At 38.9% G+C, this 72,089-nt stretch overlaps 4 protein-coding genes, 1 long non-coding RNA gene and 1 other non-coding gene across 7 annotated transcripts in view; 3 read left to right on the forward strand and 3 right to left on the reverse strand.

Moving 5' to 3' along the window:
- LOC137726073 (protein NUCLEAR FUSION DEFECTIVE 4-like) overlaps positions 1–177 on the forward strand; it is a 5,747-nt gene extending 5,570 nt beyond the window's left edge. Inside the window, exon 4 of one of the 2 annotated variants that reach the window (XM_068464936.2) lies at positions 1–142. This exon is cut by the window's left edge and continues 620 nt beyond it. The gene's annotated coding sequence lies outside the window, so the exon portion shown is untranslated. The other variant, XM_068464935.2, reaches the window with a different exon arrangement.
- Positions 178–26,382: 26,205 nt separating this feature from the next.
- Positions 26,383–32,633, forward strand: LOC137725919 (protein NUCLEAR FUSION DEFECTIVE 4). Its single transcript, XM_088694623.1, has 4 exons — positions 26,383–26,481; positions 26,568–26,888; positions 27,977–28,830; positions 29,272–32,633. The coding sequence occupies exons 2-4, from the start codon at positions 26,580–26,582 to the stop codon at positions 29,633–29,635; spliced, it is 1,527 nt and encodes a 508-aa protein (XP_088550749.1). The 5' UTR covers positions 26,383–26,481; positions 26,568–26,579; the 3' UTR covers positions 29,636–32,633.
- A 7,522-nt stretch (positions 32,634–40,155) lies between these two features.
- On the forward strand, positions 40,156–45,215 carry LOC137723728 (endo-1,4-beta-xylanase 5-like). The gene is made up of 8 exons (XM_068462923.2): positions 40,156–40,377; positions 40,500–40,534; positions 40,611–40,749; positions 41,291–41,463; positions 41,569–41,670; positions 41,773–41,919; positions 43,585–44,223; positions 44,555–45,215. The coding sequence occupies exons 1-8, from the start codon at positions 40,296–40,298 to the stop codon at positions 44,888–44,890; spliced, it is 1,653 nt and encodes a 550-aa protein (XP_068319024.2). The 5' UTR covers positions 40,156–40,295; the 3' UTR covers positions 44,891–45,215.
- On the reverse strand, positions 40,842–40,914 carry TRNAE-CUC (transfer RNA glutamic acid (anticodon CUC)). The gene has a single exon. It is a non-coding gene; the product is annotated as a tRNA-Glu (tRNA).
- A 3,557-nt stretch (positions 45,216–48,772) lies between the features above and the next one.
- On the reverse strand, positions 48,773–50,915 carry LOC137725761 (thaumatin-like protein 1). Its single transcript, XM_068464542.2, has 3 exons — positions 50,541–50,915; positions 49,718–50,387; positions 48,773–49,241 (listed from the first exon to the last, which is right to left on the reverse strand). The coding sequence occupies exons 1-3, from the start codon at positions 50,611–50,613 to the stop codon at positions 48,920–48,922; spliced, it is 1,065 nt and encodes a 354-aa protein (XP_068320643.2). The 5' UTR covers positions 50,614–50,915; the 3' UTR covers positions 48,773–48,919.
- A 13,533-nt stretch (positions 50,916–64,448) lies between these two features.
- LOC148696885 (uncharacterized) lies at positions 64,449–65,952 on the reverse strand. The gene is made up of 3 exons (XR_015962471.1): positions 65,849–65,952; positions 65,291–65,357; positions 64,449–64,490 (listed from the first exon to the last, which is right to left on the reverse strand). It is a non-coding gene; the product is annotated as an uncharacterized LOC148696885 (long non-coding RNA).
- Between the last annotated feature and the right edge of the window lie 6,137 nt (positions 65,953–72,089).

Consider the following 72,089-nt stretch of genomic DNA (forward strand, 5'->3'; position numbering starts at 1 on the left):
GATATCCTCCATTTAGAATTAGAATTAAGTTGGATTTGTGAATTTTTGAGGCCTGCATTATGTTTGATGGGCTTCCTTGGACTGCGAAACTTGTTGGATTTAGTCTGTAATTTTTCTGATAATCGGATTATTTTCCTATCAATAGCCAATAGGTAGGTTCTACGTATTTACCAACCATTATTTGTTTCTTTTTTGGCCTCTTATCTAACATTAAAATATGTTAGGATGGATTCATGATCTTGTCACAATTTGGAGTAATGATCTTTCCGAGTTATTGTTTTACAACTTTTGCCCAAAATAAAAGGTTTTAATCCATGAGCCAAAGCTCCAATTGAAGCAAAGTTTAAACACCAATACTCCAATTTTCTCTAAATTAAATACCAAATGAAAAATGCTATTTTCATCTTAAATATTATTGACTCTAAAACCTACTAAGCCTATGTGACGCGCAGGTCGAGTAATTAATAAGCTAACTACGTCATTCAGTTGTGTACAGGGGGTGCCAACTCGTCGGCCGAGTTCGGCCAGGGAATAAAATGTGTTGATGTAGCGTTGGGTGCACTACTGACTTCTCAATCTTGCAACAGCGGCTGAGGAAGGAACATGTCTCGGTCTTCGGGTTCTAGAGCCTGAAGACAAGGTTGCTAGTACTGTGAAGTTCAATATCAAATTCAGCTTTCAATGTGCCGAACGTAGTAACCTGTAACACTTCACTTGGCCAAGAAGGCTGATGAGATGACCTCTACCAATAAGGACTCGAAAATCCTTGTTGACCGAGACTTGGATAAATAACTAATCGGTATCGAAGCAGTGCAATTTATCCACCGAAGGTGCTCATCGGTCGGTTGATTCTACGGCTCTAGTGCTGTTTATCCAAACTGAAGATATCGCTGGTTGCCTTCACAGTACTGTTTATTCAAACTGAAGATGTGTCAGCGGAAAAAGAAAATAACATAATCTCAAGGTTGTTGAGAGGTTTTGCGTAGAGTGAGAGTTTGCGCAAGGCAATTTGTGTGTTGAATTAGAGAGACTTGAATGATGCACTCCCCTCTATATATATAGCAACGAACCTACTCCTGGCCGAACCAGAGATGTATTTGGACTAAAACTCCCAAATCTATTCTGACTAGGATTCAGCCAATCCTAGTTTCAATAGGTTTTTGAACCAAGCTTTATAACGAATCAGATTCATTCTCGACTTCTCAGCGTCTTCAACTGTGAAGCCCATTTGTTATACCAGGACTCGACTGCTTCGATTTTATCCAAATCAATCCTTCTTGCAATATGACTCGGCCGTTCTGATTGGGCAGCTTATGATAGCTGGACGACCCATAGTATTTTTGGAAGAGCATTGGGCCGAACACAAACCTAAGCTCGGCCCAATAATATTATTTTGGGCCCAAACATTGCCCCATCTCTTCTGAGGTCCTTGGCTCAGAACTCCTTAGTCGAGTTTCGACCTTGAAAAAGTGAAATCAAACCCTTAAGGTATCTTTAAAAGACAATGAAAAGTCTCGAATATTCCATCCACCAGGCGTATTTATGAAGCATGATTGCACGATCCCAATTTTGTAAGACACTCTGCCATGTGGCATCTCCTTGGTATGTTTGCCCTTACTTGACACTGAAACGCCTCTTAAAACTAAACTCTCCACCACACACCATCATTATAACCGTGATCCACAAAATTTCGATCTTTTTGAGACGTGCAGATACTCAAACATCTTTTCACCATTAAGCTAGCCGTCACACGCCATCATGTAGTCTCGATCTGCGAGTTTTTTCGTCCTTTCACCTAGATTCTTTGAATATTCATCATGATTACTAAATCCCCCGGTTGATTTTATCCTTCATTTTAAACATTAAACCGTTGGATTTTCCCAAAATGCCTATAAATACTCACCTCTTTTCATTCAATCCTTTTACGTTTTCAGAACCCTCAAATCCCTTTGCCACTTTCTCTCGCATCTCTTCGCCATTCTCTTTCGAAACCCAGAAAACCAGCCTTCAATTCCCAGGAAAACCTTCATTTTCTCCCATGGCTGCCAACGTTTTCATTAGCAAGTTAGTCGAGGAATGCAACAAATGTCAAAACATTATCGACCAAAACACAATCAAAACCATCCAATTTGAGGGTAAGCCAAACGCCTCTCACCAAACCCTAGGCCCATTATTTAAGGACGATGTTCCAGAAGCAATTACTGATATGCTCAAGGAGCACTGCCTAAAACCTTTACTCTAAGGGTACGAGTGGTGGAAATGGGAATCGGCTAGACCCTACGACATTTGGCCCTTGACCACTTCGGCCTGGGTGACCCGAATGGAACCATATTTTAACGGTGAGTGGAAGGCTCTTGGCACTTTCGATGCCATTAAAATGTAACAACCTGTCCAGGGATTTACGAAACAAAAAGTGTATTTTTGTATTTTCACTAAGTTTCGGGATATTTTCCTTTTAAAAATGGTTTTTGGGTCTTAATTGGTGAGCCCAAGGGGCCCACCTCTTAATTTGTCCCCCGGTTCCCTTCCCCTTTTCTTTCTTTTTTCGATTTTTATAACTCTATTCTCTCTCAATTCTCTATTCTTTCAAATTTTTCCTTTATGATCTCTCCATTCTCTCTCTCGAAACCCTCTCACCCTCTGATCCACCCACACGCACACCCTTACCATTTACCTGCAACACACTCACCATCACCCCTACGAATTAAGATTCAAGGAAAGAACACCACATACCCTTCTTTTCCTTTCGGCCGGTACTATTCATCATCTTCTCCGTCATGTTGCGTATTTTTTCGACGTTGGTAAGCTTCTAAAAACCCTTGGGATGTTTTTTAGGGTTAGATCGAAACTTGTTTTAAGTTGTGTATATGTTTGAATAGCAGAAAATAGCTCGGAGTAGTTTTTTCAAAATTTTCAACAAGCACCGCCTCTTTCGAGGCACTTTTCGGACAAAGAACGGCGAGTTAGCCGGCATGCATGGTAACAATCTCTTCATCTCGCTGAGCACTACAACTTTCCTTTTTGTTTCACCCAATTTTATTGAGTATCGAAGAAGTTATGAGCGTTTGAATTTTGCTCAGAAACCGGCCAAAACCTTGGCCTGAAAATGGGTCAACCCAATCCATTAACCCAAGGTCCAACCCAATTACCCAAACCCAAGTCTGAAATCCAAACCTAGGCCCTTGGGCCATTTTGATTTAGGGCCTTAGGCCCGTGCTTCCTAAACCTTTAACCCTTTAAAACCCAAAACCCTTAACCCTTTAAATTATTAAAGCCCTAGGCCCAACCCGGTCCAACCTAAACCTTAAGCCTAGACCTGGTTTGACCTATTGACCCGGACCCGTTGATTTGACCAGGTCTGACTGTTGACCCGGTCAACAGTCAGCGTTGACTTTGACCGTTGATTTTTTGGGTTTTCGTGCGGGACCCCTTCTAGGCTAATTTTGATGTCTTGAACCCGTTTCCAATGTCTGTTTTCCCAAATTAAATTGTTTGAGTAGAGTTTGACTAAATGTACCATTTACATGCTTAGGGGTAATTATTTGTGACGTTTCCGTCTTCGCTAGTTGTGTGGCTCTTCGGCGGCTAAGTATCTATGAATGGACCCCTTCTAAAAGTACGTGTTTTGATAGTAGAAATACATACATGAAAAGCATGATTTGATGATTACGTTTTATGAAACGTTTTGTGAGATAACATGCTTATTGATGCTAGTTTGAATTATTACTATTTTTCCTATAACCCAGTTCTCATAGAATATCTTATGGATGAAAATATGATATTTAGAACAAGTTTAGAACACCTCTTTATGGTATAGATGATGGATGACTTTATACTATGAAGTTGCTTTTCAATATATATATATGTTCAATATATACAATAGTTGTCACTGGTTAGCAATTGTTGAGACTCGACCCAAAAACACATCAGTTCTCAGAATATGTGACGTTCGTATGCTTGGGCAAGACCCACTCTCATTTTCAATTTTGGTTTTTCAGTACAAGTATTTTAACTTACCCTACCATAGTTCTATTTTTTTATTTTTGAATTTACAAATGTTTTGGGGAAGTAATTTCGTTTTCAGTTTTAAGTTTAGCACGAATTTTTGACCTATATGTTAATACGTATCTATTTTGACGTTATCGTATTTGTGTACTTATTTTTGACCTTACGTCAATATATGTTTTTAGCTTTATATCTGTATAAAGTATGTTTCTACTTTTACACTGATGGGGAAGAAAATAAGAGCTTGGAGGCATGGTAGAGGATTTTGCAACCCGCTCACGATAGTGTGGCATATTCTCTTTGATGCACTCATTCTGAATTGATTTCTTCGTTACATATACATATATTCTTCTTCCTAATTTCAAGTTTTTTTTAGTGTAGCAAATTATTTTAAATTTTGGGACGAAATTCTTTTAAGGGGGTAGATTGTAACAACTTGCACAGGGATTTACGGAACAAAAAGGGTATATTTGTATTTTCATTAAGTTTGAGGATATTTTCCTTTTAAAAATGGTTTTTGGGTCTTAATTGGTGAGCCCAAGGGGCCCACCTCCTGATTTGTCCCCTCGATTCCCTTCCCCTTTTCTTTCTTTTTCTGATTTTTATAACTCTTTTCTCTTTCAGTTTTCTCTTCTTTCTCATTCTTCCTCTATGATCCCTCTCTTCTCTCTCTCGAAACCCTATCACCTTCCGATCCACCCACACACACACCCTTACCATTTACCTTCAACACCATCACCATCACCCATGTGAACTAAGATTCAAAGAAAGAACACCATATACCCTTCTCTTCCTTTCGGCCGGTAGCTGTTCATCATCTTCTCCGTCGTGTTGTGTATTTTTCTGACATTGGTAAGTTTCTAAAAACCCTTGGGATACGTTATAGGGTTAGATCAAAACTTGTTTTAAGTTATGTATACGTTTGAATCGCAGAAAATAGCTCGGAGTAGCTTTTCCAAATTTTCCAGCTAGCACTGCCTCTTTCGAGGCAATTTTCGACCAAACCACGGCTATTTGGCCGGCGTGCAAGTATCAATCTCTTCGTCTCACTGAGTACTACAACTTTCCTTTTTGTTTCACGTAATGTCATTGAGTATCGAAGAAGTTATGGGTGTTTAAAGTTTACAAAAAAACCAGCCAAAACCTTGGCCTGAAAATGGGTCAACCCAAGGTCCAACCTAATTACCCAAGCCCAAGTCTCCTTTGGGCCATTTTCATTTAGGGCCTTAGGCCTGTGCATCCTAAACCTTTAACCCTTTAAAACCCAAAACCCTTAACCCTTTAAATCCTTAAAACCCTAAGCCCAACCCGGTCCAACCTAAACCCTAAGCCCAGACCCGGTTTGACCTGTTGACCCAGACTCTGTCAACAGCCAACGTTGACTTTGACCGTTGACTTTTTGGGTTTTCGTGCGGGACCCCTCCTAGACTAATTTTGACGTGTTGAACCCATTTTCGATGTCTGTTTTCCCAAATTAAATTGTTTGAGTAGAGTTTAACTAAATGTACCATTTATGTGTTTAAGGGTAATTATTTGTGGCGTTTTCGTCTTTGCTAGTTGCGTGGCTCTTCGGTGGCTAAGTAACTGTGAGTGAACCCCTTCTAAAAATGCATGTTCTTATAGTAGAAATGCATACATGAAAAGCATGATTTGATGATTACATTTTATGAAACGTTTTGTGAGATAACATGTTTACTGAGGCTAGTTTGAATTATTACTATTTTTCCTATAACCCGTGTTCTTATAGAATATCTGATGGATGACGATATGATATTTAGAACATGGTTAGAACACCTCTTTATAGCATAGATGATGGATGACTTTATACTATGAATTTTCTTTTCAATAGATATATGTTCAATGGTTTTGTATTTACCTAGTGGTCCCTATTCCACTACGGGACGAATGGATAGATTCCGGTCCGTCCCGGGAGACAGTTATGGTGTTGGCATAGGGTCTGAAGTGTTTTTCCTCTAGTTATTAGCACAGAGACGGGGAGCCACCATGGGGCCTGGGGTGTATTTTTCTCTGACTGTCTACTCAGAGACTGGAGCCGGCATGGGGCCTGGGGGTTATCAAACATTCACTAGTGATTATTATATATATATGTTATAGGTGTTTCCATAAAACCTGGAGGTTAGTACGTTGATAGTTGTTTTATTATTTATTTATCAACTTGGTCCACTCATGTTTGTTTTGCGCTCCCTTCAGGACTTAGAATCGAGGCGTACAATCCCGACGTCCAAACACTTCCGCATCGGCATCTTCGAGTCCTTTTGGTGTAGGATCCATTCTTTTATTCATTCAATTTTATATTATTTCTTTTAGTGTTCTAGATTAGATGTGTGCTCTGAACACGTTCCTTAATTACATATTCATTATTCTTTTATATTTGTAAGTCTTATCTATCCCTTGTATTCATCACTTGCACTTAATAAATGGCTTTCGTCACCCTCGGGTGTCGGCCAGCACGTGCCTATTCTTGTATTCGTGGAATATCGGGATTGGGGCATGTCACAAACTCTCGACCATTGATATGAACTTGGATCGAGAGCTAGTGATGGCCGTATTAAGTTTCTGGTGCTCGATCACTAACACGATGGTTCTCCCCCTCAACCACCATGGCCCAACAATTCCATATATGATTGCCATACTCGACACTCTCCAACTTGCCTCTCGGTTGATACCTGTCTCACCCAGTACAAATTCGACTTGGACCTGAAAATGGTTTTTGAGGAACGCATTGTCGAAGTCCTAACGAAAGGAGATCAAAGGTTGTTAAAAAAGGAAGTACAGAAACTGTACAAAAACTTTTTCAATTACAACACCTTGATCACTCACTTCGCCGATACAAAAGGGGAATACCTCAAGAAAGGAGAACATGCGGCTTTCTTATTCTATTGGTACAACAAATATTTCTTTTGTGCCAAGTCGAACAAGTGCTTGGCCGAAAACATGCCTGTTGCCGAGGCTATGGCTAGCGGTCACCTCCTGGTTCTCAGTCCAGCTATCATTGCCAACCTTACCCAGTGTTTGGCCAAAACAACCTTTGGGAAAATTGACCCCCATCAAAACGGCCTACTCTGGGTCTTCCAGCTTTGGTTGTAAGTTTACTTCTCAACCCTCTGGTCTGAAATCCTGAGCTTTAGTTCCTCCATAGCTATGGGTTTAGAGTTGACTTCCCGCCTCATCCATACTTACTCGGCCAAAGAAATATCTAAAGATTTCTTTAGCCTAGAAGATTTGTTTGACGACGAATTCCAAATTTGTTGTTGCTGGACATACCCATCTTCCATCATTCTTCCACAATCGGCATGGGAAGTGGCTAATGATGCTAATCTTCGGGAGGCCTGGGGGTCATTCATCATGACTTGCGACCTTCTTTATAGTTGTGAAACTCGGCAAGGTAGTTGGGAGGTCTACCATCCCAATTTCCTGGCCCGCCAACTAGGTTATCTCCAAGGGTGCCATTTGCCATTCCTTTCATCTTACTTCCTTTTGAACCAAAAACACCCTTCTGGTTCGTCGGAAAGGGAATGCGAGATAGCCGAGAAGGAGTTTGCCGAATGGCACACCAAATTCTGCCTTCGGTCGAGAAACCTAGAAACTCGATGTACCAGCACCTTCGCCGAGTGGTGGAATGCTTACACCAAGGATTTCTTCCACACGCCGGGCGAAGAAATTCTAAAGAAATTTTTTGACGGTCGCTCGAAGAAAGTCCTTGCTCCAAAATCTAAAGAAACGGCCCAAGGTATATACCTTGTTACTCTTTTTGCTCATCCATTTATTTTAAACTTTTCTAACTCACTCAGTGTTATTTAGCAGCCATCTCATAAAACGGACCAAGGCTGTGGCGATGGCCATAACTAAAAGGAAACTCGCCCCTCCGGTTCATCCTCAAGACGAAAATCTTGGCATTCCTCCTTAAGAAATTACTTCAACTTTTGTAAGGCTCGATCACTTTCTTTCATTAATTTTATTATAACAAGTCTAAATCGAGAAAAATATTAAATGTTAGGTGCTCAATTATTCATTTCACTGAAAATTCTACGCGCCGAATGGTGTTATCTATATTTTGGCTGCCTTAGTGGCCATCGAATGTCGATAGCCTTCATCGGCCGCATGAATTAAGAAGCTCCATTAAACATTGGGCTCGACCACTAAGTTCTCCAAGTTCGAGCAATGAACCAGCAGACACGGCCGAAGTGTCCTCTCGGCAGGTCCTAGAGCAAACTTTCCCTTTTTTGCCATTCCTCTGACTTAATTTTTCTAAACTTACATATATCCTTAATGCAGCCTTTGTGGGAAGTTGAACTCGATGCTTTCTTCGCTAGCTCTTCAGGGACGGTCGGTCCCTCCGCCGCTACAATAGGTTCAGCCAAGACAAATGCCATTACCAAGCTATATGAGCTCTTACCCCTCTCGGCCTCTCAAATCCTTGAACGCAAAGGCCTCAATTCCGTAGAAGAATGTTTGAACGACCTTGTAGCTGATCGCCGTCTGAGCAATGAAGCTGTCACCCGAGTGTCTTCTATCCTAGAACGAACCTGAGAATATTTTGGTATCTTCGAGAGAGCTCTTTGGGTCGAAGATAACTTAAAGGTTGCAACGGTCGTTCAAGAAGCTCTTTGTCCAAAGGTCGAGGTACTAAAGGTGAAGAAAGAACAACTGGCCGACCTTAATCGTCAAATTACCGAACTCCAAAATCGAAGGTCGACAGTTGCATCTAAGCTTGCAAAGGATTTCGAGTTGAGCAAATCTTGCTTAACCGAATACGTGGCTAGCGTGAAGCGGATTAACCAGTTAAAGATGGATAAGAGAAATCGGCAAGCTGAGGTCATAATGGGTGAAGTGAGGTGGTTCGAGTTGAAGGTTTCCCTTGAAGCCTTTCTTCCTTCATCACCCTAGAATTGTTTAGTTGTAAATTGGTCGGCCAGCTCTATTTGTACACCCTTTTCGCAAACTTAATGAAATGAACTTTTTATTCTCACATTTCCTAAGTGACTGGGTAATATTTTTTTTAAAAAATTCCCATTCATTGACAGTTTATGAATTAGACGGTTCGATCTTTAAGGTGGTATGCCCCATTGCCAAGGACTTTATAGACGATGAATGGTCATTCCTAAATTGGCGACCATTTCCCAAACCTAGGTTCTTTGATTCCTAGGGGCTACATGGTTTGCCAAACCCACTCTCCCTCGTCGAACGTTTTTTGTCTGACCCGTTGATTATAGGCTCGCTCGGCAATCTTTTTATGCGGCACTAATAAGTTATAAGCATCGAGTCGAGCTTCCTCCAAGTCTTCTAACTCTTGTCTCATGGACTGATTGTATTCGGCACTAAACTGACTACTTTGTTCAATTACTCGCAATGAATTTATACTTAACTCGACTGGTAACATCGCGTCGTATCCATAAATTAACGCATATGGAGTCGTACCTGTTGCCGATTGGAGCGAAGTTCAATATGCCCATAAAACCTCATTTAACTTTAAATGCCACATACCAGGCTTCTCTTTTATAGTTTTCTCAAGAATGCCGATCAATACTTTATTACTTGTTTCGGCCTATCCATTTGCTTATGGGTAATACGACATGGATTGTTCAAGCTGAATTTTTAAACTCATCGTGTACTCTTTGAATCTGTCGGATGTAAAGATTGTACCGTTGTCCGTTATGATTGTTTCCAGGACGCCGAATCTGGTTACGATATTTTCTTTCATAAAATTACAAACTTCTTTAGACGTTAACTCAGCGTATGACTTTGCTTCGAACCATTTGGTAAGGTAATCTGTTACAACATGTATCCATGCATGCTTAGTTGATTCGGAAGACGGTGTAATTTTACCAATTACGTCCATGGCCCATCCTCTGAATGGCCAAGGTTTGGTGACTGACTGAAGTAATTCGGTCAGGACTCTTTGTATAGGCCCATGAATTTGACATTCTACACATCTTTGTGCGTACTCGATACAATCTTTCAATATACTCGCCTAGAAATAGTCGTGTTGTCGAAGTAGCCAACGCATCTTTCGTCCAGATTGATGAGCCCCACAAATTCTTTCATGTACTTCTGCAATTGGTTGGGTAGCCTCTTATGAGCGGAGGCATAATAACATTAAACCGTCTTCACCTTTTCGGTATAACTCGTTCTGATACAACACATAATTTGTGGTATGGATCCTTGTTCTGCGATCATGTTTGTCACTGGGGTTATCGAGATATCGCATGATTGACATTCTCTAATCATCTGGTAATGTCTCGACATCACATATGTCTACAGGATCTCCTCGTTCTAACAACGAAGGTAAGGACATCACTCGTGTACGGATCACGTGGTTGTGTTGGAGAACTTGTTGATTAACCAAGGTCGAGTGAGATTGTCGCATTACAGGTATCGCCTGGCCTAGCGTACCCCATAGGAGTTGTGCTCCAGAGGCTATTTAAGCCAGTTCGTCTACATCGGTGTTTCAACCACCGGAGATATGTTTGAATGTGATACCAGCGAACGACTGTGTAATAGGCTGCTAGAGTACAACCAATAGAAAGTTCCATTAAGTTGGTTAATCACAAGTTCTAAATCATCGAGGATAAGTACGAGGGTTGCCCTCAAATCATGAAGGATGTTGAGGACGATAATAAGAGCTTCGTATTTGGCCTAATTATTTATACAATCAAAATTGAGGTTGAGAGAAAAATACCAGCTGTGCCTATCTAGGGATTGAATAACGATCCCAACGCCTGCCGAGGCTGAAGTACTTGAGCCATCAAAATACATTGTCCAATAATTATCACATGTTTCCACCATGCCGATTTTGACGTCAGTGCCCCCGAAACCATATGGAGAAGGATGTTGAGCTAAGAAATCGGCTAGTGCTTGCCTTTTGACGGCTTTCTATGGCACGTATTACAAATTGAATTCGGACAGTGCCATTGTCCATTTTCCAATTTGGCTTTTAACCATTGGTCGAGTGAGCATATACCGAATAATATTGGTTTGGGCGATGACCTGAGTGATAAAAGGGAGCATGTAATGCTGGAGTTTAGAAGCGGAAAAGAACAAAGCCAAGCAGAGTTTTTCTACAGCTGAATAATTGATTTCAAGTGAGTTAAGATTCTGACTAAGATAAAAGATGGCATGCTCACGCCCGACATCGTTGTCTTGTGCAAGTAGGCAACCGATGGACTCTTCGGCTGTCAAAATGTATAGCTTAAGAGGTTTACAACACCAAGGCGGTACAAGGACGAGGTGAAGTTACAAGGGAAACCTTGATTTGTGTGAAAGTCGCTTGATGGTCTTCCCGCCACTCGAACTTGTCCGAATCCTTGAGTTTCAAAAGTGTAGAGAATGCCTTCATTTTCCCGCTGAATTAGCTATGAAATGGCAGAGAAAATTTATCTTGCCAAGTAAAGACTAGAGTTGTTTCTTGTTCGCCAGAGATGGAGCATCAATGATCGCGTGAGCTTTATTGTCGTCCACCTCGATGCCATAATGGTGTACCAGAAAACCCAAGAAATTGCTAGCCGATACGCCAAATGTGTATTTGACCAGGTTTATTATGAGATTGTGTCGACGCATACGAAGGAAAACTTGCCGAAGATCATCTAGATACGTTCGGCGACACTTTGATTTAACTACTACATCGTTGATATACACTTCTATGACCGTGCTAATCAGGTCATGAAAGATGGCATTCATAGCACGTTGGTATGTGGCACCAACATTTTTAAGGTCGAATGGCATGACTACCCATTCGTAGGTTCCGAGTGCCCCTGAGCAACGAAAAACGGTTTTGTGAACATCGGCTTCGATGATAAAGATCTGATTATAACTAGCATGGCCGTCCATGAATGACAACATTTCATGATTAGCTGCAATATCAATTAATAAATCATAAATTGGCATTGGATATTCATCTTTGGGAGTTGCCAAATTCAGATTACGAAAATCGATGCAAATGCGTAAAGCGCCGTTTTTCTTTAATACTGGTACAATATTCGCCAAGCATTTGACGTATCGAGCAGTCCTAATAAACCTGGCTTTTAAAAGTTGAACTAGTTCGTTTTTTATGTCAAGTTGTACTTCGGTCGAGAATCGTCGAAAGGGTTGGTGAAAAGGCTTACAGCCAGCTTTAATGCGTAATTCATTCTCGACGAGAGTTCGATCTAGACTAGGCATCTCATGGTAACTCCAAGCAAAACAATCTTTAAATTCGTTTAGTAACTTACAAGGGTCAATTTTCATGGGTTGGGTTAACAAAGCACTAATAAATAATGGCCGAAGGTTATCGGCCGTTCCCACATTTATTTCCTCTAGTGGGTTTTTGATTTGGGGTCGACTGTCTTCGAGCTTGGCCAGGCCAGCTTGGACTTTGTCAAAGGAAAGGACGGGACCATTATCTCTTTCAACAAGAAACTTCATGAGGTTTACGCCTAAATTCGGTTGTTTGGAAATGATATAACAGTAGGCCAGCAATCGTTCCATGGTAGAAGAAACCACGGCCCGTTGCTCGGCCTGTTTGGTGTTAGACATCGGGTTCAGTGATGAGGTCAGCCAACCCGAGTTTCGTCGAATCCTGGTGCACAGTCTCGGCGCCAACCTCTATGGCTTTCTGAACTGAAATCCACTTCGGTCGTCCTTCATCATTGAAACCTTGTAAGGTAATGTAGTCGACGTGATCGTCATAGTAACGTGTCTGGATTATGTTAGCTTCGAACGACTGATTATCGGTCAGATGAACCACGACCGATTTGCCATCTTAAGAAAATGAGGACTTGATATAAAGATGATGGAATACAACCTATTTGATGGATCCAGTCCCGACCGAGCAATGTGTTATATTCAATCTTTGAATCGATTATGAAGAACGCGGTCATTTGATTACGACCTATGATATTTACTTCTAATAGGAGTACCCCTTGGTCTGGGACTTGTCACTGACGACACTACTCATGGTGATCCCCGATGGAATAAGTTCGTCGTTAGAGCGACGTAGTGCCTTCATGATGGAGACAACATGATATTGACCGTCATACTGCAGTCGACGAAGATTTTGGAAACTGGATACCCCTCGATGTGAGCTGTAACATACAACAGCCTCAAATGATGGAGACTAACCGATGACGAGCTAGGAAATAATTCGACGAGAGCTGCTTTGAGCTTATCTTCCTTTGTTGCAAGCTCGATTTCCTCAACAGCCACAAAGTCGACTTACGTGGCTTCCTCGAGAACTACGTCGCAGTCTAAGGAATTTGGTTAGGGTGTGGTTGGCTGAAAATTGGCAGATAAGACATGGACCATGCTGATTTCCATGTTGTCAATGACGGAATGGCCTATCAGGTTGTGATATTCTTCTTCTTCCAGATTCTCTTCTTTGGGATCCTTTTCTTCTGGGTTTGCCTAGGGAGTATCAGTTTCTCATTCCTCGGTTGTCACCGGAGTATGTTCCTGTGATATGTCTACATGAGTTTTCTCGTTCCGTTGATCAGTCTAGAGTTCATCTGAAATCAGAACCGGGTCCGGGATTTGTGTCGTGACACGAGCTTGCTCCTGATACATGATACGAGTATCTTTGGTGTCAAGACCACACACTTCTAATTGTGCGACACGTTTTGTTTCATCGGTCGTAAGGTCGAAAAAGGAGACGGCTGAAAAAACTTCGAAATGGTACCGTAAATATCTGAGGTTCTCGAGAAAGAAGGGAAGCTCGGCTGCGTCTATGTCAGTATATGGATCTACATCAAAGCTCAAGACTCGGGCCTCGCGGATATGTTGGAACCTAGCTTTTAACCCCAGGTCTGAAGTTTTTGGGACGATTCGTTCAGCATCTCGACACGTTAGAACGAGATCAATAGTATCTTGGTATGTTTTCGGCAAACCGTATAAGTCATTAGCAAAATGCTTTCTGTGAAACTCTCGCATGTACTCTAAAGCCTCCCCGAGGAACGGCAGATGTAGATTTCATCTGATTTTGATCAACAGTTCTGGTATGGGTGGCGAAAGACGTTTGTTCTCGGCTTCCTTCCTGAAGTACTTGAGGTGAGCTTTCATCTCCCCAGGTCGAATGAGGAGTTTGATCCGCTTTTTAGATTCCTTAATTGTGGTTTCAAAATCATGATTGATCACTTGTTTTCCTTGAAGCAACTCTGTCATAATAGTTGGAAGTTGTCGTTCGTCGTCATTACTGGCTTTTTCCTTCGGCTGCCACTTGGGGGCCGAAGTTTTCTGGGCTGCTTGTCGGCGGGCCATACAATCCATTCTTTGATGTTGACATTTCCGAAGTTTTGGAATCTCATAACTAGTCATATGATCAAACACGGGATCATCATTTCCCAAAAAAAAAAAAATATGATCAAACACGAGATCATCATTTCCAAGAAAAAAACAAGAAAACACGGGCTTGTGATTAAGTTGCACAATATCCGTTTAAAATTCATTCGCCATATTATATCTTCCAGTTGTTTTAAAATGTGTTAAAGAGATCATGCATCGTTTTGGAATCTCATGACTAGTCATATGATCAAACACGGGATCATCATTTCCAAAAAAAAAAAAAATATGATCAAACACGGGATCATCATTTCCAAGAAAAAAACAAAAAAAACACGGGATCATCATTCATGTCTAAAGTGGACCTCCCTTATCTTAATACTATCAGAATCTGTACATTTGCTAGTTTTACAGTTCAATCAGTGCATATACATTCAACATGAAAATAACAGTTTCAAAAGAGAAAGAGAGAAAAAAAATAAAAAAAAATAAAAAAAAATAAAAGCATAATCAAAATAACAGTGGATATAATATTTTGTTTCACTTATGGTAAATATATAATGTATCGATAATCAGTTATACATAATGTTAATTAAACGGTCAATCAGCATTCAAGTATGAGGTAACGAAGCATGTCGGATAAAAAGACAGACACGGGCAAGAGAGGTGGAAAAAAGCCGAAAGGAGGACTTCGGAATTGAATTGTTAATCAAACAGTTCAATGATATTTTTACAAGAAAAATGGGTATAGAATGACTGCAGAATTGAACGGTTTCAATGAGCATTCTACGTTGCACTACGAGATAATGAAACATGTCAGAAAAAAGTCCAAAGGGAGGAGTCACTTCAAATGGAGCTATCAATATTGCATGGGCCACTGATTTCATAATTGAGTCTCAAATGATATGTATATGGCTTGCTGCAATGCTGCTGAAGAAAATATCATGATCTAATTTCCGAAGTTGGCTTTTAAAAAATTCAATTTCTAAAGTTGTGGAGTAGAGAGGATGTTAAATCAATAACGTGAATTGCATGCAACTTAATAATGGTGAATGGTGGGGTTTATGAACTGAATTCTAAATTGCTATATAAACCCAAAAGCGATAAGAGCATCTGTCTTTGTCTTCAACATATATCATGTATGTCACACCTCAATCCGGAATGTCCACTAGGACAAAACTATTTTTTTTTCGAAAGAAGATTCGAACCTATTTATTCCTGAATTCTACTTTGCTGTTATGGTTAGTGCCGAATCGAGCTGTGCTGGTCGACACCTGAAAGGTGACGAAGTCATAAAGTATAGTGACATGGAAAAATGTGATTAAATTTAAACCTAAAAATGCCTAAGGACCAGAGTGCATTGCGAGCGTGAACGAGCCCGTTTCACACGCAATGTCAAAGCATAAGTAAAGATCATACCCTCAGAGGTAGACACCTATACTGAGATTCACCACAAATCTTCGTCGATACGAACATCTCTGATGATAACTGTGATGGTGATTGCCTATTTCATAATCATATATAGCTTCTGCCCCCATTTGGTATCATAGCCAAGTGGTTGGTAATTGCATTAGCATCTTTATAATCTGCAAGTTATAATTACATTTCAGCCTTTCAATTTATAGTTTATCTTATCTCTCAGTCCTCATAATTGTTTGTTTAAACTCTCCAACCAAACAGTAAGACGTGGTCCAAACAATAAATCCCAGGTAGAGGCATGAGCAGGGAAAGGGTTTAGCAAATACGCGAGGAAGGTGAATGAGCATAAGTTTTCTATATTTTGATTGTTTGATTTGTGATTGTCATGAGTAGATTATTTAGATTTAATTCAATGGTCAGCACTAGCTCTAGATCCAGTGTAGGTGCTATACCAGACATAGCAAATGAAGAACAAAAACTTGATTTTCAAACTGATGACAATGTCGACTTTGGAGATTGGACCCCAAGGTTTCAAGTAAAAATATTTAAAAAAAGAAATGGTCAATAACCTTATTTGGAAGTGAACACCATGTTAAAACTGTTGAAAAAGCATATGCTCTTAGCAAAGAACATGAAACTTGTCAGTTGTTTTCACCAGAACAAATTAAATCCCATAGGAAAGATGGTCATAACTAGGGGTGGAAAAAATTCCCGAAAATCCCAAACCGAACCGAAAAAATCCCGATCCCAAACCGAAATTCCCGAAATTTTCGGGATGGTATCCCGAACCAATCCCAAAATTTCGGTATGGGATTTGGGATTGGCTTCTCGATATTTTGGGAATCCCATACCAAACCGAAAATATATAATATTAATTATTATATATATATATATATATTTATACATATATATATTATTCTTTTATAATTGATGCTAGTAGTTTCTAATTCATACTCAGCAACCTAGAATGCCCTACACCTTGCATATTTTTCATGTTTAGTTTGATATTCATGTGGATTTTATTATTGCTGCTGCCATGGCTGATGATTTCAGAAAGCTTGATTCTTTTGTCTCTCAACAGATTGCAAAAAGAGTTTAATTAATTTGAATTTTGACTATGATAAAAAGAGTCAAGCATGCCAGTGTTCAATTAAATGGTAGTGTGAATGAAATGAAATTCCTAGTTCATGAATGTGTTCTTGAATTATATATTTGAAGAACAATTCATAATTTCATATTTCAATTTGGGATTCCCGATTTGTCCCAAAATCCCGAAAATATTTCGGGATTCCCGAAATTTGGGATTCCCGAAAATTTGGTTTGGGATTGGTCTTCAAATTCCCGTCCCGAAAAATTTCGGTTTGGGATTCGGGATACTAGTTTCGGTATGGTATCCCATACCGAACCACCCCTAGTCATAACTACATCCACATTAGCTTAGTTCAAATAGTTGTAAAACCTTTAACACGTAGAGGCCTTAACACCTCTATTTTATTATGTCTCTGAGATGCTAGATTCACTAACTTTAGTGATAGTATACTTGGAATGATCGAGTCAAGTCTTTACAATGGACCTATCCATTTTGATTGTTTTCCAGATCTTACTATAAGCCTTTCAGACCCCCATAAGCTGAAAACACTCACTCTCAACATCAAAACCTCAGGATACCAAGTCCTTGAAGGAACACAACCTTTGGCCTTGATATATAGAGTATATTATAAAGTCACTGACACAAATATGAATTTCCGAGCCTTAACTAAGAGTCCTAGAGACCACACACTTTTAATTCAAACCAACCAAGAAAATGCCAACATTAAAGTCCTTAGAACCATAAGGTGATCAGATATCAATCTACCTTCAGATTAGTGTTTGATTAATGAAAGTAAACCAGTTGTTATCCAAAACAGTCTAGTTAATTTAGACAACATAGAACAATATTTTGATGGAACTGTTAATATCAACTTTGATCGTCCAGCCAGAAAATCTTGTGAGTCAACCCAGTCACATAGATCATTTGCTCCTAGCAGAAATTCTTTCTCTGGATCCATACCAACCGATAAGATAGGTGAAGATTAAGAGTTAATCAATTTAATAGCCAATAGGAAACTAAAGGCCGTAGCCTCCAATCTGTCGGTCACCCAACAAGAGTTAATTAATGACTTAATTAACATCAAATTAAAATCAGTAAAAACAACCTCTCAGGTCACACATCTGGTTTACCAACCCCAAACCCAAGATCAAGGAGAACAAACTTCTCTAACAGAATCTGATTTTGACTCAGGTCAAATTCATCATCAAATTTTAGTTTTAAATAAACCTTTTAAACCAGACAGGAAAATGCTGATATTGAAGCTGAAGAGAATATTCCAAGGAGGAATATTTTCAGAAATAAATATACAACAGAAGAAAAATTAGAAATTCATAAAAAAATGGAAAGAATTTATGCAAACACACGGATTTGAAGTATTTTACTTCGATTATGTTGAAAAGTATTATGAGTCTGAAAAGAAATTATAAGTAATAACTAAAGAAAATTGGCTTAAAAAAGACAAAACAATTGTCTCTTCTAGTCATCCCCCATAAGAAACAATCCTAATTACAACCACTAACAAGCAAATCCCAGCTACTCCTTTTAAACTTCCCAAAGAAGATGCAAGAGTAAAACCAGTCATTGAACAAAACAATTTTACTAACCAGAGTCTCCACACGATTGGAAAACAGTTAGATAAAATTGAAACCAAAATTGATAAACTTTCTCAGCCAAAGTCATTAATTAGGGAGAAACCCCTGGTTGCCTTGAAAACCACTTCCACGAGTCAAAAAATTAATCAAATGCTTTTAGAATTAAAACAAGAAAAAATAGTTCATGTCTTACAACATCCCAATGATTCTTCATCAAAAATATCTTCATCCTCTTCTGGGTCAGACGATGATTCAGATTCTATTCGAAAAGTTGAACAAGCTTTTCAAAACCTTGAACTCAAAAGGATTACCAATAAAAGAGTAAACCCCACATCCCTTACCAATAAAACCTTGAACTCCTCATATGCCTTTTGGCATTGAAAACAACATATTGTTAAACTTCTTATATCAAGGAATTTAATGAATCAAAAATCCCAACTAAGGCCAGACCAATCCAAATGAGTCAAGAAGTCTTAGAATTCTGCAAAACAGAGATACAAGAACTTCTTAATAAAGGAATTATCCGAAAAAGTAAGTCATCATGGTCATGCCCTGCATTTTATGTTCAGAATAATGTCGAGTTAGAAAGAGGAACTCCCCGATTAGTTATTAACTATAAACCTTTAAATGAAGTTTTGGAATGGATTCGGTATTTGATCCCCAACAAAAGAGATTTGATACAAAAAATTTCTCAAGCAGTTATTTTTTCAAAGTTTAATATGAAGTCAGGTTTTTGGCAAATTTAAATCCATGAATCTGATAAATACAAAACAGCTTTTGTAACTCCTTTCGGACATTATGAATGGAATTTAATGCCTTTCGGCCTTGAAAATGCACCAAATGAATTTCAAAATATCATGAATAAGATTTTCAACCAATATAGCCATTTTTCTATTGTTTATAATGATGATGTGCTTATTTATTCAAAGTCTATAGACGAGCATTGGAAACATTTGCATTTGTTTGCTAGAATCATTAAGTCCAATGGATTAGTTGTATTTGCACCAAAGATTAAACTGTTTTAGACTAACATTAGATTTTTAGGATATCACATCCATCAATCCACCATTCAACCCATTGATAGAGTTATTCAATTTGCTGATAAATTCCCAGATCAGATTACTGATACAACTCAATTACAACGGTTTTTAGGTTCTTTGAACTATGTATCTGAATTTTATCCCTATCTTCGTCAGCAGTGTAAACCATTGTTTGATCGTATCAAAGAAAATCCTCCAGCATGGTCTACCATTCATACTTCCATTGTCAAACAGATTAAAACTCATGTTAAGACTTTGCCTTGTCTTGGCATTCCAACTCCCAACTCTTTTAAGATAGTTGAAATTGATGTATCTGACATTGGTTATGGAGGTATCCTCAAGCAACAAACTTCTTCCGAATCTCCTGAACAAATTGTTTGTTTCTATTCAGGAGTATGGAATCATGCACAAAGTAATTATAGTACTATAAAGAAAGAGATATTATCTATTGTATTATGCATTAGCAAATTTCAAGATGATTTATTAAATCAAAATTTTTTAGTTCGTGTTGATTGCAAATTTGCAAAATATGTCTTACAAAAATATGTTCAAAATATTGCATCCAAACAGATTTTTGCACAATGGCAAGCCAAATTAAGTATTTTTTATTTTGATATTTAATACATTAAAGGCAGCCACAATTGCATCACAGATTTCTTAACAAGAGAATTTCTACAGGGGAAGAATGATATGAAACGTCAGTAGCCAGATAAGGCTTCCAGCCACTCTTCCACCACCACCAGTAAAACAGGAATTTATTCCTAACTCCTCATCGACCTTAGCCATTACCAACAGATTCACTCCATTAGGATCCACCATAGGAAATTTCCGACCAAACTACCAAACGGCATTAACCAGTTCACATAATCCTTATTCATCCATGCCAACCCCATCATCATCTAAACCACCTAGCTTTGCTAAAACATCCCCATATGTCAAGAAAAACCCAATGGAATACCTATTTTGCATCCCCCATCATATTGACAAAAAACAAAGCCCAGAAAAAATAGCCAAAACTATTTTTCCTCCAAATTCCTATCATTTACCAGAAGTATCTTTTAAACCCCTAAAATGTTATTAAGCCATTCTCTCTGAGACATAAAGTATTGCTATTAAGCCCATTTACAATACCACCCATGAACATAAAATACTCTACCATTCTCTTCATATTGGTAGATTTCTTACAGAACAAGAATGGGGAATCCCCCTCTATCAAACTAAACCACTTCATACCCAACATGTTTTCATCCCGAACAACCATTATAATTATTTTGATTACATTCAAGCCTGGACTAATCTATTTCTTCATCAAACGACTGATTTCAGCCATTCATGGTTTGTAACCTTTGACAGAAATTTCAGGCTACTCTTTCCAACATGGTTTCCCAATTGGTGGTCAGTCCATGGTCCAACAGCCAGCTTACTACCTGAAGAACTTATGCAAGTTCTATCATCTGGTTTCCAGCAAAGATTTCACAGAAGCCAGTTCGATGGCAGAATTACCCTTATATCATTGTTCATGGCCAAATACAAGGTCCCTTGGATCTTTTGATGGAACTACAAAGCTGAAACAGGCCAAATCTACAAGTCCCGATGGGTCAATGGTGGGACAAATTCAACTGCCAAAAAATTATCATTCTGGTCTCATCCGAGTTTCCAGTTGCTCATGTTCCAATGGTATCTCCACCAGCTCAAAATGCATTGCCAGAAATCCCAAAAAACACTCAGTCTCTATCGGACATTAATCCTTCATCCTCCCTTAGGGCAAATCAAAGTCATCCAAATCATCCAAAACAACACGTTCAAAGAAGCTAGAAAAATCTTCACAACTCCAAGAAATGGCAGTTAAGCTTATGGCAGAAGCAACCTTACTGCTCAAAGAAGAAGAAGAAACAGATTCAGATTCATTCGACGCATCGTCTTAACCTGTCAAGTGGTCTGACTATCAAGATTCTTAGGATCCATTTGAAATTTGAATTTTTCAAAATGTAATAGGTTATAATCATTTCAAGGGTTTTACCCATGTAAATCGCACAGTTCCAACCATGTGATCAGCAGTAGCAGCAATCATTTCGACAAGAAATTATTCATTAGCAGTAGCTGCAGACAAGTCACTATTCATAAATAGTAAAACCATTTTTACTATTTATCTAGCTTTTCAGAAGACAGAATGTGAATCCACAATGAAAGTTTCATCATTTGCCAACCTTTAACAGCTAGCATCACATGCAAGCGGGAATCCCGGCTAATCCCTGCTCAATTATCTCAGTCTCAATCATTCCTCTCAGCAGGATAAAAGAAGAGCTTATTCTCAGAGCAATGGGACTCTAGTCGCCATTCAGCTATAACTTCTGCGAAATCTCTAAACACAGAAGTGATCTAGCTTCATCCCAATATCAAATATCAAACACCTGTATTTTAATTTTCAATCAAGGATGCAAGCACCATCTGTTTTCTTATCAATCGTCAATAGACGAAACTGTAAGTTGGTTTCCAAATTTGAAATAAAACATATTTTCAAATTATATCTCTGCATCATTAACTTAGATTCATTACTTTCATTATGAAAAATATTTTCATCACCACTGATTTTAATTGGCATTTATGTTTATCTCCCAGTCAATTTATTGAGTATCTCAAGTATAAGGTAAATACCGATCAATCATTCCTCCAATTCTTCTTATTTATTTATCATAATTGGTATCATGGCATATTCAGCCCAGAAGTTCATGAACCTCATCTTATTCCTTTTCCATCTAACATCTCTGATGATAACTGTGATGGTGATTGCCTATTTCATAATCATATATAGCTTCCGCCCCTTGCTCGATGTTTCATTGTCTGCAAAGGTAATGAAAGTAGTCAAGAAACAATATTATTAGTGATGGTGCAAGCATGTGAAACTGTGAATATAAGATCCCAACATGGTAAAAGTAAGACTTTTCGTTTAGGTTACCATATGATTTACACAAATCATTATGTTGAAATAAGTTTGATAAGTGAGAAGAACTAGTTAATTATTGAAAATTAATTAAACTATCAAAGTAAGAGAACAAGAATGATGATTATAAAAAGAATAATGTTTGGCTACTTAAGGATGAGTAGGAAATCTTATTCAAAACTCTTCATGTTTAAATTATAGAGGTTTGTGCTTATGTTCAGAATCGTTCATATTATAAATCACTTTGTAAATATCATCTTTGCAAGCAAAAACAAAAACAAAACAAAAAAAAAAAAAAAAAAAGAATTGCAACTAAAGTTGTTTAGTCAATCTATTGTAACAAATATATAGACGGTTCGTAATGATTTTACCAATTCCGTTAATCTATTTTTATACAGTTTGATGACTAAACAACCTTAATTTTAATTGACTTTTTGCAACGGCAATCTTTATAGAATGATTTATAATATGAACGATTATGATCATAAACACGAAGTTATATAAATCGGCAACGAATAGTTTTTTACTAAATGAGTTTAGTTAATTGATTTTTATTTGCAAATGATCTCTTAATTTGAATTTATACAATGAACGGTTCTGATCATAAGTAAATCGGTCACAAAGTGTTTTGAGGAGGACTTCCTTCAAAACTTTGAGTATCCAAGTATTGGTCTTCATTTTACTCTTGAATGGGATCCATGACAAGGGTTAAAAAATAAAAGAAATGTCCAGTCTTGTAGGTCTCGCTTCTATTACAAAGTGCACAATTTTGTGTGTCTACATAATTTTATTGTGAAAAAATGTATTATATGAAATAATTTCATGATATAATTATTAAGAATAGAAAAACGTTGCTAGATATTTTAATTTCATGATGACCCTAATTAATCTGCTAGTTTTATTCTTGCCCACAGTAATTCTCATGTGCAATGCTTAAGTTGCGGAGTTCTTTATATTGGTTTGAGTGGTTTAGATCCATCATAATATGAGTAATACTATTCTTACCACAATTTTATATCATATTTCTTTACCATCTTAGATGGCAGATGATTTGAACAAGTTACATCATTTAATTTCAATCTTTTTTATTAATTATAGCATTATTGTTATAATATATATGAGTTTTCACAAAGAGTAATGTTATTCTTACCATCTAAATATACCATAATTTTATACCATCTTATGTGGCAATTGAGATGGACATTCACATCAGTTAAAAAAATCCCATGTCAGCTAAGGTGGATATTTACGATTTTACTCAATGATTTATTAATAAAATAATTAAAAAATAATAATGAAACCTACTTGCTCCCGTTTTCAAGCCTCACCGCTGGGCCTCCTCCCTCTTCGCTCTCCAATTTCACCTTCGTTCACCGACGATTGATGGTGCTCGACCCCCTTCATCACTGCCAACTGGCCGAATATCCTGATGGTGCTCCCAGTGATTGTTTTGCTCTGCCACCACATCAAGTTTGCAATTTTAGTGGTTTATGCCTTCTAGCCAAATGTTGGATTTCATAGGTTTTTAATTCCAGCAACATTGAACAAAAATATGAAAAGGATTGGATACGATATTTTCCTTTCTGTTCTACTACTGAGGATTTTCCGAATGGAAGAAGATTTGGAAGACAACCTCTTTTCTACTTTCTTCATGGACTTTTGGTTAGCACCAAAATATTTTCCTAATCCTCTATAGGAATGAAAATTTCATTCCATGTATATCCCGATGTTGTCGAAGGTTTTGGCTTGAATTTTCATTGGAATTATCATCTGTTGGACTCAGATCAGGTGGAGAGATGAAACGTATCTAACAGGGAAGTTGAACGGTTAGGGTTTAAACAAAAATAAAAAATAAAAAATAAATAAACAGAAATTCCACCTAGATTGACACCTAAGCTTCCACTTCACGTGGTATACTAAATGTGGTATAATAAGATGGTAAGAATAGTATTATTGTTTCACAAATCATATGGGTGACCCAATTACTAGTAAAACGCATCACTTGATGAGCATTGTGAACAAACTGGTTTAATCATCAAAAGAAAATTTGGTGATTTGAAACATGAAAATACCCGAAAGCCGCCACCTCGTTACTTGATCGATTTTCTACTAAAAAATAAAGCCGTCCCATAACAGAAGCTGCGAGTTTGGGTGTGACAAAAGATATATATGAAAGCCACGGAGGAAGATGACTCCGACCCTTTGCTGGGGAGTAGAAGAATTGAAAGGCAAAAAGGCGAAGAGGATGAGCGGTTTGATGGTCTAACAACTTTTAACGTCGAATTACAGGAAAGAAAACAAGAATTGAAAGGCAAAAAAGTGAAGAGAATGAGCGCTTTGATGGTATAGCAACTTTTAACGTCGAATTACAAGAAAGAAAACATGATGAAAATACAGCTCCAATGCATGGAGAAACATCTGCATAAAAGGTATGGTTTTTTCGCCTCTCATTACGCGCATGTTTAACCAATTTGTAACTCAATTAATTAAGAACTTTGTTCTCCAATGTTCCATGTACGAGAAGGTTGGAAATTGATGATGTTTGACTCGATGAAACCCTAGCTAAAGAATCTTCTCCTCGTACGTCACGTGACGTGACGTGGAGGCTGGGCAAATGGCAACCCAACTCGCTTGTTGGTACATCACGCGACGAAATCACTATACATTTTCCTTTCGTGATCGTAACTACGTGCATGTACATGTACAAAATAAAATTCATTTCGTTTATTTCCCAGAAAAAAAGTTTGTCTTGGAATTTGGATTTTGCATGCCGGCGAATACTATGCGTTACATCGGATACTTTTCCAATACTTCATTATTCGATTTCGATTTTCCTTGTTTGCTTTTGCACTACTACCCCGCAAGGAAACTACGAGCAATGACCATTTTTCATTATGGAGAAAATTACAAATTGGAATACTTGGTACAATCCGGGTTTCGTTTTGAAAGATTCCTTTCAAATATTAGTAATCATCGTCAAGGATATTATGGGATATTGTCTTGCATGATTCAAAACAATTCAAACTCACTCACCATATTCGATTAATCTTAACTTGGATAAAGTTTTATAAAAAAGAAAAGAAAAATTCGAAACTCAAGCGTGTAATAGACACGTGAAACAACTTATAGATCATCACCATGACCTCCCGTCCAAATGATACAAGCCATGTGGAGAGAATTTCCTTCTGGATTGTTTCTTAGGTAGGCCTCTCATAAGTCTTCCTCTTCCTACTTATATGTGTTAGTGAGTACTATGTAATTGGAAGTTGAGTAATGATAAGAAAATTAAATTTGTAAACTAAATTTTGTAAACTAAATAATATGGAAGTTGATGATTGGATTATTACTTAAACGTTAATAAACGTGCTCATTTCTTATTTGTGACAAATCATTTAGTTCGCAAATTTAATCTCCGTAGCATTACTCATTAGATGTTAGGTTTTGAGAGTGATTCAAACACAAGTTGAATCTTCTCCCATTATTAGTTGAGTTTACTTTTCTTCTTCTTCTCTCAAATTTTATACTATATCATTACGATGTACTAATTGGTATATTTAAGAATGAGTACATTTTAAGATTAAAATTTTGGAAAAAATTACATGAATGGTACATATAATTAGCATGGGTACATTTAGCAAAATTAAAAATGGGTACAAATAAATAAAAAAATATGGGTACAAATATAAATAAAACTTTATAAAATATGGGCACAAAAAAAAATTAATATATGGGTACAAATTAAAACTGAAAAGAAAATTGGTACAAATTAAAAAAGGGGTGCAAATTAAAAATGGGTACAAACTAAAACTAAAAATATATGATAAAAAATTTAACTATAAATATAAATATACTAATTGTAACATTTTTAACATTAAATGAATATATTTTGAAATAAAAATCATTTAATTGTTGAAATAATTAATGATCCTATTAATATCAAGGACCTTGATCAAAAAATGAAAATGAATAATGTTTTAATCAAAGGAGTAGCAAAAGGAAGAATGTGAACCTAATTTCTCCTATATAAGTATAGTAGTAAAAGAGTATTCACTAAAAAGACATTGGGAGAACAGGAAGCGGGGCTGGGAAGACGACGCCAAAAGCACCAACCAGCCACTTGCCGCTGTAAATTCAACAGCGCCCACCGCATGTAAACTTTTCTTCTTCTTTATTCAACCAAACTCTCACCAGTTTCCCTGCGATTTTTTCAGACTGACACAGAAATGGGATTTGCCACCAAATGGCTGGGATTCGTCACCGCCGTCTGGGTCCAAGCTATTTCCGGCAACAACTACACTTTCTCCAACTACTCCGCCGCCCTCAAAACCCTCATGGGCCTCACCCAGCTTGAACTCAACAACCTCTCCGTCGCCAAAGACGTCGGCAAAGCCTTCGGTCTCCTCGCCAGGCTGGCTTCCGATAAACTGCCGACCTGGGTCATCCTCCTCATCGGCTCCGTCGAGGGTCTCGTCGGCTACGGCGCCCAGTGGCTCGTCGTCAGCGAAAGAATCAAGCCCCTCTCCTACTGGCAGGTAAATAAAAAAAAGAGAAATTAGGTTATCATCATTCCTTTTACTACTTAATTAAAATCCTATTCATTTTTAATTTTTGATCAAGGTGGTATTAATAACATCATTAATTATTTCAACAATAAAATATTTTTTTATTTCTAAATATATTCATTTAATGTTAAAAATATTACAATTAGTATATTTATATTTATGACTAAATTTGTTATCATATATTTTTAGTTTTAGTTTGTACCCATTTTTAATTTGTACCAATTTTCTTTTTAGTTTTAATTTGTACCCATATATTAATTTCTTTTTGTGCCCATATATTTTGAAAGTTTATTTGTATTTGCACCCATATATTTTTTTTATTTGTACTTTTTATTTTGCTAAATGTACCCATGCTAATTATATGTACCCATTCATGTAAAAGTTTTTAATCTTAAAATGTACTCATTCTTAAATATACCAATTTGTTATATGTAAAATATACAATTTTTTTATATAAAATCTATTCAATTTTTTTCTAATCTATTTTTAAACTTATATGGGTACATTCTTTTTTTCTTTGATTTTAAAATGTATCCATGTCAAGTTTAATCGAAAAAATTTACTAATGTTATTAAGCCTAATATCTTTTCTTTTCTTTTCTTTTTTGTGATTTTGAAGAATGTACCCATGTTTTGATACAATTAATTTTTTGGAATGTACCAATGTTTATATATATACACACAATAGTATATTTGTATTTTAATATTTTTAATCCCACAAATTATGGTTTTTTTATTATTTAAAATCTCATTTATATAAACAACTAATTTTTCTAATTTTTAATTTAAAAAATATAATAACGTACATAAAAATAAATTATCACATTAATTTCAAGGACATTAATAAAAAATTAAAAACAAACAAGATTTCAATCAAAGAAAATTCATAACTAAGGACTGCATTTAAAGTCTCCCATCAAAAAATCAGTCGGCACTTTCGTGGAACACTAAAGAGTGCAATCAAACTAACAAAGTCTCCTATAAAAAAATCAGTCGGCACTTTCGTGGAACACTAAAGAGTGCAATCAAACTAACAATTTAGTTTAATTTTTCTCTCAGACGTGTATATTTCTCTGCATGGGCGGCAACAGCACGACGTGGATGAACACGGCGATTCTCGTCACATGCATCCGAAACTTCCCGCGAAACCGGGGACCCGTTTCGGGGATTCTGAAGGGCTACGTGGGTCTCAGCACCGCCAACTTCACCGAACTCTGCGCCGCTCTCTTCAACAACGACCCCGCTAGCTTCCTCCTCATGCTCACCGTAACCCCCTTCGCCGTGTGCGTAACCGCCATGCTCTTCCTCCGCGAGGTCCCCCCTTCTTCCTCCTCCTCCCAAGACAACCGCGACTCCAGATACTTCTGGGTCATCAATGCCGTCGCCGTCTGCGTCGCACTCTACCTCCTCGCCTACGACTTCATCCCAAACCCTTCGAACCTCTTGTCCCTAATCTTCTCCGTCATTCTGTTAATCCTCCTGGCGTCGCCGCTCGCAATTCCTGCGTACGAGTTTTGCACTGCGTGGGCCTCGAAGCCGGACCTGGTCGCGTCAGAGTCAGGTCCAGATCCGAACACCCGATCTGACGAGCCACTTTTGAGGCAGACGGCGGCAGACGACACACAGCACAAGCCAGAGGTGGCTGCTGCGGTGGTGGAGGTGGTGGAGGCAAAGAGGAGGCCGGTGCTCGGGGAGGACCACACCATCTTCGATGCGATCGTGACGTTGGATTTCTGGATTTTGTTCGTGTCGTTTTTATGCGGGGTGGGGACGGGTCTGGCGGTTATGAACAATATGGGGCAGATTGGATTGGCTTTCGGATACGTGGACGTGTCGATCTTCGTTTCGCTGACGAGCATTTGGGGTTTCTTCGGGCGGATCGGTTCGGGTATGATTTCGGAGTACTTCATCAGGTTGGTTTACTCAACACCCACTCTTCCTCTTTACGTATACTTCATCAGGAGAATTAAACTAACTATTATTCATATTTGTTTTGCTATGCTTTTTTTCCTTATTTTTTTAAAAATTATTTTTGAAAATGTCAAGTAAAACCAGAATTATCCTTTTTCAGAAGTGTTTGTTAGAAATTATATGTAGTATCTTTTGGGGTATAATTCTGAAGAAGTATAGGAAGATTCGGATTTTTCCAATAAAATTTTCAAACTAGGAATTAATTAGAACATGACAATTGAGAGGATAGCCGACGGCCTTCATTGTATAATATCTATGCTTGGAAAATCCACAAGCCTTCATTGTCCGAAGATTTTTGCCAACTAACTTTCGGCGGCATACTAATGTGGCCTAAGAAAATCAACCAACATTTAACACTTCTGGTCCCAAATTTGTAATGTCAGGAAAGCTGCAATACCAAGACCTCTATGGAATGCTGCTTCTCAGATTCTAATGGCTGTTGGCTACATCCTCATGGCCATTGCCATGCCCGGTTCACTATACATCGGTTCGATCGTGGTTGGCATTTGCTATGGAATTCGTCTTGCCGTCACAGTCCCCGCCGCATCTGAACTATTTGGTCTCAAGTACTATGGAATTATTTACAACATTCTAATCCTCAACCTTCCACTTGGCTCCTTCCTCTTCTCCGGCTTGCTTGCCGGACTATTGTACGACATGGAGGCTACCACCACGGAAGGAGGTGGCAACACCTGCATCGGCGCACATTGTTACAGGCTCGTGTTCGTCATCATGGCCATTGCCTGAAGACAATTTTATGTATATATCATGTCTGAAATAGTTTACAAGATCAACTATAAGTAGGAGAGGAATACAAAAGAAAAGAAAGTGGAGGAATGGTGCGGACAGAAATGGCAGCTCACAAGCATGTGCAGCTCAGCAAGCATGTGTGCTCCAGTGGAGAAATGATGAGGAGCATAAGTGAAGACATGGCAGCTCAGGAAGCATGAGTCCTCCACTATCTCTAACTTAAACTAATACTAGCTTTACATGATATTTAAATAAGCCCTAGCCGAAAGTAAGATGACAACCAGACAAACCCTACTAACAACCCACCAACTTCAATACTCCCCCTCAAGCTGGATCGAGAGTTCTTCTGGATCCCAGCTTGAAGAGAAGACGATCAAGTTGTGTAGAAGGCAGAAGCTTGGTGAACACATCGGCAAGTTGATCACTGGAACGAACAAATACAGTTTGTAATAGCTTGGACTGAACTTGGTTGCGAACGAAATGACAGTCAACCTCAATGTGCTTTGTGCGTTCATGGAAAACGGGGTTGGCAGCAATATGCATTGCTGCTTGATTGTCACAATGAAGAAGAATTGGTTTGGAGGAGATGATTTCAAGATCATGTAGCAACCTTTTTAGCCAAATTAATTCGCATGCAGTCGATGCCATTGCACGGTACTCAGCTTCTGCGCTTGACCGAGCTACAACAGATTGCTTTTTGCTCTTCCACGTAACTAGGTTACCACCAACAAGAGTGCAGTAACCAGTTGTGGATTTGCGATCAAGGACATTGCCTGCCCAATCAGAGTCTGTGTATCCTTCAATGGTGAAGTGTCCGTTGTTTTGCATGAAAATCCCAGTAGATATTGAGCTTTTCAAGTATCGAAGGATCCTTTTAACTAGTTGTAAATGATGAGATGAGGGAGAATGCATGAACTGGCTTACAAAGCTAACAGCATAAGCAATGTCAGGTCGGGTTATAGTCAAATAGATAAGTTTTCCTACCAACCTTTGATACTCCGATGCATTTTCAAGTTGGATGCCTGAGGTTTCATCCTTGAAATTTGTTGGTAGTGGTGTTTTGGCAGGCTTGCAATGCACCATATTTGCTTCTTCTAGAAGATCTAGAACGTACTTTTGTTGAGTTAGAAACAAACCAGTGGGAGATTGATCCATTTCGATTCCAAGAAAGTAGCGAAGTCTGCCAAGATCTTTGATTTTGAATGTTGAATGTAATGTGGCTTTGAGAGCAGCTATTTCTTCTGGATTGTCTCCCGTGACAATAAGATCATCAACATAAACAAGTACCACCAATCTTCCATGCGTACCAATCCTAGTGAACATTGAAGAATCTGCATTGCTTCTTTTAAAGCCAGATGACATAAGGACAGAACTAAGTTTTGAGTACCAAGCCCTGGGAGATTGCTTGAGACCGTAAATAGCCTTGTGAAGCTTGCAGGCTATTCCTTGTTCCTTCTCTCGTTCATGACCAGGTGGTAGTCGCATGTATACCTCTTCTTCTAACTCTCCATGTAGGAAGGCATTTTTTACATCCATTTGATGTAGAGACCAGTTTGAATTGATGGCCACCGAAAGAAGTACTCTAACCGTGTTCATCTTTGCCACAGGAGCAAAGGTTTCTTTGTAATCTACTCCGAAGGTTTGTGTGAAGCCCCTTGCAACTAACCTTGCCTTGTGCCGCTCTATTTTTCCATCTGAGTGAAATTTTGTCTTATAAATCCATCTTGCCCCAACCACACGTTGACCTTTTGGCAGAGAAACAATGCTCCAAGTTTGATTTTCATCAAGTGCCTTCAGTTCTTCAAGCATGGCTTGCCTCCATACAGGAGATTGGTGTGCCTCTTCGAAGGATCGAGGCTCAGAATTGTGGGATAACTTGGTTACAAAGACAGCATGAGATGGAGAGCTCTTGCTATGAAAAACCATTTGTCCACTAGGATGTCTAGGCGTGTAGATTTCAAAATCATCAAGCCTGGCTGGAGGTTGTCTGTTTCGAGAAGGATTCCTTCGTGGAGGAGGAGATTGTTCAAGTTGAGGCTCTCTCCTTTCGAGAATGACTTCTTCATTGACTTCTTCCATAATTTCAGGAGCTGGCTCTATCTCAACAGCTTCATTTTGCGGTGTTGACAGCCTTGTATCATCAAGAAAGAGAGGGGTAGGGAACACTTCATGTGAGAGCTCCCCCTGAGGTTCATCATCATGCATTTGAAAGAAAGAGTGAGTTTCATCAAAACGCACATCCCTGGATACACATACCTTTCTGGTCTTAGAGTCGTAGCATTTGTATCCCTTTTGGGAAGTTGAGTAACCTACAAATGCACATTTGATAGCCCTTGGATCAAGTTTATCTCGGTGATTAGTTTGAATGTGCACATAGCATACACATCCAAACACACGGAGATGACTTATGTCAATTTCTCTCCCCTTGAGAATTTGGTAAGGGGATTTGAACTTCAAGATTCTGCTAGGAAGGCGATTGATGATGTATGCAGCGGTTTGTATAGCTTGAGACCAGAATTTCTTTGGAACTTTTGCTTGTAACATTAGTGATCGTGTTTTTTCAAGCAAGTCTCGGTTCTTTCTTTCTGAAATGCCATTTTGTTGTGGCGTTCCTACGCAACTTGTTTGTTGCAAAATTCCATGCTCACTTAAGTAAGTTGTCATGTTTTTGGAAGTGTACTCAGACCCATTATCAGACCTTAAGATGCCAATTTTAGAGTTAAAATGATTTTGAATTAATTTATGAAAATTTTTGAAACACTGGAAAGCTTCATGCTTGAATTTAAGTAAATACACAAAAGTAGTTCTAGAGAAATCATCAATGAACGAAATGTAAAATCTGTAACCATCAAAGGACTCTAAGGTGGCAGGTCCCCAAATGTCAGAATGGATTATTTCAAAAGCTTTGGTAGCTCTAGAGAGAGAGTGGGGAAAGGGTAACCTGGTGAACTTAGATTTTTGACAAACTTCACAATCTGGAATCACTTTACAGAAACTAGGAAAAAGAAAAGACATAACATGTGAAGAAGGATGAGCTAATCTCATGTGCCACAGCTGCTCCTTGTTTACAGTGCTTGAGTTTACGTAGAAACCTTTTTGGAAACTTGAAGAGATTTTGACATAGTACAGTCCATTGAGGAAGAACCCTTTACCAATCGTTTCCTTCGAAACTTGGTCCTGGAAAATCACATAGTGAGTTGAAAAAATTGCATGACAATTTAGCAAATGTGTTATTTTTCCTACTGACAATAGTTTGAAAGGAAAAGAAGGGACATGCATGACAGGAGATTCCTTTTGACTCGAGAAAATTTTGAGTTTCCCTCTGCCTACTATACGAACTTTGGTGCCATTAGCTACGGAGACAAAAGAAGGAGTGGAGAAGTTTTGAAAATCATTTAGTAAAGATGCATCGTTAGTCATGTGATCTGTAGCTCCTGAGTCAACTATCCAAAAATCACAACTTCTACTAAGTTCCAAAGCAGTGGAGATAGTTGCAATAATACCTGGCATGTCATTTTGTGACACTGAGTTTGATTGTTCGAGGAAGCCAGCAAACTTGCCGAGCATGGCTGAAGGAGTTTCATGATTTGTTGCTCCTTGTTTCTGTTGCAAGAAGTTAGCAAATTCATTTATGAGAGCAATGGGACTGGAGGAAGAGTTTATCACATTATTGGAGACATTGTCGCAAATAAGATTTCCCTTAGGAGTGTAGGCAGGCTTCATTTGGTTTCTTGGTGCTCTTCCATCGTCATTGAACTTAGGTTTAAGTTCTGGATAAAGAATCCAGCACTTCTCTTTTATGTGTCCAATACCTGTACGACCTATCTTCACACAGTGAGAACACTTTAAGTCTGGTCGTTTTCCCTTGTATGGTCTGGAGAAGTTGAAGGCTCTTGCTTCTGATGGCCTAAAATTTGATTCTCCAACAACCATGTCTGCGTTCATGGCCTTCTTTCTTACTTCTTCACGTTGAATAACGTTGCAGGCCATCTGTAAAGTGGGAAGTTCAGGTGTCATTAAGAGATGGCTTCTGAGGTCTTCATAATCTGGTCCAATGCTGGCAAGCAACTGGAACACTTTGTCGTCTTCAGCACGCTTTAAAAGAATGGTTGTGTCCGTGGTATGAGGTCTGTAGAGATCCAATTCATTCCATTTGGCCTTCAAGTTGCCAAGATGTTGAACAAAAGAGAGATTTCCCTGTTGTAATTCCGTAAGATCTTTCTTCAGCTGAAAGACTCGTGCAGCATTGTTTAGATCTCCATACATGTCTCGTACGGAATTCCAAAGTTGGTGAGATGATACTGAGTAGCTGAAAATCTCAGCCATCTTTGGTTCCATAGAGTTTAACAGCCAAGACATGATGAGTTGATCTTGGGATACCCATGCTGAATAATCCGGTGCAGTTGTTTCGGGGATGATGTCATCCTTTTGAATGAATGGAAGCTTTCCACGTCCTCCAAGAGCGAGAGAAATAGCTCGTGACCAAGGCAGGTAGTTGAATTCGTTTAGAAGCACAGAGCTCAAACGTTGAATTGGATTGGTATCCATGGTTTCGTTTTTTGAAATTTTTTCTGCTGGTATGGCCATAATGGCTCAACTGGTTTGGATTTGGTGGGTGTTTTTTTTTTCGGAAGAACACAGAAGCAGGTCCAAGAGGAATCACTGCTCTGATACCATGAAGACAATTTTATGTATATATCATGTCTGAAATAGTTTACAAGATCAACTATAAGTAGGAGAGGAATACAAAAGAAAAGAAAGTGGAGGAATGGTGCGGACAGAAATGGCAGCTCACAAGCATGTGCAGCTCAGCAAGCATGTGTGCTCCAGTGGAGAAATGATGAGGAGCATAAGTGAAGACATGGCAGCTCAGGAAGCATGAGTCCTCCACTATCTCTAACTTAAACTAATACTAGCTTTACATGATATTTAAATAAGCCCTAGCCGAAAGTAAGATGACAACCAGACAAACCCTACTAACAACCCACCAACTTCAATATTGCCTGTGTTATTGGGTTTGGATTGGACATTTTGCTGTCCATTAGAACCAAGAATCTTTACACGAGGATTCAAGCTGGCAAGAAAACAAGGAGAGTGGTTAATGGGTAAACAAATGTAGCACTTGGGCACCAATTAGCTCTTACTCTACTCGAGTTTATTTTAAGTTTGAATTTCCTTCCCATTAGTTTTAGAAAACGTTGGAATTGGGAGGTGAGGATTGATGGGCTTAATTTTAGCCCAGTGATATCCTCCATTTAGAATTTGAATTAAGTTGGATTTGTGAATTTTTGAGGCCTGCATTATGTTTGATGGGCTTCCTTGGGCTGCGAAATTTGTATTGATTAGTTCTTGTTGGATTTAGTCTGTAATTTTTTTGATAATCGGATTACTTTCCCACCAATAGGTTGGCTTTACGTATTTACCAACCATTCTTTGTTTCTTTTTTGGCCTCTATCTAACATTAAAATATGTTAGTATTGATTCATGATCTTGTCACAATTTGAAGTAATGATCCTTCCGAGTTATTTTTTTACAACTTTTGCTCGAAATAAAAGGTTTTAAGGGAAAACAAGGATATAATTATTATGGAGCTGCCTAAAAAGACCATTGCACCACATTTCGATAGGGTTAGGAACCAATACTCTTCAAAAAATTTAATCCATGAGCCAAAGCTCTAATTGAAACAAAGTTTAAAAATCAATACTCCAATTTTCTCTAAATTAAATACCAAATGAAAAATGCTATTTTCATCTTAAATACGTACTAAACATTTTTGTTTTTAAGTTTTAGTTCAGTTGGAAAAGCTTTCACCTCAATTTAAATTAGTTAAAGTAGACGGTGACTTACGACTAATGCTAGTCTTAGTTTCAACTCTAATTAATATCGAGTTCTATACCAAATTATGATTGACTTATTATGTTGCTTAACCAACCATCACAGGATCCACTCCTTGTGGTCAACATTCGGCCAAATTACATCTAAACCCAATTGTTAAATATTAACCCGTGTCATCTTTTAATTGCATTTGTTGTGACATACATTTGGAAACTAACAATTGTATGTGTTTCAAAAAACCCAAAAAGAGTTTTGAGCCACTTAAAATGCAACGTAGAAAAACAATACAATACAATACAGCATGTAGATCTATACCTATGGTTTTCTCTTACATACCGTGCACGAGTGACAGGTCAAAGCCATCATTGGTCAACCCGTGAAGGCTTTCTGCATAAACACATAGAAACGTACATATCACAAGACATGCAGCCAAAGCATCCTGCGATGTATGGAACTCTAATCCCTTAAAAGGGCTTTTTGATGAGCCGGTTGAGATAAGCTGTGATTTTTTTTTTTTTTTTTCCTGAACATACGATATTATCTATATTAAGGAGAATAATGATAAATTTAATTTTATAATGAACTAACAATAATTTGATTTAAATTTGTATCAAACCTAAATAGACTTGCTCTGCTAAGTTGTTTGTTGTGTCATAATAGAATTTGGACAGGATGTGTTGGTGAGTCTACAATAGAGTGGCAACAAATCCTAACACGGTTACAAATCCCATTTCAAGGCAACGGCGCTCGATCTTCCTCTCCTCCCTGTGTCATCATTATCAACTCTCTCTCCAGGCCTCCTCTCTCTCTTTTCGCAAGCGGCGTTCTGGATGGGCCATTGCAAGCAGAGTCGTGTGCGGGTCCTGAGCAGTGACCGACGATATTCTGGTGCAATTCAGTTCAGAGGGTACAGAGATTGACTGCTGGTTCACTTGCAGCAGCGACTGCAGATCGAATTCGGGTTCAACGCCGCATCGTCTTCCGTCGTGAGCTGTCTGGAAACATGGGCTGGTGGAGATTTCTTCTGTGAATTGTAGTGAGCGTTTGAAATTGAAAAGCGTGGAAAGGAGTGAGGTGGAGGGAAAGAACAATGGAGACGACGAGATGGTGAGGAGGAGCTTGCAATTTCATGGTGGAATTATAATGGCGGAGTGATGTTTTTTGGTTTTGGGTTTGTTTTTATGGTGGAATTTTAATGGCGGAGTGATGGTAGAATTTTAATGGTGGATTGATGGTTGTTGGGTTTTTTATTTTTTCTGTGAGTTTTGGTTGGATTGGAAAGACAGAGATTGGGAGACGGTGGAATTTTAATGGCGGAGTGATGGTTGTTGGGTTTTTTATTTTTTCTATTTGTTTTGGTTGGATTGGAAAGACAAAAATTGGGAGATGGTGGGATTTTAATGGCTGAGCGATGGTTGTTGGGTTTTTGATTTTTTCTATTTGTTTGGTTGGATCGGAAAGACAGAAATTGGGAGAGATGGAGGACGAGAGAGAGGGTGGAGTGAGAGAGGGAGTCGGAGAACGTCTAGTCTAGTCAAACTTGGATTTGAGATAATTTTAAAAGACTTTAAAATTTTAGTGTAGTCAATTAAAAGATTTTAAAGAATTTTAGATTATATTCAAATTTAGATGTAGTCAATTAAAAGATTTTAAAGGATTTTAAAATTCATTCAAATCTAAGTGTATTAAAAAAATTAAGATGTTGGAGGATTTCAATAAGTTGTGGATTTTGTGAGATTTGAGAGCCATAACCAAGACTAAAAAGAATCAAACCCCACCCCCTAAGATTTCAAATTAATCCTTCCACCACAATCCATTCAAATTCTTTAAAATTCATATGAATTTTGTAGGAGTCTTTAATCCTCTTAAATCCTATAAAATCTATCATTTTTAAAATCCTTTAAATTCTTAGTTTGAGTGTGACATCCCACATCGCCCAGGGGAGTGATCCTTAAATGTATATTCACATCTCTACCTAGCACGAAACCTTTTGGGAGCTCACTGGCTTCGGGTTCCGTAGGAACTCCGAAGTTAAGCGAGAAGGGGGCTAGAGCAATCCCATGATGGGTGACCCACTGGGAAGTTGCTCGTGAGTTCCCAAAAACAAAACCGTGAGGGAATGGTAAGCCCAAAGCGGACAATATCGTGCTACGGTGGTGGAGCGGGCCCGGGAAGTGGTCCGCCCCGGGCCGGGATGTGACAGATTGGTATCATAGCCAATCCATGGCCGGAAATGTGTCGACGAGGACGTCGGGCCCCTAAGGGGGGGTGGATTGTGACATCCCACATCGCCCAGGGGAGTGATCCTTAAATGTATATTCACATCTCTACCTAGCACGAGGCCTTTTGGGAGCTCACTGGCTTCGGGTTCCGTAGGAACTCCGAAGTTAAGCGAGAAGGGGGCTAGAGCAATCCCATGATGGGTGACCCACTGGGAAGTTGCTCGTGAGTTCCCAAAAACAAAACCGTGAGGGAATGGTAAGCCCAAAGCGGACAATATCGTGCTACGGTGGTGGAGCTGGCCCGGGAAGTGGTTCGTCCCGGGCCGGGATGTGACATTGACTAAATCCCCTAGTGTTTCACCAAATAATAGATTAATATTAAAAGTATGGATGACAATCCAAACAGTTAAACTCGATAATCGTGGATAACTGTCTGAATGAAACAGATTTAAGAATGAAAATTTGGTTATATTTCGGATATGGGAAAAATTGAAATATTATTCGAATATGGTTATAGGGGTCCTGATCTGTATCCGCTCACGAAACTGACCCTAATAATAGATATTATATATAATAAATATAGTACTGTAATATATATACACACACACACACACACACACACACACACACACACACACACATATATATATATATATATGTATATATATGTATATGTATATTCACCGAACCCATTAACTTGAGAATTAGAAAAATTGCATTTTGTGAGAAAATTAAGAAGTTTTGAATCAAAACCAATAAGAATCCAAGGTGCTTATGGGAGAGATCAAACATAAGCCAATATCATCAATGTATCTATTATTATAATGATGAAATTAGTATGTATCATATTATAATGCCTCAATTGAACGAATATTTTTTTTGTACTGACGAAGATAGTTATAACCGTTAACCATTGGGGAATCCGTTACACGGTGAGTATGGTTATGGATAATCGTTGGCGGTTAATTCACGGTTATGGATTTAATTAATTTTCATAGTTATAGGGATGTATATAACATTTTCATCTCCAAACCAAACCATTGCCATCCCTAATTAAAAGCCTAACCAATCCAATTTTATTCCTATTATCTAAGCCCATTCAGCCTACCAAACAGACCCTAAGATTTTGAATCCCCCTCTCAACGAGAAATTAATTCTTTCATGTCCCAATTTCATTACTTGACAATTATTCATTAAACGGTAATGCACTTTTAGACATATAACAAATGTTATTGAACAATAATATCACTAAAACTAAAACTTATTTACGGAAGAGAATCTCTCCTAATCTAATTAAAGTCATTCTATGTAACCATTTTGGATTTGTTGTACATTTTCTCACACAAGTCATTCTATTCTTAATTGGCACAAATAATTAGTCAAACCCTTGGTTTGTATTTTTCAAATAGGCCAAGCTGCTAGTAAAAAGAGGTCACTAATTGTGACACAATTACCTTATGATATACAACCTAGTTGCTACGTACTGCTAAATTGTAACAATGACATAAAGCTTTACTTTTTATGATATACAACCTAGTTGCTACGTACTGCTAATTCCAATCCAGTACTTACAAAGACCCCAAAAAAATATCACGAGTCCTCCGTACGCAGTTGGGAGCCAAGTCTAATCCCCTCAATAGTTAAGTTCTTAAATAGTTTAAACATGAAGTTAAGTAGACTAAACACAGAAACGACTTTGGGTGTGACCCGTAATATCAGATGATGTTACTCATTCATATTGGTATTGGGTGATGAGTTTATATTTTATATGTGACGTTAATACATAAAAACATGATATATCATGACTCAACTAGGCCAATTCATCTAGTTAGTGAGTGTACATAGTTGCCCCTGTCCACCTGTATTGCTACACGTGAAACTTACTAACAATTTTGATATTCTCCTTAAGCGTCACTACTACAGAGATAAGATGTCTGACAAAATATTTCAAAGAGACTGATGTATGATAACTAGTAAGTAACGAGAAGCGGACTATATCTTTACCCTTCTTAAAAAAAAAAATTGAATCCACCACTAACAATACGTGGTGGTGTTACAATTAAAAACGAATATCATGACCATGTTCTTCTCCACATAAAAAACAAGAATGAATTCACGGTTGGAATGTTTGATGCGTCCATGAACTAATGGCCATCACATGAAGCTTTCACGCTCACACAAACATGTGACCAGCCCACGGACTCCTCAGTGTCCCCTTCGGGCACTGTAACCCTTGTGACCTCCACCTCCTCATTTTCAACTACGTTCTTTTATTTGAACCTTCCATTATTTTGGATTATATTTGACCTAAAAATAAAAGAAGTGGTCCAATATAAACTCTTCTTACTTATAAATTGAACCCATAACCTCAAATTTTCATATTCCATTCTAACAAAAAGTAATATATTTGGCTGGTCTGCATAAGTTTTTCTTTCTTTGTTTTAATGAGTTATTTCTGTATATACGTATCAAACTGCAACTTGTAAGAAAAATAAATGACTCTAACTCAAAAAGGAGCGAAGCAGTGTCCCTTATAAAATCCGTTTCAGATTTGCAGTAGTAGAACATTACACAACTCAGCCTCCAACCTCCAAGCAAAAATGGAAGACACAAATATCACATTTAGCTTCCTATTGTTCTTCTTTCTCCTCGTGGACTCCTCCTCCTTTGTTGTTTCATTTGGTTCACTCTTCTTCCCCCTTCCTCTATCATTTCGTCTGGTTTTTCTACAATTCATAGATGTCCAATTTTCACATGTTACTAATTTTTTTTTTTTTTTTTTTTACTGTTTTTCCACATTGCAGACGGCCCCCTGTATGATCCTACTGCTTACACTGAGGTAAAAGATAAATGCGAACAAATTATATGTGGGAATTGTGTTTTCATCACCCAGATAAATTGTTTTGTTAGGGCAGTGTAAGTTGCAGCCGGAGGAGCCTCTGTACGGCGGCGGGATCATCGTTGATCAGTTGGGAACCTCTACAAGCAGTGGAGTTTATTCACCATCGTTCGTACTGCACAATCTCACCCAGGGCACCATTTACTGTTTCTCCAGTAGGGTTTCTCTACTTTTTACCCCTCTCGTTAATTAACTATTTATTTCTCGGAAATTTAGGGTAAAAAATTGGTGGAGAAACGAAAAAAGATTCCGTTGCCGGGACTTGAACCCGGGTCTCTCGGGTGAGAGCCGAGTATCCTGACCAACTAGACTACAACGGATTGCTGCTATGCATGTCTTGTTCAACGTATTTCTAATATAATAGATGAGCCATGCGCATGCTGGCCTAAGCTTAGCTAGGCATTGTGTCTAAACAAATTACCCAGAAAGACCAAAGCCCAGCCCAGCCCAGCCTATTGTGTCGAAAAAGCTACCAATGCAAGCTATAGGAATAAAACTTAGGTAACCCTGATTCTTGAACTTGCATAAACCAGTGTCGAAGGCTTGAGGTCACTTGTAGATTGCTTAATATCTTTTGCATAAGGAAAACAAAATCACTCATGAACGCGTGACTGCACTGCACTAATTAGAGACTTACAACTTTAGCCACTTGTGGATATGACATTAGGCTCATATGGTTTGTGCTTAATCTAACAGGTTGGGTCAAGATAGAGGGTACAGGCTCAGGTCTCATAAGGGCAAGCCTAAGGACAGAAAATGAAATATATAACTGTGTAGGAACTGTTTTGGCTAAGGATAGATGCTGGTCATTTCTCAAGGGTGGCTTTGTCCTAAACTCGCCATCCCAATTATCCATCCTATTCTTTCAGGTAACTTTTCCTACTCGACATATTTCACTACTTATCTTTTACTGCCCCCCAAAAGTTTCAAAATTTAATGTAAATTTTTAATATTTTTGTTTCGATTGTATATAGAATGCAGATGACAGTGCTGTAAACATAGAAATTGCCAGCTCTTCTTTGCAGCCATTTGGTGTTCAACAATGGAATGCATATCAGGAATATATGATCAACACTGTAAGTATATATATTTTCATTTGATTTGGATCTCTGGTTAATTTAACTATGAAAGACTGAAAGTTGTTAATTTTGTGTAATATTTTCTTTGTTTGTCAATAGAAACGGAAGCGTGCCGTGACGGTTCATGTCTCAGATATGCAGGGAAAGAGGCTGCAAGGAGCGGCAATTGACGTAGAGCAAGTCTCCAAAGATTTCCCATTTGGATCTGCAATTGCAAAGACCATTCTAGGCAATCTGCCCTATCAGGTTAGGATGCAGTCCATACTCGTAGAAAAACTTGCGTGGATATTTGATGTAGGACAGAGTATGGCAGCGGAATTTAAATAATTTAGCGGAAGCAAAAACACATTAAACTTATCTTAAAACAATAGTAAAGGATAATTGGAATCACTCCAGCCACCACTTTTGTTCCGCATCATTATGCTATCGTGTGATATTGTTGAGCGGCAGAACAGTTTAGTTAAAAACTGACATGTATTTAAGAAATAATTTTGATCATCAAATTTAACCAATGTTATCTTAATTTTAAATGAATTGTTCTGATACTCAACACTGTTACGTGACAGTAATTGACCAATATAGGTTTTTCTCATACAATCAAGCCTTACGCTTGAAAGAATTACCCTTTATTCAAAAACCAATCTCATAAGCAACATGACAATAACGAGAATGCTAAGCTAAGAATAGATTTTTATTGTGCTCAGGAAATAAAAATTTTGATCCTCAAATATAAACAATGTCATCATTTAACTAAACTGTTATGTCACTCATCATTGTCACGTGACAGGAACAACCTCACATAAATTTTTGGCTTTTTAGCCAAAATGGTCCTTGAGATATGCATAACTCCTCACTTTGATCCCTGAGATTTCAAATCAATAGAAGTGGTCCCTGAGATTGTCCATTATCCATCATTTTGGTCATTCCGTTCAAAACTCCGTTAAGTGTCCCGGAGCTCTTGGCCGGAAGTTTGGGCAATTTTCAAAACTTTGTAACTTAATCGTTTCTTAACCAAATTCGACCCATAATACATCCAAATGAAGATAGAAAAGTGTAGAATAAGATTATACCATTTAGAAGCCCAATGGTTATCGGAGATGGTCGGAAAATAGCCTCAAAGTTGACTGGTCCGAGGAAAAACTGAAAAACTCGCCGGAAACTGGGCAAATTTTAAACGTTCATAACTTCTTCAATACTCAACTAAATCAAGTGATTCAAAAAACAAAATCATACTTCTCGACGAGAAAAAGATAATGGTACCTTTTTCAGTGGTTAAGTCTCCGTGTTTTTGCCGTAAAATAGCTCGAAAGTGGCTAACTCAAGACCAAGACAGACAATTTCGAGCCGTTTTCCGGCCAAAAAAGGGCTATTTAGCCTCTGAAAAAGATACCATTATCTTCTTCTCGTCGAGAAGTATGCTTTTTGTTTTTGAATCATTTGATTTCGTCGAGTATTGAAGAAGTTATGAACGTTTAAAGTTTGCCCAGTTTCCAGCGAGTTTTCCAGTTTTCCCTCGGATCAGTCAATTTTGAGGCTATTTTCCGACAATCTCCGGCAACCATTGGGCTTCTAATTGGCATAATCTTATTATACACTTTCCTATCTTCATTTTGATATATTATGGGTCAAATTTGGTTAAGAAACGATTGAGTTACAAAGCTTTGAAACTTACCCAAACTTCTGGCCAAGAGCTCCGGGACACTTAACGGAATGACTAAAATGATGGATGGTGGACAATCTCAGGGACCACTTCTATTGATTTGAAATCTCAGGAACCAAAATGAGGAGTTATGCAAATCCCAGGATTCATTTTGGCTAAAAAGCCTAAATTTTTCTCGTAAAATCGAGTCTTAAGTTGTTTATGCAATGCATCAATATAATTGCTAGCTAAGAACAAAATTTACAATCCAGAATTGGTTCGCAAAACGATTCAATGCCGCGGTGTTTGAGAACGAACTGAAATGGTATGCAACGGAACCTGAACAGGGCAAAACCAACTACACCGTTCCAGATCAAATGCTGCAATTTGTGCGTGCCAACCGAGTCATTGCTAGAGGTCACAACATATTCTGGGAAGATCCCAAATACACGCCGCCATGGGTTCGAAACCTTACCGGCAGCGAGCTGCATTTGGCGGTAAACTCCCGAATCCAAAGCCTAATGAGCCAATACAGAGAAGAGTTCGTCCATTGGGACGTCAGCAATGAAATGCTTCACTTTGATTTCTATGAGCAGAAGCTTGGCCCCAATGCCACATTGCATTTTTTCGAGACGGCACACAAATCTGACCCTTTGGCAACCCTTTTCATGAATGATTTTAACGTGGTCGAGACTTGCAGCGATGTAAATTCGACCGTTGATTCCTACATTTCAAGGTTGAGGGAGCTTAGGCATGGTGGAGCATTGATGGATGGGATTGGGCTAGAGGGTCATTTTACAGTACCAAACCTCCCTCTAATGAGAGCAATCCTTGACAAGTTGGCCACATTAGGCCTTCCCATTTGGCTCACAGAGGTTGATATCAGCAACACTCTAGACAAAGAAACACAGGTAAATAAGTTGTTACACATAGTAACAGAAACTACGGTAGGACTGCCTGATTAGGATAGCTCTCACACAAAATGAGATCAACATCCCATGCTTTGGTGAGAGTGTCATACATATGACCTGGTCAAGCGTTCCTACCCAAGTTTTTCTCTACATAAAGGGCACGAAAAACTACGTGGAGTTGTTCCAACCACTTGCCTAGTTACAAAATGACATGTGTTCAACTTTAATGTTCAGATTTTAAGCGAAGCATTTGGCACCACAGAAACAATCTCATGTAAAATTATTTTCTACTCCGGGACTAACCTACTACATTTTTTGTTGTTGTGCATAGGCAATTTATCTAGAACAAGTTTTACGAGAAGGCTTCTCACATCCATCGGTGAATGGGATAATGCTTTGGACTGCATTGCATCCTAATGGGTGCTACCAAATGTGCCTAACAGACAATAACCTTCATAACCTACCTGCTGGTGATATGGTGGACAAGCTCTTGAAAGAATGGCAAACTGGGGAGGTAGAGGGCCAGACAGATGAGCATGGATCATACAGCTTCTATGGTTTCTTGGGTGAATATAGAGTAAGTATCAAGTATGGCAATAGGACTTCAAGCTCAACATTCTCACTGTGCCAAGGTGAAGAAACCAGACATGTTAGCATTCAATTGTGATACAATTGGATATCATATTCGAATGGACTTCGTAATCCTAAGAAAATAGGTTTTTTAGCTTACTAATTCTTTGATTCCAGTTAGTAAGAGGGATCTTGAACTAAGAAATAGATTCTAGAAGCTAAAAAAGGGTACTGAAAAATTAACGATACTTCTTTATCTTTTGAATTGTTCTACCGGATCGGTCGCTCATGACCTTTGGTCTCCACCTCGACCTGATGATAAAATGGGTTATAAATTTTGTCTCACTAGGACATGTATTTCTATTACTAGGAAATTCATAAATGAAGTAGTTAATGGTGGAGTTGCCATTTGTAGTGACAAATCTTGTATGTGTTCCTAAGAAAAGGAAGCTGTCCATTTTTGGGGTCTCTTAGGGGTGTGGAAATACATAAGAAAAGGTATAATGACAGACCGAAAGGCTCGACTAAAAGGAATCGACGGAGAAGTTTTGTGTTATATATGATTCGAACTTAGGTGCAAAGCGGACAACATTATTTTATGACGAACTTGGCTACGCCCATATCTCCTAACTATATAGAGATTTAGTTTCAGCAAAAAAGTAGAAAATCGACAATTTAACAAGGAAAATCTATACTTTTGTATACAATGGTTTTAGATAACCTACCGTTTAACCCCCTGAACTATTACTCGAGTTAAATTTGTCATCCTAAATGTGAGATGTAGACTACATAGGGGGACAATGTTCTGCATATTAAAGCAACAACACAAAAAGAATTTAAGATGGGCAAAAGAAATACTAAGAAGACTCTCTCAAAAGTCGGACTTTTTATGGACTCTCTGTCACCTCATCTTTTTGGCACAATTCCCGTGCTAATATTATAAAACATTATATCGAAAACATGAGGTGACGGAGACTCTCACTTTAGAGTCTCCTTAGCATTTCTCAATGGGCAATTAAGGATTCTAAATTCTTTAGAACCTCAAGAGTTAATGTTCTTCTACACAGTTAGAATTATTGAGTAAACTACAGATTGACTCCTTGAATACTACTCCAGTTAAAATTGACCTTCCGAACTACTTTTTGATAAATTAACCTCCTAAACTATTTGAAATAAAAAAATTAACTCCTCACTGTCAAAGTCGATGAAATTTCATTTACTTTGCCTTCAAATACTGGCACGGTTTTACCCTCAAGAGTTAATCATGTGCTAGTATTTGACGGTAAAATGGATTGAATTTCATTGAATTTGATGGTGAGGAGTTAACTAACTAATTTAAAACAGTTCAGGGAACAAAAAAATAGGGGAACTTTAACGAAAAGCTCCCGGTAGTGTTTATTTTAACGAAAAATCACATTTTTACTCTAAAAAGTCAATTCTGGTACTATTCACTTACAACACCTTTTTGTTATTTTCTTTAAAACTCAAAGTTTTCAAGCTTTTTTCATTAATTTTCCAAAAAAATAATCCAAAAGATCAATTTTAACTGGAATAATAATTCACGAGATCAAATGACAGTTTACTCAATAATTCTAAGTAGAAGAACATTAACTCCTGAGGTTGTGAAGAATTCAGAATCCGTAGTTGCCCATCGTAAATTCTTTTGGTGCTGTTGCTTTAATATGCAGAAATTGTCCCCCTGTGTAGCTTGTATCTCACATTTACTCCACACCAACTTCTTTACTACTTTTCTAAGATGCCATGATTCCCAGCAGACTGACCTTTTGATACTTATGTAACAATTGCAATTAGGCCAAATTGGTGAATCTGCTTTCTAAAGTTTAGTCAAATTTGTCGACAAAAGTAGCGCACGAGTGACAAATGTGACGGAGAATACAAACTTTTTGTAAGTATGGAAACACCTCATATGTGACCCAAATATGTATATTTTGCTGAAAAATTCATTAAAAAATGCAAATGTTAAAACTACATGCATCAAATTAGAACTTCGCCCAAACTACATTGGCCCAAAATTATAGTTTGAACTTGTAATTATGCACTCAAAAAAAAAAAAAAAAAAAAAAAATTCTAAGGGAAGGGTCATTATTGTTTGTGTAATTATCCTACACAAACAGTGGTTAGGATATAATTGAAGGGTAATTATTGTTTGAGAAAAACTTGTCCAGGCACCAAGAGAGGTCATTAGAACGCAATAAATTGAGGATTTGATTCCGGTGGGAAGGGAAGGACCCACATTTTACTTAATGGAGAAACTGCTTAATACTATAGCATTATGAGTCCCCTTGTTCATTAAAATCTGATTGGCTGCAGATCAACATACGCCACCTTGAGTAACTTCCGTCATCACGTAAATAGTTTGTAACTCAAGTAGTTAAAATCATTTATATAGTCATCTTTAGTTTTCTCTGCCTGATATCACTTGTATCAAAAGAAATGACAAAAAAAACTTTGATTAAGACTAATTAAGCTGTCCGCTTACGCTAGTTTACATAATCACTATGCGAATTTTGCTAAGATTGGTCCAAAAAGTGGTTTGATGTTATGAAAATTTTCAAAGGTGAGCCAAAAAGAGCCTATATTCTCATCTCAACAATGTCAACATCATGTTCCTTTTATGCAAATTTTCGGAAGAAAAGTTGATGGTGTATGATTACATCAAACATTAGAAGGTAGCTAATTATGTCATTTGCACAAATCCGCCACTTTTCCTCCAAATCCCTCTTTATTTTAGTTGTGAAGATTTGTTTTGCATTTGTTCTTGGGTCCCCAAAACCCACTGACGATTAGGTTATTTCCCTTGAAAATCCAACCTACGATTTCAACCCCAATGCACTCTCTCACCAAACAAAATAATAACATGGAAATAACTTAGGGTTTTGTACCACCTCTTGTCTATAACGCTCATTGTATGAACGCAACATGGTATGAAAATTTGTCATACATAAGTTTTGCTCGATATTGAGTAGGAATGAGTGAGCAAAAAACGAGTTCTAAACTCAGTGTAACTCCCATGAACACGACATATTTTCTGATCTTGTAACTGCACGTATTCAAAGCTTACTTCAACACGTGCTTGAACACTCACAAATCGTAGGAAAAAAAAATTTAGAGAGAGATTAAACATAAACTTGAAATGCCCGCAAAGTGGTGCATCTCAAACGGAAAGCAGCCTACAGTTTTACTCACGCATTCGATTATACACTTCCTTTTCAAGAGAAACCTTCACAAGCCACACACAAATTCTCTTTCTTTTGATACAAAATCAAAGCAGAAACAAAACCCAAAAACAAAAAGGCAGTCGAAGACCAAAAGAACGGTTTTCAATCCTCATTTGTTGCTTTAATAAGTACATAGCGGCGGAACCTTAGACTTCAGAGTTCAGACAAGCTTTAAGTGGGAAAGAAAAAGGGCACTTACTACTACATGAAGGACTTGAACTACACCTCGGAACGCCAGTGTGACATTCCAGATTAAATATATGACGCTAATGTATTAACTTTTCCACGTAGCATTGCATAATTAATTTAGTTCGAAATGTTAACCTATTCAAGGATCTCCAGATCTATGCTTATTTTCAACTCCCTAAAGCATTTTGTCTCTTACCATGCCTTTCCTTGTCTATGGGTACCTAGGTATCCAAGCATTTCCTCGTTAGAACCTTGCCCTTAACTTTATTTATGGGCTATGTCATCCCCTAAGGTGCTGCTGAATGGAGGGATATTTTTAAGATCTTTGAATGATCGATATATCATGGCATGGATCGAACTGCTTTTGAGAGACTGACATTTTAGCATTCTTGTTTACATACGTGCTCACTGCGATAAAAAAGGGTAACGAGCAACTTTTCTGATGTGTATGTTGCAATGATATTTGGAGGGAATGTTGATGGATTTTACAATCTTGATGAATCTGTCAGCGTTTCCTACCAAAGGCAAAACTCCGGTGACCACTCAAAACCTCGTGAAGAATTTACATTGATGACCAACAAGCCAAGGAATCATAGAGTCCGAGGAAAACTTCCCATTGTCTTACATTTATGGTCACGTGCTATTCACATGATGGATTAAATGTTCACACTCGTCTCATGGTGCATGAAAGTCAAGGGCTACAGGCAGAGACAGGACAAGAGGATAAATAAAGCTGCTGAGGCAGTGAGTGAGTGTAGAGTAGGGAGAGGTACTGCCTTAGGTGAGTCTCCCATGGCCAAACCAGCTAACCATGACCCATCTGCCAGCATTGCTTCACCAGCCCCCGTGCCGGAACCTGCCCCAGTACCCGTACCCGCACCTGTACCAGAACCAGACACTGCACCGCCTGAGCCGGCACCGGAATTCGAATAAGTAAACCCGGGATCCGACCCGGAAGTAGCAGCCCCTTGTGATGGTGTTGCTGTCATTGGTGTTGTTGAATCTCTAGAAGATTTCTGACTGCATACCCACATGATCAAATGTTAGAAGAAACCATATAAAACCAGCTAATTAATCAGAAACCCTACAAAGTGACAGTCCAAAGTGATGAAAATAATACATAATCACATGCAAAAGCAATCTTACCAACATAAGTTAATTACATAAAAACCCAAATATTATAAATAAAATACCCCAAAACTTAATCAAACATCAAAAAGAGAATCTTTGGCAGCATGGCATTGGCAATTAGCCACTAAACCACCCACAACAAAATGAAAATCACAAAAAGAGAGAATATTAGATCATATTTATATTTTAATTTTTCAAGGAATAATCATTAGCTTGTTGGGATTTTATAACATGTCAAAATTTATAAGGTCTCGTATATGAATTCAGCTCATAAAAATTTAAATGTAAATCCCTGAATGATGAAATACGTTCAACGAAAGTTTGTGAAGCAATAAAGCAAAAGCATATAGCTTTAATCTTTTTACCTTGGAGAAGAGGGGCAAAAGGTCACCGTGTAATCAGCACCAGTGCACGTAAACGTACTTGTAGCATCGTCGTAGGCGTAGCTATATGACTTGGGGCACGCCGCCTTAAACATCTGCGAGTAAACCGACGGGCTACAAGTGTTAGGTGTAGCATACGCGCCGCTGCAACAGTATTCGGGAGTTCCAAACGCCTCGCACGCGCTCTTACACGCGTCGCCATCGCCAACCCTCAACTCGGTCGGACACATCCTGTTCAGATCCGTGGAGCACCCGGTCGAAGCGCACTGACCCGACCCGCCAGTCCCTTCGACAAAAAGGGGCAAGTTGTACCCGTCTACTAGGCTGACGTCGTAGAAGTCCTGACCGCCGGTACCAAGAGTGAACTCGGCTAGCGTCGCAGGCGGGGCGGCTCCGGCTCCGTTGCATTCCACCTGGCCGGAGCCACAGTCGCCGGTGGTGCAGGACCCCGAACCGGATCCGTCAAAACTGCAGCCTGTTCGGGCCCAGAAACGACCTGACCAGCCGGTCGGGGCTTGGAATGTGCGGGCTGTTTGTTGGGGGAGCTCGAATCCGGTAGAGTCGAGCGTAGGACTGTTCGCATTTGCGAGAATGCCGGGCCATACTGTGTAGTCACATCTGTTGACGAATGTGAATGTCGTCGCTAAAACACCTGAAACACAAAATACATAGGAGGGAGAGAGAGAGAGAGAGAGAAAGTTGTGAACTTGTTAGTGAAAATGTGAGTTTTGACAGAGACCCAGATGAAATTACGGAAAACCCATGAAAGCAGAGAAGCCGAGAGAGTGGAAGTTTGGAGCTTTACCTGTGGAAGCCATGGCAAGTAAGAGAAGAAGGCTGAAAGTGAATGAAGGTGAAGATGTAAAGAAGGGATCCATGTGGAGTATCTTATGATTTTTCTGAGTTGGGACCTTTTTCTAAAACAGGGAGGAGGTGGAGAGTGGGAATGAGCAGCGACGGCCTGTGAGGGAGGAGGATGGCGGTGATGTGGGAGGCTTTGGGAGTGAGGACAATGCAGGGGTTTAGGGAGGGGGAGGGAGGGAGAGAGAGAGAGAGTGATTGGAGGAAGGAAGGGAGCACTTGAATGGGGTTCAATATGACAGCTAAAACGACAAAGTTGTTATGGGGGATTGAGCATGAGAGACGCAAATCAATTATAAAACAGTAGCTAACTAGCTATGCAGTCCCTCTGACGGGAGAGATTTTTCAGTGTTCCCGTTACACGAGATGGTATACCACGTGTCTCAATATAAATGGTGGGTCATATGTGTTAAAATATTAATAACTTAAAAATTAAAATTTTCCACCACTTGCATTGAGACACGTGGTGTACCATCCGTGTTCCCGTCACACCTAAAAATTTTCCCTCTGACGGTCTCACCTTTTATGTTTTACCATTTTTTTTGTTTTTACGAAAACTAATGAAAATGTTTTAAAAATTTTAAGTTTCAACGATAAGAATAAAATAAAAGATAAATAGTATAATAATTGACTTTTTAATATAAAAATATAATTTTTCGTTAAAGTAAACAGTATGAATAGCTTTTTGTTAAAGTTCCCTTTTTCTTTTCCTCAAGATTATGACTAGGGGTGGTTTGGTATGGGATCCCATACCGAAACCCTTGTCCCGATTCCCAAACTGAAATTTTCGAGAATCCCAAATTCAATACCAATCCCAAACCAAATTTTCGGGAATCCCAAAATAATTTCGGGATTTCGGAAAAAATCGGGAATCCCGAAATGCTTTTGGGCTTTTGGACTAAAATTTGACATATTATGCTTTTGGACCCAAACTGCCAATTTGTTATTTCTACTAATTTGCCCACTGCCCACTGCACATAAATTAAGTTTCAATCTACCCACTGCCCATTTGTGCACAAAGTTTCAATAATAACAAAGTTTCAATTTGCCCACCACACAAGCATTATGCATGCAATAAAAATAAATTAGGTACCAAAGCCAAAAGCAAAAATAATAGTTACAGGCCAAGGTTTTAAAATAAATAAAGTAACAAACTCAAAAGCAAAAATAATAGTTATAAGCCAAGCTGGGTGGTGATTCTGGTGAAGGAAGGCTGGTGGCACAGTGGCTGCGCTTCAAGCTCTTGATGGAACGGAAGTGAAAATTGAAATGGGGGATCTGACCTAAAAACAAAGGAACGGCACGGATTAAATCTAAAACAATGAACGGTTGAAATAATTCTCTTATAATTAAAAAATAATATATATATATATAATATTTATTTCGGTTCGGTATGGGAATACCGAAAAAATGGAGATGCAATACCGAATCCCGTACCGAAAATTTCGGTTTGGTTCGGGATGGCATACCGAAAATTTCGGGAATTTTGGTTTGGGATCAGGATTTTTTCGGTTTGGTTTGGGATTTTTGGGATATTTTTCCAGCCCTAATTATGACAAACAATATTATACTGATTGTTACCACAAAAAAAAAAAAAAAAAAAAAAAAAAACAATATTATACTGATTATTTAGGGGAAGAAAATAGAGTACATTCTTTTTTCTTTTTCTTTTTCTTTTTTTTTTCAAACAAGATTACTTCCATAAAAATTAGTACTAGATCTAAAAAGATCTAGCAAAATAACAACAAATAAAGTAACATGTCCCAAACAAAAAGAGAGCTGCAACCCAAAATACAACGAGAGACCCACACAAACTTAGACTTGAAAGCGGCAAAAACAAACAACCAAAAAAAAAAAAAAATTATCTCAACCAGCGTAAACCAAACTCCAAAACTGAGAAAGTAGATAACAAATCCAAGTCTCCTTCACGAACCCCCTGCAAATAAACAAAGTACCTTATGTATAGAAAGTGAGGCTAAGGGGTTATGTAAAATACCCATACTGTGGTGAAGGCCGCAAAATACTTGGCCTCAATGGGAATCCGACATGTCAATTGCTGGAAGGGAGGTGAAGGAGGAAAATGGATCTGATATCCAATGTGTGATTGGAGTATGCAAATCTGAACATGGGATGAGGTGGGGATGGAATAACACTGCTAAGACTGTCTCCAACTCTTGGATTAAAACCTAAAATTTTTAGCTCATAAAATTTAGGTTTTAATCCAAAAACACTTTTTTCTGCTCCAACCTTTCTGGGTTAAATTTTTAGCCCGAGATTATTAAATAATGAACTTAGGATTATTTTTTTCTCTTAAAGTAACATTTAAAAAAAAAATTATGTAGACTATCCTAATTTAATTTGATGAACATTTTAACCTAAAAATATTTAGATTCCAATAAATATTAAAAAATCACTAAACCGATACCATGAAACTCGTGGAACACTATGAGAATATGAAACACATGAAATAAAATTTTTTTAATTACTTTAGTCGTTGGATTTAAATTTGGACCGTTGGATTTTTTTTTATCGTTGTATTTGATCATATTAGATCTTACCTGTTGGATGCAATGAATTTATAAATATAAAACTAGAAAGAAGTACACATATATGGTGTAACGACTTGTCCCTAGATATTACGGTTTTTATAAATTTATAACGTGAAATTTCAAAAATGCCCTTCGAGGCAAAAATGTTGACTTTTGTTGACCACCTTGCCGTGTCACGTAAGATCCATTCTCTTAGCATATCATTATTGAACTCATTGATACGAACGCGTAGGCGCAAACGGAATTGGATTTGGAGTTACGATGAGTGTTTTGCAGAACTACGAAGTCGAAGGGCAAAATAGTCATTCCACTATTCTAGATATTAAAGTTTAGATATTTTATTATTTAATTGATTTCTAGCACGTGGGGCCTGCACCTCACTTCTCCTTCTACCACGTATCTTTTCTTCCCCAGTCTCTAGAACTCTCTCTCTTTCATTTTCTTTGTTGTCTCCCCCTTCCCCCAAGCAACACCCACACACCTTTCTCTGGTAACCAACCCTACAGACTACCACCTTAACTCCTAGTTCTCTCTCGACTCTCTTTTCCACAGACTGTCCCCTTTCTCTCTGTTCCTCATTCTCACATCCCTTATTCTCTATTGAACCATCACCGGCCACCCCCACTCGCCATATTCGCCGACAAGTCTTCGCACTACCAAATCCCCACCATCACCTCATATTTAAGCTCTGGAGCGAGGACTACAACACGTAGGAAAATCAACTCAATGACTCTAGACCTCTGTAATGATCACAGAGCCTTTTTGGTGAAACCTCTACTGTTCACAGGCTAGGTACGCTTTGAGGTTTATCTTCTCTTTTCCTTTTGATGTTTAGTTCGATTCCTAAGTCGACGTGCTCGTTTTGGTGACGTGCTCATTTTGGTGAGCTTGAGATGCAGAAAATACGAGGATAGATTTCTCCAGTTTTCCGACGAGGAATCTTATGGCTTCGAACCTTTTCCGGCCAACTCCGACCTTAGTCAACCCTTAAATTAGTAATTTCTTGTTCCCCTTTTCTTTAGCTTCATTGTGGTTCAAAAATCACTGGAAATGATGGAGATTTGACCCCAGATCGGAGTCGGGGAAGTTTCCCGACGAAAACCCTTGGATTTCCGATGTTTTCCTTAATAGGGTCTGGTGACCTGCGAAGCCAATCGGGTCGACCCAGAAATAAGCGAAGCTAATTTGGGGATATCGAGGTTGGGGCATGTTATATGGTGGGCCATCCTACTAACTCAGGGGTAATCCTAGCCTAAATTTACCCCTGAAATGAGTTTTGGGTTAAAATTCATATCCGCCTCAAGGGTTGGATCAAGTTGGGGTGGGTTTAGAACCTAAAATTTGAGTTTTACTCCAAGGGTTGAAGTAGGTATACGGAAGAGGGATGAAGGAAAAGTAAATAATAGAAAGCAATAAAAGGAGGCGAAAAACTCGAATAAGGGGTATGAAGCCTAAATATGAGACCAACTCAGGGGATAATTGAGACCAAACTAAAACAAAAATTGAAATAAATGAAGAATGAAGAAGACTGGAAAGTAGGAAGGAAGAGGGAGTGGGAAATTGTGGGGGGAAGGGGCAGAGGAGATGAGAGAGGAAGGAAAGGGCAAAGGAAAATGGAGGGAAGGAGGAGGAAAAGAAAGAGGAAGTAGCAAGCTGTTATTGACCCCGAGTAAGAGCAAAGGGCAGTGGTTGAAGCTTCAATCTAAGGTTAGGTTATTGAAGCAGCACAGAAAGAGTTTACAGTTTACAGTTCGCATCAATAGCTTTATATTGAAGTGAGGTTTTCGAGAATAAAGTACATTCTTATTGTATTATTGATTTGAGGTATCATAATAATTGTATATTCATACCATATAAGTTTCTTCACAAAAAAATAAAATAAAATAAAAAATAAAAAATTGTATCATCTCTCTTATAGAGATGAAATTCACATGTGTTGGTAGACTCTACCTCTGTTAAAAAGATGGTACAAATATGTGTTAAATGTAGCATTACTAAAAAAAAAAAAAAAAACACACACACACACACATATTGTAACATCCCACATCACCCAAGGGAGTGGATCTTGTAAGCCTTATATGTATATTCCCATCTCTACCTAACATGAGACCTTTTGAGAGCTCACTGGCTTCGGGGTTCATTGGAACTCTAAAGTTAAGCGAGTTCGTACGAGAGCAATCCCAGGATGGGTGATCCACTAGGAAGTTCTTGTGTGAGTTCCCAAAAACAAAACCGTGAAGGCGTGGTCGGGGCCCAAAGCAGACAATATCGTGCTACGGTGGAGCTGGCCCTGGATGTGGTGGGGGCCGAAGCTGGGATGTGACATATATATATATATATATATATATATATATATATATATATATATATATATTAAACATTAATGCTTCATTACAAGTGCGGAAGAGAGACTTTAGTATGATGGGTTCAAGGTCACTGTGGTGTTTCAAACCATTAATATAGGCCATGCGAAAACTCTTACATAGTGCTAGTGGCGAAGCCACCTCAGCATAATAAGTGGTGGCCGCCCCTCAGGTCTTCAGAAATCCTCATGAAGAGCGAGGAATCCACCCATGTAAACCTGCACGGAAAGTTTCAACAAAATGCTTGAATGTATATCTTCCCCCATATCGGATATTTCGCGCAAAAATTGGTCACTATTCATGAAATTGCCAAAAATCAATCAATATTTCCATGATTTTGATGCCCAAACACAGCCTCAGTGGATTAGGATCTCCCATAAGAAAATGGTGAGGATCCTGCTGACCAGGCCCATCGGGCCGTTCAAATTTTATCCAACGACTACAAACAGGGGGCCCCTCTAAAAATTATAATAATTGTAGCCGTTAAATAAAATTTGAACGGTCCAATGGGATTGGTCAGGAGGATCCTCACCATTTGCTTAGGAGATGATCCTGATCCAACCTCAGTGACCAGAAAAAGATGCCATGGTTGCCTCTTTGTTGCAGAAGCAGCCACGTAGAAGAAAGCCTATATCTGGCCTAATTTGATGATAAGACGACATCGTTTTACTGAAAAATGTGTTTGGTATCTTTTTTTTTTTAATTTCTTTTAGTACATTGATATTTTTACCCTGAGGAGATGAGGAGTTTGACTAAGCCACACAATGGATAACCTAATTTGGTATTGAATTTGCCATCCACAAGATTCGAACCTAAGACCTCTCACTTCCAAATAAAAAGACGAAGAGAATGAGCGGTACACAAGATAAAAAGATAATGATGTTAATAAAATGTTCCCAGTAGGTAGTAACTAATATTTACATAAAACAAATTTCCCTATTTGACATAATATGGATTGGAACTTTAATAGCAAAATATGCTATACAATGAAATTAATTAGAAATAAAATACTTAATTCTATACCAAATATTACTTTTACATATGAGATATCTTTTCAAAATATACGTCAATATCTCTATAAATTGAGTTATCAATATTTCTGTTAACATCGATATTTAAAATCTTGAATATAATATGATTACTAATTAATTGAATTGTTGTTTAATTAGCTATTAGTCATAGTAGACTTTAGGACTAAGACATTTTTTCTCATTATACAATTACGTAATGAGACAATACTATAAGAAATGGTGCTTAAATCCTACTTTAAATAACACAGTTAGTTCAATCCTCTTTCGAATATTTTGGTTAGTCCAAATCCTCCTTTGAATATTTTGGGCAATTCACAACAAAGTGAGGTCACTAAGTTGATAATGAATCTATTATGCGACATTTTTATGACATGAAACATCGCCAACAACAATTATAATTTGTTTGTAATGATAAATTATTAACGACATTAATATTATCTACCATCTAAGGGATTTAGTTGTCTAAATTTTGTTGAGAACTTTTACCCTTTCACATTTCGCCCCCTCCTCCTCCGTCCCTCGACAATTTCTGGTTTCGTCACAGCATAAGACCATATATTAGTGATTGATGACACACCCCGACCTAGATCAAGGCATGCTGGCCGTCACGTGGAAGTGACGTAATCATGTGCACAGTGCGGAAGCTAATAAAATAATAATGGAAATAGTAATACGAATAAATAAAAACTAGTCTCATAAAGTAATAACAACAAGTGCAAGCATAAGTGTGACGCTAAGTTCAGAGCATAAAGCCTAAGCGGTCCGGGAGAAAATGACACAACAAAAGTACACCCGAAGGTGGTCCTACGCTGGTGATCGTCTGTCAGATATGCCAGGAAATCCTCAGGGAAACCACCAAACGTGCTAGCCAACTAGAACCTGGAGGGGCGCAAAACAAAAGCGTGAGTGGGCAAAAACAAAGCTTTTCGAAAACCATTTAATAAATAAGTTCTAACCCCTCGCCGTAAAACCTGTATACTTCCCAGAAAATAGAGTACATATATATATATATATATATACAAATCATGCTCAAGAACATGCTATGCCAAACCTCAAAGTAAAATGCAAGTGCTCAGGTAAACACACATCAATATCATATAATCTATCAGCCGGAGTCACCTAACGTGACCTGTACGACTGAATTTAGAGCTCAAATCTCAATCTCACTAACTAGACCTGCACACGAGTCGGAACCACTTAAAGTGGTCTGTACGACACGCCTGGGTGTAATATATGTATACGCTCAAGTGCTACGATCACGTGAAGGCTGGGCGAATAATCGCGGGTCACCTACGAGTCGAAACCACCTAAAGTGGTCTGTACGACAGGACTGTGCACCTAACTTGGATCCAAGCTGAGCGTGTGGTGCGGGAGGTGAACATCACGTGAAGGACTGTACCCAACTCTGGGCGGGATCACTAACACCAGGGGTGCAGGTTATGACCTCTCTAAGCATCTCAAATCACTACTGAATGTAAACATGAATTACACTTACCTGGCACTTACCTGTGCGTCTGCAGCACCAATACATACACATTATAAATGCAACTAATCATGCATAACAAATGGCAATATAATATATGGCATATAACTAATAAACGTTTAAATCACTTTCTGGGAAAATATAGGTATATACGGAAAACCAAAAGCCCACTCACTGGTATGTGGAAGGGTCGTAACCCCCTGCCTCGAGTGACCACGCTCGTCCTCGGGATAGGATTCATCTATATGCGAAACAACTATAAAAACGTTAATTTTAAAGCACATAACCAACCTTTAGAAATAACTTCTCATACAATGCTCAAATGGGGTGTATGAATACACCAACGTGATCTACTCAACCTCAGGAACATCCCTATATATTTTAAATAATTTTTCACCGTCGCACGCGCCGGCCACGCGCAGGCACGTGCCTGGCACGCTGACGGCATCAGTTGACGCCGTCAGGAATATTCCGTTATCCCTAACAGTAACCGCCAACGGCGTTAGGAATATTCCATCAGTTTTGACGGAATATTCCGTCATCTTCTCCGGCGCCGGCGCCGGAAAATCGGGAAAACTTTAAATCGTCCTATCTTCTTCATTTTTCAACCAAATTTCACAAAATTGGTACCAAAATGAAGCTTACAACGAGAGGAATAAAATCATACCACTTTCAATTGCTAAAATCCACGAAATCTCACCTGGAAAATCACCCCGACTCCGGCCAACCTCGAAACTCACTATCCCGACGTCCAAAACCTTCAAACGAACCACCCCGAGCCTCCTAGGGACCTCACCAAGCTTCTTACAAGCTTGAAATTTCCAAAAACATGAGAAATTACGTGTGCATGAACAGTACCCAAAATCGGGTATCCCGAGTTCTACGTGAAAACGAAGGTATTCTTACCTGAAATGGGTACGGTTGGACTCCTACAAGCCTCACGAGCACGGATATGTACTTTGTTTCTTCGATCTGTGAAGATTTGATGTGTTTGTGTGTGTGTCCGTACGTTGGAATGGAAAATGGGAAAGGAAAGGGAACTCGGGACAGGGTGCAGGGATAGGTAGAAAAGGTGAGGGGAATGTGTGGTCCACCATTAGCCAACAACCAACCAAAAATAACCACAAAACGTAAAGAAATCGCAATAGGGGCAAAATCGTCTTTTCACGCGTACGTTTTAAAATTTTCGGAACGGGCTGTTACAACCTACCCACCTTATTAGAATTTCGTCCCAAAATTCAAAACAACCATACAACAACCCCTAGTGATTAAAGAACAACCGAGGATACAAATCCCTCATCCGATCTTCTGTTTCCCACGTAGCTTCCTCCACAGAATGATTTCTCCACAAAACTTTCACTAAGTTCACTGTCTTGTTCCTCAGAACCTTTTCCTTCCAATCTAGTATCGTCACTGGTTCCTCGTCATAAGTCAAATCTGGATTAATTTCCAAGGGTTGAGAAGGTATCATATGAGACGGATCAGCAACATAATGTCGAAGCATAGACACGTGAAAAACGTTATGTACTCTAGCCAACTCCGGAGGCAACTCCAACCTGTAAGCTACCTCACCAACTCGCTCAGTGACCATGTAAGGTCCAATGTACCTGGGACTCAACTTACCTTTCTTTCCAAACCGTACAACACCTCTCTATGGTGAAAGTTTCAGAAATACCCAATCGCCAACCTCATACACTCTGTCAGTAGCATGCCTGTCTGCTAAACTCTTCTGCATGTCCTGGGCTGCCTTCATATTACACTTAATTACCTGAACATTTTGAGTAGTCTCCTCAACAATCTCCGGACCCACTAAAACTCTTTCTCCGACCTCTGACCAACACAATGGTGTGCGACAAGATCTACCATACAATGCCTCAAATGGTGCCATGCCGATACTCGAATGAAAGCTGTTATTGTAGGCAAATTCCATTAAATCCAACCGTTTGTGCCAAGCATCACCAAACTGTAGCACCGAAGCTCGCAACATATCTTCCAAAGTCTGAATAGTTCTCTCTGACTGTCCGTCCGTCTGAGGATGATACGCCGTACTATAAAGTAGTCTCGTACCCAAAGCTTCCTGAAACGCCACCCAAAAATTAGATGTAAATCATGGATCACGATCCAAGACAATACTCACAGGGACACCATGGTACTTCACAATCTTCGAGATGAACAACTTCGCTAATCGGCCCAAAGAATACTTCTCCCTCACTAGAATAAAATGTGCCGACTTAGTAAGCCGATCAACAATCACCCAAATGCCATTAAAACCATTATGTGTACGCGGAAGCTTGTACACAAAATCCGTAGTAATATTTTCCCATTTCCACTCTGGAACGGGAAGCGGCTGCAATAACCCAAACGGTTTCTTTCTTTCCGCCTTAACTTGCTGACAAACAGCACACCTGCTCACATACTCAGCTATTTCCCTCTTCATACCCGGCCAATAGTAAAACGGTCGAATGGTATGATACATTTTAGTAGCTCCAGGATGCATAACATAAGCTGAGATATGTGCTTCATCAAGAATTGCTTTCTTTAAATCCAAATTATTAGGCACGAACATCCTACCTTCCTACATCAACATGTCATCCGAATCATGAACTCTGAGGTCTCTCCTCCTTCCCCGATCTCGAGCTTGGATCAATTCCTGAGTTTCTCTATCAGCTACCTGAGCTTCAAGCACCCAATCAACCAAAATTGGCCTAACTTGAAAATTAGCAAGTAAAGCCACATCTTGATCTTCTGCTTTTAACCTCACTCCCGTAGAACGTAAGTCCGCCAAAAGAGGAATACAACTAGCGTACAACGCATTGATACGGCCCTGAGACTTCCTGCTAAGTGCGTCAGCCACTACATTTGCACGACCAGGGTGATAATCAATCGTGCAGTCATAATCACTGAGCAACTCCAACCACCTCTGCTGACGAAGATTGAGATCTTTTTGCGTAAAGAGATACTGAAGACTCTTATGATCTGTAAAGATCATACATTTCTCTCCATAAAGGTAGTGTCTCCATAATTTCAACACAAAAATGATAGCTGCTAACTCCAAATCATGTGTAGGGTAATTCAACTCATGGGGTTTCAACTGTCGTGAAGCATAAGCAATCACCCTACCATGCTGCATCAACACACATCCCAGACCATTCAAAGAAGCATCACTATAAACCACAAAATCACCACTATCGTCCGGAAGTGCCAAAACAGGTGCATGAGTGAGACAATACTTCAATTACTGGAAACTCTGCTCACACTTATCATCCCACTCAAATTTAACGTCTTTCCTTGTTAACCTCGTCAGTGGTAAAGCAATCACAGAAAAATCCTTAACAAACCGTCGATAATACCCCGCTAAACCAAGGAAACTCCTCACCTCTTTGACGGTTCGCGGTTGCTCCCATTTCTCCACAGCTGCGACCTTCTGAAGATCCACCAAAATACCCTGAGCTGAAATGATGTGCCCCAAAAACGCAACTTGGTCTAACCAAAACTGGCACTTGCTAAACTTAGCATACAATTGGTGTTCCCTCAACCTTTTCAACACCAAAGTAAGATGTCGAACATGCTCCGCTTTCGATTTAGAATACACCAGAATGTCGTCGATAAAAACAATAATAAACCTATCCAAATATGGCTGGAACACCCAGTTCATCAAATCCATAAAAGCAGCTGGTGCATTCGTCAACCCAAATGGCATAACCAGAAACTCGTAATGACCATAACGAGTCCTGAACGCCGTCTTAGGAACGTCATCCCTACTAATCTTCAGCTGGTAATATTCAGACCTCAAGTCAATCTTGGAGAATACACAAGCACCTCGAAGCTGATCGAACAAGTCGTTAATACGCGGTAACGGATAACGGTTTTTAATCGTCACCCGATTCAATTACCTGTAATCAATACATAGCCTCAAAGTTCCGTCTTTCTTCCTCACAAACAATACTGGAGCACCCCAAGGTGAAGTACTAGGTTGGATGAAACCCTTATCCACTAATTCCTGCAACTGAACTTTCAATTCCCTTAACTCAGCGGGAGCCATACGATAAGGAGTCAAGGAAATAGGATTAGTACCTGGAAGCAACTCAATAGTGAACTCCATGTCTCGGTCTGGCGGTAAACCAGGTAAATCCTCAGGGAAAACATCGGGAAAGTGTCTGACTACCCTCACATCCTTTATTCTACTAGGAGCAGCCTCATCCAACACCACATGAGCTAAGTACCCCTGACAACCTTTAGATAACAACCTTTTCGCTCGCACGGCCAAAATAACACCATGTCTCACCCCACTCTGCTCGCCCACAAAAGTAACCACAGGTAGTCCAGGACGATGGAACGTAACTATTTTCCCGTAACAATCAATATTGGCACGATTGAAATGCAACCAATCTGTGCCCAGAATCACATCAAAGTCAACAATGTCTAACGGGATAAGATCAGCTGACATAACCACATCCTTTACTATCACTGGACATCCTAGGTACACACGATCTACAATACATCTTTCCCCTCTAGGCATAGCGAACTCTAAATCATACCCTAGAGGTGTGGGGCGAGGTTGCGTCACTTGAGCAAATGTATGAGAAATCACAGAATGTGTAGCACCACAATCAATTAATACTCTAGCAAAATAACCAAGGATATTTAACGTACCCATGATCAAATCTGGGTTGTTCTGAGCATCCTGCAGAGAAATATTATGAATACGCCCCTGGGTCTGCTGTCGTCCACCTCGACCTCTGCTCGTCTGGCCGCCACGACTCTGAATGCCACGCCCCTGACTGGGCTGACCAGACTGCCTCGAAGACCCCGCACTACTCGTAGCAATCTCCCCGTGCTGAATCTGTCCTCCCTGAAACCACTGAGAACCGCCTGCTGGAGCCGGAGGATACGACGTATAGCCACCAGAATACGGAGGATAACCGCCCTGGGAATATTGGTCCTGGGGATACTGATACTGTCCCAAGGCATAAGGAACAACATCGCCCTGATAATAGTAGGCACCACCTCGACCTGTTTGCTCATAACTACCCGGACCCTGAATCTGCTGAATCGGTACAGGTGGTGGCAAGAAAGTCTGTTGCGGCTTCTGTTGCTGACTCTGGGGAAAATTTGCAGCCCGATGTCCCATCTGCCCGCAAGTAAAGCAACCACTGCTACCTCGTTTACACTTGCCAAAGTGCCGATTATTGCACCTGCGGCAAACCGGGGCCCTACCTCTACCAGCATCACCCTGCCTCTGGCCTCTAGCACCACCAGCAAACCTACCTCCATGTCCCTGACCAGTGGCGCTAAAACCACCGCTAGAAGAGCTAGAACTAGTGCCACCCCTCTTGAAGTTCTGTGTCCTACGAGGTCCGAACGACGCCTGACCTTTACCTTTGTCATCCTTCTTCTGATTACCATCCTTCTCTTCCTCCTCACTCTTGCTCGGCATATTTTCCAAATCCTCAATCCTCAGCAGAATCTCATAAAACTCCTGGTAGGTATCACATTGGGTAGTGGTCGCCATCGAACGCCACTTTTTCTTAGTGCCTAAACGGAAACGACGAAGCATCTCCGCCGGATTGCCAGCAACATCTGGATGATAGCGAGACAAATCAGTGAACCTCCGGTAGTACTCATTCGCTGTCAACTTCCCATGTCTCAACTTAGTGAATTCCTGCTTCTTTCGATCAATATACTCAGGAGGCACAAACCTTCTCTTGAACAGCTCTCGGAAAACATCCCAATCAGTCCTCTCAGCTGGAGTCAAACGACAAAGTTCCTGCTCCCACCAGGACGCAGATTCCTTACCCAAAAACCACGATGTCATCTCAACCCACTTCTCAACTGGGAGATTTCCCTAACTGTGCAAAACACGAAAAGTCTTCTCAATATGCTCTAACCATCGCTCTGCACCCTCATGACCCTCGTTGCCTTCAAACTTATCCAATTTCAAATTATACATAGTCTCCAGATGAGTCCTCTGGGGAGGGCGAATCGCCGACTGAATAGCTGTAGCAATAGCTTCCTCCAGCTGAGCAATATCGGGGAAACTAGGCTCAGCAGAACGACGTGGTTCCCGACGAGGCGGCATAATTCTGACAGAAGACACCAAAACCATTAGAATACTCACAAAAGCACAGGACTGCCAAACCTAGGCTCTGATACCAAACGGACACACCCCGACCTAGATCAGGGCATGTTGGCCGTCACGTGGAAGTGACGTAACCACGTGCACAGTGCGGAAGCTAATAAAATAATAATGAAAATAGTAATACGAATAAATAAAAACTAGTCTCATAAAGTAATAACAACAAGTGCAAGCGTAAGTGTGACGCTAAGCTCAAAGCATAAAGCCTAAGCAGTCCGGGAGAAAATGACGCAACAAAAGTACACCCGAAGGTGGTCCTACGCTGGTGATCGTCTGTCAGATATGCCAGGAAATCCTCAGGGAAACCACCAAACGTGCTAGCCAACTAGAACCTGGAGGGGCGCAAAACAAAAGCGTGAGTGGGCAAAAACAAAGCTTTTCGAAAACCATTTAATAAATAAGTTATAACCCCTCGCCGTAAAACCTGTATACTTTCCAGAAAATAGAGTACATATATATATATATATATATATATATATATATACAAATCATGCTCAAGAACATGTTATGCCAAACCTCAAAGTAAAATGCAAGTGCTCAGGTAAACACACATCAATATCATATAATCTATCAGCCGGAGTCACCTAACGTGACCTGTACGGCTGAATCTAGAGCTCAAATCTCAATCTCACTAACTAGACCTGCACATGAGTCGGAACCACCTAAAGTGGTCTATACGACAGGCCTGGATGTAATATATGTATACGCTCAAGTGCTACGATTACGTGAAGGCTGGGCGAATAATCGCAGGTCACCTACGAGTCGGAACCACCTAAAGTGGTCTGTACGACAGGACTGTGCACCTAACTTGGATCTAAGCTGAGCGTGTGGTGCGGGAGGTGAACATCACGTGAAGGACTGTGCCCAACTCTGGGCGGGAGCACTAACACCGGGGGTGCAGGTTATGAGCTCTCTAAGCATCTCAAATCACTACTGAATGTAAACATGAATTACACTTACCTGGCACTTACCTGTGCGTCCGCAGCACCAATACATACACATATATAAATGCAACTAATCATGCATAACAAATGGCAATATAATATATGGCATATAACTAATAAACGTTTAAATCACTTTCTGGGAAAATATAAGTATATAGGTATATATGGAAAACCAAAAGCCCACTCACTGGTATGTGGAAGGGTCGTAACCCCCCTGCCTCGAGTGACCACGCTCGTCCTCGGGATAGGATTCACCTATATGCGAAACAACTATAAAAACGTTAATTTTAAAGTACATAACCAACCTTTAGAAATAACTTCTCATACAATGCTCAAATGGGGTGTATGAATACACCAACGTGATCTACTCAACCTCAGGAACATCCCATATTTTTAAAATAATTTTTCACCGTCGCACACGCCCCCACGCGCCGGCCAAGGCACGACCACATGCGCCGGCCACGCGCAGGCACGCTGCGGCGTCAGTTGACGCCGTCAGGAATATTCCGTTATCCCTAACGGTAACCGTCAACGGCGTTAGGAATATTCCGTCAGTTTTGACGGAATATTCCGTTGTCTTCTTCGGCGAGGCTCCGGCGCCGACGCCGGAAAATCGGGAAAACTTTAAATCGTCCTATCTTCTTCGTTTTTCAACCAAATTTCACAAAATTGGTACCAAAATGAAGCTTACAACGAGAGGAATAAAATCATACCACTTTCAAGTGCTAAAATCCACGAAATCTCACCTGGAAAATCACCCCAACTCAGGCCAACCTCGAAACTCACTATCCCGACGTCCAAAACCTTCAAACGAACCACCCCGAGCCTCCTAGGGACCTCACTAAGCTTCTTACAAGCTTGAAATTTCCAAAAACTTGAGAAATTACGTGTGCATGAACAGTACCCAAAATTGGGTATCCCGAGTTCTACGTGAAAACGAAGGTATTCTTACCTGAAATGGGTACGGTTGGACTCCTACGAGCCTCATGAGCACGGATATGTACTTTGTTTCTTCGATCTGTGAAGATTTGATGTGTTTGTGTGTGTGTCCGTACGTTGGAATGGAAAATGGGAAAGGAAAGGGAACTCGGGACAGGGTGCAGGGATAGGGAGAAAGGGTGAGGGGAATGTGTGGTCCACCATCAGCCAACAACCAACCAAAAATAACCACAAAACGTAAAGAAATCGCACTAGGGGCAAAATCGTCTTTTCACGCGTACGTTTTAAAATTTTCGGAACAGACTGTTACAATTAAGGTGACCGGAACGCCACAACAATAGTGAACTTGTTTCACTTAGGTCATTTTCTAGGATACACATATTTGTCCACCTAACTATGATTATGTCTTGATATAATTTCTTTATTTTCAACATAATCATTCAAAGATTATATGTACCCCAAGCCAATTAAAATCATTTAGTTATTAATATGTATTAAATCAATGCATTGTACACCACAAAGATCTCAATTGTTATTGAAATATCACTTCGTTACATATAACTAAACGATCTCTACATCAATTAAATTTTAGTATAAATGATCTTTAGATAATGATAAAGGAAGGGAAATGTTATTGACACTTCAAAAATTTCATTATACACTTCTCACAAGTGTAGTTTTCTTTCCTAATATAGAAAGTTTGGAGTGTGAAATGAAATTTTTGGAGTGCTAATAACAATTCTCTAAAGGAAATGAATGAATATGATTATGACATCTATACGGTGAAAATGCATTAATCATAAATAGGTGGACAATGATATGTACTTTTAGAGTGAATGCAAGTATTATTTAAATGTCTAACGACCCCAAACTTAATAAATTTATTTTAAAATTTTAATCTTTCTAACCTTACTTATCCGGCATACGGGTATATGTTTGCAAAGAATGGAATCATAGATTATGAACTAGTTCTCAAACATTCAAAATTGGACCCGAATTCCCTGCAATTAACACTTGCCTTTGAGCAGAAGAGTTAACCCATGTTTATATTGCGAAAGATGAAAAGGAACGCTTTTTCTTTTTATACCATACAAAATCATTTTTATTTACACCGAAAAAACAAAACACCAAATTAACGCGGGAGCGAAGCCGCTCCAGTACGCGAGCCCCTACAGTTTCATGGCTAGGGCAGTGGATTTTTTTTTTTTTTTTGGCAGAAGTTGTATTAATATTAAATACGAATTGAAATGTTTACATCAGATGTCAAAGTGTTAAACAACCACTCTAATTCAAAACCATCCCAAAAATGACTACCCCCCATACGCACGACATAAGATGTCACCAAATACGCAACCTGATTACAGACACGAGGAGCATATAAAAATTCAATAGATTCAAATTGTTGCTTTAATGTACTTATATCCCACAAGATACCATCCAAAACCGTCTCTGGTTGTATACGGTCATGAATCATATCAACAAGAACCTGAGAGTCAGTCTCCAATTGAATAGAAGTAAAGCCTTGTCCCACACAAGCCACCATAACCACCCGCATTGCTTCCGCTTCCGTCATAAGACTTGAGACACAGGGAATTGCTGTATTGCCACCAACACCATTGAAAATGCCCCCAAAATCCCTAGCAACCCACCCAACACCACCTATACCCGTCTCACTACACGCACCGTCACAACAGATTTTAACAGTTCCAAAAGGTGGGGCAGTGCGTTATATTTATTGTCCTTATTTTCATTTACCCACTCGAGGAAAGTCAACAAACAGTCGAACCTTTGGGAAATAATGGGGCCCGCCGACTCCTTTTACGTTTCTTACTTGTCACATCAACATCCATAGTAAAAAATAATGTTTCGTTTTTATAGAAAAGGAATCTGATTTGTCACAACGACTCATTGTTTCAGGAACTTGAAGGATTTATAAAGGTCTTTAGTATCTCATGATCACTATCGTTACGAAACGAATTTAAAATATATCGTGTAAAATACAGTGTCACTCCAAGCTAATAGAAAAAATAATGATTTCATCTGGTTACTATTTCGTGCGGTGGGGCCTACTTAAGGAGCATCTAATCTCTTACCACGTCTGATTAAGTGACCGTTGATATGTTCCACGTGGGACAGTGGCACTCGTGGTCCTCGCCAGTTGCTGCTCGCTAGTGCAAATTATGGGGGAGGGCATTGGATTCCCTACACCTCTCTTCCTATTCATTTTTCTACTATTTAGAAGCTGAAAATATTGACCTTAGTAAACTTGAAAAGCAGGCCAAATTCCTATCAACGCACTAAACAGCACTGCACGGCACTCATAATAAAGTGCATCTCAAATGCGATCCACACATTTTCATTGACCGTTTTCCAAAGGTATCTTATGTATACGAAAAATTGAAAGCAGCACTGAAGCTTCACTGTAAATTAAATAATTTATTTCATAGTTAATTATTCTTATAATACTGTAAAAGTCATAGCCATTTAAAATTTACAAAATATCGTATCGAGAAATGTACTTATAATTGTTGTCAAGTTAAAGGTGCACAATGTAACTTATTTAAGAACGGTGTTCTCATAAAATCGTGTAGGATGATGTTAAGTTCTTTAAGACGCATTTAAATTATTCGTTTTTCTCTAGATAAAGTGTATGCCAAAAGAAAAACAGTCTACCAATACTTGGAATACATCTCGATTGCATGTGGTGGAAAGGTTTTTCTCCTCAACATATTGAGTCTTGAATTCAAACTCTCATCCTCTCTTTATTGTAATTTAATAAGAACGTACCACATCACTCATCCTAGAATAAAGAAGTGTGTTCTAGGCTCTTGATCTTATCCCGTCGGTCACATTTTCCTGTAAAATATACGGGCCAAACTTGCATTTTTAACTTTTACTAAACAAGGGCAAGCTAAATACATCAATCATTTGACTTATTTTGAACTTGTATTTGGATCCAAGCAATGGTATCTTTTGCATGTGATGATTTATGTTCTTCTATCTAGGGTTTGCATGAATGGGGTCCAAACTGCACGATTGCAGAGACCATTGAACCACCCACTGTGAGCTCTGAGTAGTATAATTTGTCGATGAGGGGTTTTAGTGTTGGGAGAATATGAAAAAGTAAAGTGATGTTGTTTTTTATTTCTACCTTATGTTAAAAGTGAATTTCTTTCTTCTTTATTGGGTACAAAGGACGCCGGAGAGGGTCCTTCCTTTGTCTTCATTATAAAAGCATACTTTTCGAGGAATAAAAATGAGTGGTTTAGTATGCTCACATGCTGTTACTTTCGCTTGTTTTAATTTGCTCTCTGATTGGGTTAAAAATTTATTGTCATTAGTTCAAATATTATACGAGGTTCGTTTACCATATGAGATCGTAATCAAGGGCGAAGCTAGAGATCTGCATGGATGAAAACATCCTCAAATAACAAAGTCACAAATTAAAAAGTTCAAAAACGTACTCAACAAAACACTTATATATTAATCCATAAGGTTTTTTTTTATACAACTTATTACAATATCTTCCGACGCGTTTCATGTTTTCAAATTTTAAATGACAACTTCATTACTAATACTATCAAATCTCTCTCTGTAAAAAAATAATTATGTTTTCATTTATTCATTGATTTCCTATCCAATTTGTCAACAGAAATTTTACGATTGAATATGCTTTTCCAAAGATGGCAATAGTGCATAAAAAAGTTAATACTAATGTCACAAGCAACTAAAAGAGTATACTTTTTTCAACAAAAAATAATTAAGTGGGGGCATCCGTCCCCGTTGAGCCTAACCCAGCTCCGTCCATGATCGTAATGAATGCAATCACGATCTATATGTAACTTGATAATGATTTACACTTTAACACAGAATGATCTATCCAATCAAATAATTAAAATTGCGTTTACATCCAACTTAGTGACCCCTTGTATGCCCCTTCTTATACAAAGCATATGGATCTACCGATGGCATACCCATTCCTACCATCTCAACAGCTACCTTGCCTTACTTCTTCCTTCCTCTGTTAATTCAATGTATGTCTCGATTGCGAATCCTTATTCTGATATGAGATTGCCTGATATTCCTAACAGAGGGGTTGAATATCGTGACTATTGGGATAACATATAAATATGCCTCTATCATCGTATTCAAATTAAAGAAAAGTTGGAATATATGACTTATGAGAGTCTAAACAATCACATATATGGTGAATTCATATAGACCTTTTAAATGAAGCGATTCCTATTTTTTTGTTTTAAAAAATGGAGATTACTTGTGGAACCCGTTGAATATCGAACTTTAATGATCCAAACTGTTTATGTTGAAGTCTCGATTCATAGATCATCGATGCAAAAATTCAATTCAATTCAAAATTATTTGCCCCTCTAATGGTCACGATGAAATGTCAATGTTTATTAGAATGCAGTGTTCGTTAATTTCTTTGAACTCAATTAGATGACTTAAATATTTTTTATTTGACTAATATTTTGCAAGGTTATATTTTTTATTTGACTAATATTTTGCAAGGTTATCTATGAGGTACAACTTGAAAAATATATTGTTTAAATCGTTGAATTTTGATGTGATGTGAATTCCACAACTGATCTCTATTTTTTGAAAAAAAAAAGTGAAAATCCATTCCGTTAAAGAATCTAATATTGTTTCATATTAATTCCATTGCATAACAGTACACGCAATACTCTGTAAAACTTTGCATTCTGCTGTGAGCTGTCTTCTTTTGGCCATAAGGATGTCTTTTACATTTTCAAAGTTTAACTAGCAAAAGCTTGCCACCTTTCACATATCTTTACTGCTTTAGAAATTAGCAGTGTCTAGATTCATATAACAAGCTTAGCTTGCATCCTAAATTTTGAAATAAAGAGTGAAGGACTACTGTTACTTATTTGACATCCGAATTAAACTAGACTTCAGATTGCAAATAATTGTGATTTTTTCAAGAGAGCAGGTGTAAAAACAAAGGGGTCCACGTAAAAATGGGTTCGAGGGTGTGCAAATGGAGAAAAAAGGGCGGTAGAAATCGTTTCCCTTCTCTTATTGAAGCTATCACATGTTCGTAGTCAATTTGAGCAGTTCATGGTGAGCCCAATCATGTGTAACTTAGGATCCCTTTGAAACACGTTCATGTATTATTACTGATTCACATGTTATAACGAATGAATTCAAACTTAATAATCAATTATGTTATAGCCTTCATAACCAATCCACATGTTATAATACGAGTGAACAAGCTACCTACATAATTACGTTACAGTAAAATGACTATAATAGCACTTCCACTGGGGGTGGGATAGGCCGGCACATAGCCAAAAAAATGGCTCGGCACCTAGGGAAGTCTCTCCAGCCCACGTGATTGCCTGGCACCCAGCCCAAGCTGGTCTCCAAGCCAACCCAAAATTGACAAACCTTGAGACCGGCCCATATGACGCCATGTTGACGTCAAGGATGGAATCGGCGGTTTGGATCTACGGATGCGATGCGGTCATGAAGTGTGAGTCCACCACGGAGAGAGAGAGAGAGAGAGAGCGTTCGAACCCGAAGAGGGATTCGAATAGCTGAGAGAGATCTAGCAGCATCGAAAACCTTGGACCCGCAAAAGCAAACCAAAGGGAGAAAGATCTGCGGAGAGCTTAAGCTCTCAGCTTCAATGGTAGGACCTCACACCATGCATCGATACCGCATGTAAGGCCATGGTTGGGTTCCTTGAGCTCCAGGGATTACAAAAATAATATTTTGTGTTTGATTTGTTGAAGGTTTTGAAGAGGGAGGAGAAGGAGAGCTCACGGGAGTGAGCTGGAAAAGAGAGAAACTGAGAGAGGGAGAGAAAATAGATAGAGATAGAGGGAAAGAGAAAGAGAAAGAAAGAGAGAGAGAGAGAGAGAGAGAGGAAGAAAGAAAAGAGAGAGAACCGGTCAAATGATTCGGGAAGGAAATAGGCTTTTAAAACCTATTAAAATCATTATTTTAAAAGTCTAATGGGAGATTCATTTTATTTAATCATATTTTAATAAAATGGACTAGGCTATTTTT

The sequence above is a fragment of the Pyrus communis genome, chromosome 5, assembly GCF_041283825.1.
Source record: "Pyrus communis isolate YQ-2024b chromosome 5, ASM4128382v1, whole genome shotgun sequence".
Taxonomy (NCBI): domain Eukaryota; kingdom Viridiplantae; phylum Streptophyta; class Magnoliopsida; order Rosales; family Rosaceae; genus Pyrus; species Pyrus communis.

Excerpts from the sequence above, each read along its gene's own strand:
- LOC137725919 (XM_088694623.1), top strand. The coding sequence starts at position 26,580 with ATGGGATTTGCCACCAAATGGCTGGGATTCGTCACCGCCGTCTGGGTC. Across the intron at positions 26,889-27,976 it reads AGCCCCTCTCCTACTGGCAG|ACGTGTATATTTCTCTGCAT; the intron begins GTAAATAAAAAA and ends TTTTTCTCTCAG. Across the intron at positions 28,831-29,271 it reads ATTTCGGAGTACTTCATCAG|GAAAGCTGCAATACCAAGAC; the intron begins GTTGGTTTACTC and ends TTGTAATGTCAG.
- LOC137723728 (XM_068462923.2), top strand. The coding sequence starts at position 40,296 with ATGGAAGACACAAATATCACATTTAGCTTCCTATTGTTCTTCTTTCTC. Across the intron at positions 40,750-41,290 it reads CACCATTTACTGTTTCTCCA|GTTGGGTCAAGATAGAGGGT; the intron begins GTAGGGTTTCTC and ends TTAATCTAACAG. Across the intron at positions 41,464-41,568 it reads TATCCATCCTATTCTTTCAG|AATGCAGATGACAGTGCTGT; the intron begins GTAACTTTTCCT and ends GATTGTATATAG.
- LOC137725761 (XM_068464542.2), bottom strand. The coding sequence starts at position 50,613 with ATGGATCCCTTCTTTACATCTTCACCTTCATTCACTTTCAGCCTTCTT. Across the intron at positions 50,388-50,540 it reads ACTTGCCATGGCTTCCACAG|GTGTTTTAGCGACGACATTC; the intron begins GTAAAGCTCCAA and ends TTTGTGTTTCAG. Across the intron at positions 49,242-49,717 it reads TTTTGCCCCTCTTCTCCAAG|TCAGAAATCTTCTAGAGATT; the intron begins GTAAAAAGATTA and ends GTGGGTATGCAG.